General features: G+C 46.6%; 1 protein-coding gene across 1 annotated transcript; it reads right to left on the bottom strand.

The window, feature by feature from the left end:
• Positions 1-31,035: 31,035 nt before the first annotated feature.
• LOC127016074 (uncharacterized protein C4orf17 homolog) lies at positions 31,036-64,404 on the bottom strand. The gene is made up of 11 exons (XM_050896402.1): positions 64,269-64,404; positions 62,429-62,635; positions 61,796-61,851; positions 60,173-60,337; positions 59,556-59,637; positions 59,076-59,138; positions 34,655-34,736; positions 33,052-33,172; positions 32,442-32,515; positions 31,513-31,556; positions 31,036-31,040 (listed from the first exon to the last, which is right to left on the bottom strand). Exons 1-11 carry the CDS (start codon positions 64,402-64,404, stop codon positions 31,036-31,038), a joined length of 1,035 nt encoding a protein of 344 aa, XP_050752359.1.
• Positions 64,405-66,710: the final 2,306 nt, after the last annotated feature.

Below are 66,710 nucleotides of genomic sequence, written 5' to 3'. Positions count from 1 at the left end.
GCAAAAAGATGACTCTGATGCCAAAAGTGTTGCCTCTGTCCTTTTTTTCATTTAGCTCACTGCTCATGTACCTATGCAGCATGGTTTGGTTGAATCACTTGAGGACTAAATATAACGAACATAAAAGTATTTTAATAGGGAGTCTGAACAGATATCCTATAATATAAGTGCTAAGATTACATATTTCTGTATGTGAAGGTGACTGGGAGATGCTTCAGTGGCTCTGAATAGGGGGGCCTCCACTGGGAAGGGGGTATCTGTTGTTTGGGGGTGGCTGTGGCACAGGTGAGACTTCTGATAGGGTGTGAAGGCAGGACGGTCTCTTGTTTCCATAGCACTTTCTCAGTTGCTGTTCTTCCTTGGGAACAGTGTGTCTGCTTGTGCTGGACCTCTGTTTCTCAGCCTTGAGAGCAAAAGACGTTCTTTCTCCCTTTCTGGAAAACATTTTGAAAAAGAAAGCTGTATGTTATCAGGCTAGGCTTAGGATTATGTTCGACTGGTTTGGTTGTGTTCCATACACAGCTGAGAGTATAGAAGCGCATCCACTCTTTAGCAAAGCCTCCCTGGACACCACTTTGAAAAGCAGAGATTGTTGCTTTGGAGGCTGCTTCTTTTTCCTGCTTGTTCTTATGTAAGATTACTCTTCACCACTCCTCCAGTAGAGTTACAAACAATAGTAAATGCTGGTTGCATTAGAGCTGGCATGACTGGCTTTGTTAAAATGCTGACATAGTCTTGGGACTGACTTTTTGTTGCCTCTGTGTGCTTCAGAAGGCACACAAAGAGGTGATGTGGTTTTTTCTTGGGAGTGCAGTATTGTTGCCTTGCCCTGACTGTGTAGAGGATGCAAAAGCGGCTTTGGGAGCTGAAAAAAGTCTGAGAAAGCCTGATTTAGCCTGCAAAGAGTGAGGAGAATATGTTAGAGGAGGGCGAATCCCAAAATTCATTGGCAGAGGGAGTTTCAGCTTGTGTATAACTTAGAGGAGCAGATTTTAGTGAAGAGATGAAATCAGTACTCTTGCTGCTAATGTTCTTTCTAGCCAGAGGCAGATGCAGTTGTACACATGTCCCTCACCTTGCTGTATTTCTGAGTTGCACCAGTTAGGAGAAGATTTGCATGAATGTCATATCAGAGAAACCAACTGAGTGGCTGCCGGAAGAGAGGGTCTTGGGTATCTAGCTCTTAGGAACTTAAATTCAGGCTTTTAAATGTCATTTCTCATATTGTCACTGAATTCTAGGATTCTAACTTGGGTCCTGCTGTGAAGACAAAAGTTGGAGCTTCTGAACATTCACAGGCCCTGTGCTGTTTGGTGACTAGTATCCTAGACACATGGTGTCTTAACACTTGTAATTTTCATTACTTACCCTGTTTCATGTTTCGGCTTGCCACTGATTCTTTAGCTGAAGACCTGAGTGAAAAAGAAAGAATGTCTAACTTTACAACTGGTGTAAACTGTGCACTGCGATATACAGGAGGTTTTTCTCAAAGGGTTTCAAGTGCTCCGAAAACTTTGTGAAGTTCCTGTAATACCTAAATTTGTATCAAAGAGCGTGGGGTTGTTTGTAGTTAGGAGCATTTTTGATTCAGGTTGTGCATGATAAACTTCAATCACAAAGTTGCATTTTTCATGGAGGAGAAAACAAAAATTTCTGGTTAGGAGGTTTAACTTATCCCTATCCTGGCAACCTCACTGCAGATTTTACCTGGACTGATTCATTTCCCCTTCTGGACCTCTCTGAAGATGAGGGAGAGGCTTTAGCAGACTCAGGCTATGCATGTTCTCCGCTGTACCTTTCTTAGAATTCAGCACACCTTTATCAGTCGGTTCTGAATAAATCAGACTGGACACGTAGTCTTTCTCTGAAATGTGAAGGTAGCAGAAATTGTATTGAAGTTCCCGCTTGCTGATCTGGATGTTTAGGGGTAGAGTTTATTCATCCTAATTCAGGAGTTCCCTTACCTCATTTTTAAAGGGCTTAAGGACATAAGAGCCACATTTCGTTTGCTTTCTGCCTTCCCCCAGCCCACAGCAGCCCAGAGCCCCACTGGGAGAGCACGTTTTTCCAGCCTGCACCAAACCTGAGTGCACCGAGGTCTGAGCGACGAGTTTCTGTGCACTGTCACCTTACTGCTCGGCACAGCCACAGCAGGGCCAAGCACACTTCACTGGGTCCTATTCCTTCCAGCTCAGCAACCCCACTCAGTTCAGGGCTATGAGAATTTCAGGGGTTTATGCGAATGTACAAGAGCGCATGCTTTTCAGAAAGGGATGCAGATGCCTATGTTTGTTACCTTTTTTACTTGCCCTTGCGAACCATTTTTGGATCTCGGAAAGTGAATCTGTCTGCAAAATTTTGCCGAGTTTTTGCAGCACCTGGAAGATGTACAGGATAGTTACCATGAAGGAAGAGAAGCTGATTCGCGACAGTTTTTGCGTGTGTTTTAGTTTAGCTCTAGCTGTGGGAGTGTGCAGTTTTACAGCTGTGCAAATTGCCTAGCCTAAGATGTCCCATCAGTTTTGCCACAGTGTGAGCCAAGGACACCAGTATGCAAAAGGTGATGTTGAGCGAGTGCCATGTACACAGCAGTTCAGAGACGCAGGAAGGAAGTCCTAAGCACTGTTTGCTACGTATAAAGCCCCTTGCGTGTGATGTAATGTTTGCAGGCTGTTTTTTAGAGAACAAGTTTCAGCCCCTGTGCCAGCTGCATTGCTCCCCCAGTGACTGCCGATAGCAACTTCAGTTAGGTGAAAGCAACTCAAGAGTAAATGCTAAACACCAAAGTCAGTAGACTCCACACTGGGGTGGTGGGAGAAGGGCAATCTGACCAATAAAGTCCCACACCATCCTCAAGAGAAATAAAAATGTTTAACATCATAGGAAGCCATAGACTGTAGCACTCATGCCTTACCTTTATGTCCTGATCCAGGTAGCTCACGTCAGAATTCCCATTCTCCCGGATGCGAGGACCGTAATGCAAGTTGACGAATGGAGAGGAAGCCTGGGTGAGAGGCGTGACGTGGATTCCCTGTCTATTTGCAGGTTGTGCAGAGGCTTGGCATCGTTTTTTCAAAAGCTTTTCCAAAATAGAACACAATGTGTAAAGGAATAGCTTGACTCCATTTAAGCAGCAATTAAAGGCAATGCGAAGTATATGGCTAACACTAGTCCCCAGCAAGGGTGTGCAGCAGAAAACACGTCTAAAACTGTTACTCGGTTGAATATGACCACCTATAGGTTAATTGCATAGGTTACTTGTTACAGCTTCTAATATACAGTCACCGAGAATAATAATAGATATCCATGGCATAATGCGTAACATTGGATGAGAATGAAAGTGGTGCCGGGTAACGACTGATGGAAGTCAGATGAGGAAGGGATTAAATCTGGACCTCCGTGGTCTGTTTGCTGTTCCATCGTGGGTTTGTAGTGTACTGCTGAGCCACTACTCTTCTCTGTGTGCAGGCTTCACCAGTCTATTAAAGGCCCAGGAATCAAAATGTGACTGGCAGAAGGTTCTGTTTGTAAGTGCAGAGGAAAAGCAAAAGGCAGCTAACAGCTCTTAAGAAACAGTAGTTTACTGAGTGTGGCTGTATGGCAGTATCTGTCCATGATGTAGTTATTTTGCGGCCAAACCACAGTAAATACAATTTGAAGAACCGTGTTCTGCCTGTATAAGTGAACAGTAAAAATAAAGCATGGTCTTTGCTATACCCAGCTCAGGAACCAAAGAGCAACATTTAGACAGACCCCCACCCCCCAGTTAAAACAGAAAAGTTAGGAGAAAAGTGAGTCCTTCTTTTTAGCATCTTTACTGCAAAACGTCTTCGTAGTGCCCTCTGCTGTCCAGTACCAGTGCAGCAACACTTGCATTCCCTTTTTCTCAAGCGTGTGCAATCCTCCTTGTGATACCGTTTGTAATGGAATACTAGCTTATTCCATGGAATACTAGCTTATTCTCGTACAGTCGCGATAGAGGAGACGCGTAATCAGATAGCCTGCCGCTTGAGAATAAAGAGTTATTGCAGAAAGAATCTTTTACTGGAATTTATGAACACGGCTGCAAAGTTGCCTCTAAACCCCAGCGTGCTGCTTCTACAAAAGTGTCAGCAAAAGTAAAACTGTTGGCAGTAAGTAATCTAAAGAATCTCTGTGTTGTGAGGGGAGGAGGCTTTTTCCTGTGCCTGTTTGTTCTATAGTGTCACCTTTTTTCCCCAGCAGTTTGAAACAAAGTGAATTTTATTCCCATCTTCATTGGGTTTGACCATTTTTCTTGCTAGCAAGGCACAGTGACATGACAGAGCTGAAAGTGATACACTTATAGCTTAGTTATCACCCTACTGGACACCATCTCCCTTCCAAGCTCTCATGTTCTACACATGGGATCCTCACATCCCTCTTTTTGGTTCTGCGCTGTCCTCCTTAGCAGTCTGAGACTGTCAGTTCGGGTTACAGTGTTGAGAAGTGAGAGAGAGAGCGCCGAAATAAAGAGCTGTGTCTTTTTTTCCCTTACCTTTTCAGATGAAGTAAGGTGATTTTGAATCCTTTCAGGAATACCTGCACGTCCTTCTGGAAATCAACAGGCAGAGTGTTTTCTCAAGGTGAAAAATAAAGGCCGTAAGATACACCTTATGTTATATCGGGGTGGGGGGCATTTTTAATTACAAAAATGCACAAGCTGTATTTTAGATATCTCTAAGGGGTGTATTTCTTTCCTTTTTTGTTTGCTTTTGCTACCTCACATAGTACATTAATGCAATTATTTGCTGAGATGCCTAAGAAATCTGAAGAAAATCCTGGAAAGTGTATTTCATAGATGCATGCTTGTAGTGCTGTGTAAGCACTACTGCAGAATAATTGCTGATAATTGTGAAATGATTAGATGTCTAGTAAGCATATAATCCCTAAAAGCTATAAAGCTGCAAGGGTAATTAGCGAGGAGAAATCTTTTAAGATGTGGTGACTAACACACACAGAAGGGAAGAAATACTTGCCTTTTAAATGTGCATTCATTGCCCGCGACAGGCGCTGCGGCTACTCCGACCCCCGCGACAGGCGCTGCGGCTGAACCAGAGAACCAACCTGTGCCAGTATCAGTCGCCCCTATACAGAAGAAGAAATATACAAAAAAATCAGTTCGTTTAACGAAGGACGAAGATGAACCAGGGTCATCACGAGAACAGGAGGAAGAGGCAGAACCAGAAGTAATCACCCGATCTCTATCCCTGAGTGAGCTGCGGGATATGCGAAAAGATTTCAGCCGTCGTCCAGGTGAGCACATTATCACCTGGCTGCTCCGATGCTGGGACAGTGGGGCTAGTAGCCTGGAATTAGAGGGTAGGGAAGCCAAGCAGCTGGGAACGCTTGCTAGGGAAGGTGGCATTGATAAGGCGATTGGAAAAGGGACACAAGCCCTCAGCCTCTGGAGGCGACTCCTGTCAAGTGTGAAGGAAAGGTATCCCTTCAAGGAAGATGTTATATGTCAAGCAGGCAAGTGGACTACCATGGAAGGAGGTATTCAGTACCTGAGGGAATTAGCCGTGCTAGAGGTGATTTATTATGACCCGGACAGTTTACAATTACCCAGAGATCCAGATGAAGTTCAGTGCACACGACCCATGTGGCGGAAGTTTGTACGGAGCGCACCATCATCGTATGCCAACCCATTGGCAGTACTAACTTGGAAAGACGAAGAGGCACCGACAGTGGATGAAATGGCTCGCCAACTCCGGCAATATGAAGAAAATCTCTCTTCATCCCTACGAGCCTGTGTCTCGGCTGTGGAAAAACTGTCCGAAAAGTCTGAAAAACTGATCGAACTGATCGAAAAGTCCTACTCCCCACCTGTACCGACCAATATCTCAGCTATTAGGAGTGAGCATTCCTCTGATCAAGAGAGAGAATATAGAAGGTACACACCACGGGGTACCCTGTGGTTTTACCTGCGTGACCACGGAGAGGACATGAGGAAGTGGGATAGAAAACCTACCTCGGTCCTAGATGCACGGGTACGTGAACTGAAAGGAAAAACAACCAGAAAAGGGGATTCTTCCAGGAAAGATGCCGCTCCGGTTTCCAGACAAAGTAGAAGGGCTTCTGACCCTCTTGAAGGGACCTCTAAGTCATTTTTACAGGAAGTGAGTAACAAATACTCTGACCAGGATTAGAGGGGCCCTGCCTCCAGCCAGGTGGAGGAAAGGGACAACAGGGTTTATTGGACTGTGTGGATTCGATGGCCTGGCACATCACACCCACAGGAGTATAAGGCTCTAGTGGATACCGGTGCACAGTGTACTCGAATGCCATCAAGTGATAAAGCGGCAGAACCCATCTGTATCTCTGGTGTGACAGGGGGATCTCAACAGCTAACTGTATTGGAGGCTGAAATAAGCCTAACTGGGAATGAGTGGCAGAAACACCCCCTTGTGACTGGCCCAGAGGCCCCATGCATCCTTGGCATAGACTATCTCAGGAGAGGGTATTTTAAAGACCCAAAGGGGTATCGGTGGGCCTTTGGTATAGCTGCCTTGGAGACAGAGGGAATTGAACCGTTGTCCACCTTACCTGGTCTCTCTGAGGACCCTTCGGTTGTGGGGTTGCTGAGGGTCGAAGAGCAACAGGTGCCGATCGCTACCACAAGGGTGCACCGGCGGCAATATCGCACCAACCGAGACTCCCTGATTCCCATCCATACGCTGATTCGTCGACTGGAGAGCCAAGGAGTGATCAGCAGGACTCGCTCACCCTTTAACAGCCCCATGTGGCCAGTGCGAAAGTCTAATGGAGAATGGAGACTAACAGTAGACTATCGTGGCCTGAATGAAGTCACGCCACTGCTGAGTGCTGCTGTGCCAGACATGCTAGAACTTCAATATGAACTGGAGTCAAAGGCAGCCAAGTGGTACGCCACAACTGATATCGCTAATGCATTTTTCTCAATCCCTTTGGCAGCAGAGTGCCGGCCACAGTTTGCTTTCACTTGGAGGGGCGTCCAGTACACCTGGAATCGTCTGCCCCAGGGGTGGAAACACAGCCCCACCATTTGCCATGGACTAATCCAAAATGCACTGGAAAAAGGTGGAGCTCCAGAACACCTGCAGTACGTTGATGACATCATCGTATGGGGCAACACAGCAGCAGAAGTTTTTGAGAAAGGGGAGAAAATAATCCAAATCCTTCTGAAAGCCGGTTTTGCCATAAAACAGAGTAAGGTGAAGGGACCCGCACAGGAGATTCAGTTTTTAGGAATAAAATGGCAAGACGGACGTCGTCATATCCCAATGGATGTGATCAACAAAATAGCAGCTATGTCTCCACCGACTAGTAAACAGGAAACGCAAGCTTTCTTAGGTGTTGTAGGTTTTTGGAGAATGCATATTCCAAATTAAGGTCTGATTGTAAGCCCTCTCTATCAAGTGACCTGGAAGAAGAACGATTTTAAATGGGGCCCTGAGCAACAACAAGCCTTTGAACAGGTTAAACGGGAGATAGTTCATGCAGTAGCCCTTGGGCCAGTCCGGGCAGGACCAGATGTTAAAAATGTGCTCTACACCGCAGCCGGGGAGAATGGCCCTACCTGGAGTCTCTGGCAGAAAGCACCCGGGGAGACCCGAGGTCGCCCCGAGGGTTTTGGAGTCTGAAAAGGAGATATTAGCAGCATATGAAGGAGTTTGAGCTGCTTCAGAAGTGGTTGGAACTGAAACACAGCTCCTGTTAGCACCCCGACTGCCGGTGCTGGGGTGGATGTTCAAAGGGAAGGTCCCTTCTACACATCATGCAGCTGATGCTACGTGGAGTGCTAAGTGGGTTGCACTGATCACACAACGAAGTCGAGTAGGAAATCCCAGTCGCCCAGGAGTTTTGGAGGTGATCACGGACTGGCCAGAAGGCAAAGATGTTGGAATATCGCCAGAGGAGGAGGTAACGCGGGCTGAAGAGGCGCCGTTGTATAATAAACTGCCAGAAAATGAGAGGCAATATGCCCTGTTCACTGATGGGTCCTGTCGCCTTGTAGGAAAGCATCAGAGGAGGAAGGCGGCTGTATGGAGTCCTATGCAAGAAGCTGCAGAAGCTGCAGAAGGAGAGGGTGAATCGAGTCAGTTTGCAGAGGTGAAAGCCGTCCAGCTGGCTTTAGACATTGCTGAAGGAGAAAAATGGCCAATACTTTATCTCTACTGACTCATGGATGGTGGCAAATGCTCTGGGGGGGTGGTTGCAGCAGTGGAAGCGGAGTAACTGGCAACGCAGAGGTAAACCCATCTGGGCTGCCGCATTGTGGCAAGATATTGCTGCCCGGCTAGAGAACCTGGTTGTGAAAGTACGTCATGTAGATGCCCACGTAGCTAAGAGTCGGGCCACTGAAGAACATCAAAACAATCAACAGGTAGACCAGGCTGCTAGGACTGAAGTAGCTCAGGTAGATCTGGATTGGCAGCATAAGGGTGAATTATTTCTGGCTCGGTGGGCCCATGACACCTCAGGCCATCAGGGAAGAGATGCAACGTATAGATGGGCTCGCGATCGAGGGGTGGACCTGACCACGGACACTATCGCACAGGTCATCCATGAATGTGAAACATGCGCTGCAAGCAAGCAAGCCAAGCGGTTAAAGCCTCTTTGGTATGGAGGACGATGGCTGAAATACAAATATGGAGAGGCCTGGCAGATTGACTATATCACACTCCCACAAACCCGTCAAGGTAAGCGCCATGTGCTTACAATGGTGGAAGCAACCACCGGCTGGCTGGAAACATCTCCCGTGTCCCATGCCACTGCCCGGACCACTATCCTGGGCCTTGAGAAGCCAATCTTATGGCGACACGGTACCCCAGAAAGAATTGAGTCAGACAACGGGACTCATTTCCGGAACAACCTCATAGACACCTGGGCCAAAGAGCACGGCATTGAGTGGGTGTATCACATCCCCTGTCATGCACCAGCCTCCGGAAAAATCGAGCGATACGATGGACTGTTAAAGACTACATTGAGAGCAATGGGTGGTGGGACTTTCAAACATTGGGATACACATCTAGCAAAGGCCACCTGGTTAGTCAACACTAGAGGATCTGTCAATCGAGCTGGCCCTGCCCAATCAGAACTTTTACGTACTGTAGAAGGGGATAAAGTCCCTGTAGTGCACATAAAAAATACGCTAGGAAAAACAGTTTGGGTTACTCCTGCCGCAGGCAAAGGCAAACCCATTCGTGGGATTGCTTTTGCTCAAGGACCTGGGTGCGCTTGGTGGGTGACGCGGAAGGATGGGGAAGTCCGATGTGTGCCTCAAGGGGATTTGATTTTAGGTGAGAACAGCCAATAAATTGAATTGTATGCTATTAATTGCTATATAATCCTGCCACATCACACCGAAGCCCAATCCTGTTGTGCCGACTGAGCGGACTTTGCATCATCCCTCCTGCCCAGACAGACTGTTACGATAAATGGAGCTCCAAGTCATGGACTGAATGAACTCAACAGACATTTGATAGAGATGGCCCATAGACCGTGGGAATGATATCTATATGTATATATTAACAGACAGGAAAGGTGATGGTGATTAATTGGAAATGTATCGGAAAGTGTGGGATCTGGGCATAACGTCAATGGTATAGAGTAAGGGGTGGATATTGTCCTACAATTTGTGATGCTTCTCTGCTAATAATGAGAGGTATGGAAGCAAATTCTAGCTTGCTGTGAGGCAGACATCTGCAGCCACTCTGCAGGCCAGATTTTGAAAATCCAGGGTCTTTTTTTTTTTCCCAATGCCTAGGGCTTGACGTGCATCTCTGCAGATAATGTGTGTGTGTGCCCCTCTTCTTACCCCGGTATGTCTGTGACTGTAGAGTCAAGTCTGCACACGAGAGCTCTTTGTGCAGGCCTGGCTGAGTCACGCAAAAAGATGACTCTGATGCCAAAAAGTGTTGCCTCTGTCCTTTTTTTCATTTAGCTCACTGCTCATGTACCTATGCAGCATGGTTTGGTTGAATCACTTGAGGACTAAATATAACGAACATAAAAGTATTTTAATAGGGAGTCTGAACAGATATCCTTATAATATAAGTGCTAAGATTACATATTTCTGTATGTGAAGGTGACTGGGAGATGCTTCAGTGGCTCTGAATAGGGGGGCCTCCACTGGGAAGGGGGTATCTGTTGTTTGGGGGTGGCTGTGGCACAGGTGAGACTTCTGATAGGGTGTGAAGGCAGGACGGTCTCTTGTTTCCATAGCACTTTCTCAGTTGCTGTTCTTCCTTGGGAACAGTGTGTCTGCTTGTGCTGGACCTCTGTTTCTCAGCCTTGAGAGCAAAAGACGTTCTTTCTCCCTTTCTGGAAAACATTTTGAAAAAGAAAGCTGTATGTTATCAGGCTAGGCTTAGGATTATGTTCGACTGGTTTGGTTGTGTTCCATACACAGCTGAGAGTATAGAAGCATCCACTCGGGGGGGGGGGGGGGGGGGGGGGGGGGGGGGGGGGGGGGGGGGGGGGGGGGGGGGGGGGGGGGGGGGGGGGGGGGTGTTCCAGACAACAGCTTAGAGAAAAAAAAAAAAAAAAAAAAAAAAAAAAAAAAAAAAAAAAAAAAAAAAAAAAAAAAAAAAAAAGCTGAGAGATGCCACGTCTGCATTTTTTTTTTTTTTTTTTTTTTTTTTTTTTTTTTTTTTTTTTTTTTTTTTTTTTTTTTTTTTTTTTTTTTTTTTCACTCTTTAGCAAAGCCTCCCTGGACACCACTTTGAAAAGCAGAGATTGTTGCTTTGGAGGCTGCTTCTTTTTCCTTCTTGTTCTTATGTAAGATTACTCTTCACCCACTCCTCCAGTAGAGTTACAAACAATAGTAAATGCTGGTTGCATTAGAGCTGGCATGACTGGCTTTGTTAAAATGCTGACATAGTCTGGGACTGACTTTTGTTGCCTCTGTGTGCTTCAGAAGGGACACAAAGAGGTGATAGTGGTTTTTCTTGGGAGTGCCAGTATTGTTGCCTTGCCCTGACTGTGTAGAGGATGCAAAAGCGGGCTTTGGGAGCTGAAAAAGTCTGAGAAAGCCTGATTTAGCCTGCAAAGAGTGAGGGAGATATGTTAGAGGAGGGCGAATCCCAAAATTCATTGGCAGAGGGAGTTTCAGCTTGTGTATAACTTAGAGGAGCAGATTTTAGTGAAGAGATGAAATCAGTACCTCTTGCTGCTATGTTCTTTCTAGCCAGAGGCAGATGCAGTTGTACACATGTCCCTCACCTTGCTGTATTTCTGAGTTGCACCAGTTAGGAGAAGATTTGCATGAATGTCATATCAGAGAAACCAACTGAGTGGCTGCCGGAAGAGAGGGTCTTGGGTATCTAGCTCTTAGGGAACTTAAATTCAGGTTTTAAATGTCATTTCTCATATTGTCACTGAATTCTAGGATTCTAACTTGGGTCCTGCTGTGAAGACAAAAGTTGGAGCTTCTGAACATTCACAGGCCCTGTGCTGTTTGGTGACTAGTATCCTAGACACATGGTGTCTTAACACTTGTAATTTTCATTACTTACCCTGTTTCATGTTTCGGCTTGCCACTGATTCTTTAGCTGAAGACCTGAGTGAAAAAGAAAGAATGTCTAACTTTACAACTGGTGTAAACTGTGCACTGCGATATACAGGAGGTTTTTCTCAAAGGGGTTTCAAGTGCTCCGAAAACTTTGTGAAGTTCCTGTAATACCTAAATTTGTATCAAAGAGCGTGGGGTTGTTTGTAGTTAGGAGCATTTTTGATTCAGGTTGTGCATGATAAACTTCAATCACAAAGTTGCATTTTTCATGGGAGGAGAAAACAAAAATTTCTGGTTAGGAGGTTTAACTTATCCCTAGTCCTGGCAACCTCACTGCAGATTTTACCTGGACTGATTCATTTCCCCTTCTGGACCTCTCTGAAGATGAGGGAGAGGCTTTAGCAGACTCAGGCTATGCATGTTCTCCGCTGTACCTTTCTTAGAATTCAGCACACCTTTATCAGTCGGTTCTGAATAAATCAGACTGGACACATAGTCTTTCTCTGAAATGTGAAGGTAGCAGAAATTGTATTGAAGTTCCCGCTTGCTGATCTGGATGTTTAGGGGTGAATTATTCAGGAGTTCCCTTACCTCATTTTTAAAGGGCTTAAGGACATAAGAGCCACATTTCGTTTGCTTTCTGCCTTCCCCCAGCCCACAGCAGCCCAGAGCCCCACTGGGAGAGCACGTTTTTCCAGCCTGCACCAAACCTGAGTGCACCGAGGTCTGAGCGACGAGTTTCTGTGCACTGTCACCTTACTGCTCGGCACAGCCACAGCAGGGCCAAGCACACTTCACTGGGTCCTATTCCTTCCAGCTCAGCAACCCCACTCAGTTCAGGGCTATGAGAATTTCAGGGGTTTATGCGAATGTACAAGAGCGCATGCTTTTCAGAAAGGGATGCAGATGCCTATGTTTGTTACCTTTTTTACTTGCCCTTGCGAACCATTTTTGGATCTCGGAAAGTGAATCTGTCTGCAAAATTTTGCCGAGTTTTTGCAGCACCTGGAAGATGTACAGGATAGTTACCATGAAGGAAGAGAAGCTGATTCGCGACAGTTTTTGCGTGTGTTTTAGTTTAGCTCTAGCTGTGGGAGTGTGCAGTTTTACAGCTGTGCAAATTGCCTAGCCTAAGATGTCCCATCAGTTTTGCCACAGTGTGAGCCAAGGACACCAGTATGCAAAAGGTGATGTTGAGCGAGTGCCATGTACACAGCAGTTCAGAGACGCAGGAAGGAAGTCCTAAGCACTGTTTGCTACGTATAAAGCCCCTTGCGTGTGATGTAATGTTTGCAGGCTGTTTTTTAGAGAACAAGTTTCAGCCCCTGTGCCAGCTGCATTGCTCCCCCAGTGACTGCCGATAGCAACTTCAGTTAGGTGAAAGCAACTCAAGAGTAAATGCTAAACACCAAAGTCAGTAGACTCCACACTGGGGTGGTGGGAGAAGGGCAATCTGACCAATAAAGTCCCACACCATCCTCAAGAGAAATAAAAATGTTTAACATCATAGGAAGCCATAGACTGTAGCACTCATGCCTTACCTTTATGTCCTGATCCAGGTAGCTCACGTCAGAATTCCCATTCTCCCGGATGCGAGGACCGTAATGCAAGTTGACGAATGGAGAGGAAGCCTGGGTGAGAGGCGTGACGTGGATTCCCTGTCTATTTGCAGGTTGTGCAGAGGCTTGGCATCGTTTTTTCAAAAGCTTTTCCAAAATAGAACACAATGTGTAAAGGAATAGCTTGACTCCATTTAAGCAGCAATTAAAGGCAATGCGAAGTATATGGCTAACACTAGTCCCCAGCAAGGGTGTGCAGCAGAAAACACATCTAAAACTGTTACTCGGTTGAATATGACCACCTATAGGTTAATTGCATAGGTTAATTGTTACAGCTTCTAATATACAGTCACCGAGAATAATAATAGATATCCATGGCATAATGCGTAACATTGGATGAGAATGAAAGTGGTGCCGGGTAACGACTGATGGAAGTCAGATGAGGAAGGGATTAAATCTGGACCTCCGTGGTCTGTTTGCTGTTCCATCGTGGGTTTGTAGTGTACTGCTGAGCCACTACTCTTCTCTGTGTGCAGGCTTCACCAGTCTATTAAAGGCCCAGGAATCAAAATGTGACTGGCAGAAGGTTCTGTTTGTAAGTGCAGAGGAAAAGCAAAAGGCAGCTAACAGCTCTTAAGAAACAGTAGTTTACTGAGTGTGGCTGTATGGCAGTATCTGTCCATGATGTAGTTATTTTGCGGCCAAACCACAGTAAATACAATTTGAAGAACCGTGTTCTGCCTGTATAAGTGAACAGTAAAAATAAAGCATGGTCTTTGCTATACCCAGCTCAGGAACCAAAGAGCAACATTTAGACAGACCCCCACCCCCCAGTTAAAACAGAAAAGTTAGGAGAAAAGTGAGTCCTTCTTTTTAGCATCTTTACTGCAAAACGTCTTCGTAGTGCCCTCTGCTGTCCAGTACCAGTGCAGCAACACTTGCATTCCCTTTTTCTCAAGCGTGTGCAATCCTCCTTGTGATACCGTTTGTAATGGAATACTAGCTTATTCCATGGAATACTAGCTTATTCTCGTACAGTCGCGATAGAGGAGACGCGTAATCAGATAGCCTGCCGCTTGAGAATAAAGAGTTATTGCAGAAAGAATCTTTTACTGGAATTTATGAACACGGCTGCAAAGTTGCCTCTAAACCCCAGCGTGCTGCTTCTACAAAAGTGTCAGCAAAAGTAAAACTGTTGGCAGTAAGTAATCTAAAGAATCTCTGTGTTGTGAGGGGAGGAGGCTTTTTCCTGTGCCTGTTTGTTCTATAGTGTCACCTTTTTTCCCCAGCAGTTTGAAACAAAGTGAATTTTATTCCCATCTTCATTGGGTTTGACCATTTTTCTTGCTAGCAAGGCACAGTGACATGACAGAGCTGAAAGTGATACACTTATAGCTTAGTTATCACCCTACTGGACACCATCTCCCTTCCAAGCTCTCATGTTCTACACATGGGATCCTCACATCCCTCTTTTTGGTTCTGCGCTGTCCTCCTTAGCAGTCTGAGACTGTCAGTTCGGGTTACAGTGTTGAGAAGTGAGAGAGAGAGCGCCGAAATAAAGAGCTGTGTCTTTTTTTCCCTTACCTTTTCAGATGAAGTAAGGTGATTTTGAATCCTTTCAGGAATACCTGCACGTCCTTCTGGAAATCAACAGGCAGAGTGTTTTCTCAAGTTGAAAAATAAAGGCCGTAAGATACACCTTATGTTATATCGGGGTGGGGGGCATTTTTAATTACAAAAATGCACAAGCTGTATTTTAGATATCTCTAAGGGGGTGTATTTCTTTCCTTTTTTGTTTGCTTTTGCTACCTCACATAGTACATTAATGCAATTATTTGCTGAGATGCCTAAGAAATCTGAAGAAAATCCTGGAAAGTGTATTTCATAGATGCATGCTTGTAGTGCTGTGTAAGCACTACTGCAGAATAATTGCTGATAATTGTGAAATGATTAGATGTCTAGTAAGCATATAATCCCTAAAAGCTATAAAGCTGCAAGGGTAATTAGCGAGGAGAAATCTTTTAAGATGTGGTGACTAACACACACAGAAGGGAAGAAATACTTGCCTTTTAAATGTGCATTCATTGCCCGCGACAGGCGCTGCGGCTACTCCGACCCCCGCGACAGGCGCTGCGGCTGAACCAGAGAACCAACCTGTGCCAGTATCAGTCGCCCCTATACAGAAGAAGAAATGTACAAAAAAATCAGTTCGTTTAACGAAGGACGAAGATGAACCAGGGTCATCACGAGAACAGGAGGAAGAGGCAGAACCAGAAGTAATCACCCGATCTCTATCCCTGAGTGAGCTGCGGGATATGCGAAAAGATTTCAGCCGTCGTCCAGGTGAGCACATTATCACCTGGCTGCTCCGATGCTGGGACAGTGGGGCTAGTAGCCTGGAATTAGAGGGTAGGGAAGCCAAGCAGCTGGGAACGCTTGCTAGGGAAGGTGGCATTGATAAGGCGATTGGAAAAGGGACACAAGCCCTCAGCCTCTGGAGGCGACTCCTGTCAAGTGTGAAGGAAAGGTATCCCTTCAAGGAAGATGTTATATGTCAAGCAGGCAAGTGGACTACCATGGAAGGAGGTATTCAGTACCTGAGGGAATTAGCCGTGCTAGAGGTGATTTATTATGACCCGGACAGTTTACAATTACCCAGAGATCCAGATGAAGTTCAGTGCACACGACCCATGTGGCGGAAGTTTGTACGGAGCGCACCATCATCGTATGCCAACCCATTGGCAGTACTAACTTGGAAAGACGAAGAGGCACCGACAGTGGATGAAATGGCTCGCCAACTCCGGCAATATGAAGAAAATCTCTCTTCATCCCTACGAGCCTGTGTCTCGGCTGTGGAAAAACTGTCCGAAAAGTCTGAAAAACTGATCGAACTGATCGAAAAGTCCTACTCCCCACCTGTACCGACCAATATCTCAGCTATTAGGAGTGAGCATTCCTCTGATCAAGAGAGAGAATATAGAAGGTACACACCACGGGGTACCCTGTGGTTTTACCTGCGTGACCACGGAGAGGACATGAGGAAGTGGGATAGAAAACCTACCTCGGTCCTAGATGCACGGGTACGTGAACTGAAAGGAAAAACAACCAGAAAAGGGGATTCTTCCAGGAAAGATGCCGCTCCGGTTTCCAGACAAAGTAGAAGGGCTTCTGACCCTCTTGAAGGGACCTCTAAGTCATTTTTACAGGAAGTGAGTAACAAATACTCTGACCAGGATTAGAGGGGCCCTGCCTCCAGCCAGGTGGAGGAAAGGGACAACAGGGTTTATTGGACTGTGTGGATTCGATGGCCTGGCACATCACACCCACAGGAGTATAAGGCTCTAGTGGATACCGGTGCACAGTGTACTCGAATGCCATCAAGTGATAAAGCGGCAGAACCCATCTGTATCTCTGGTGTGACAGGGGGATCTCAACAGCTAACTGTATTGGAGGCTGAAATAAGCCTAACTGGGAATGAGTGGCAGAAACACCCCCTTGTGACTGGCCCAGAGGCCCCATGCATCCTTGGCATAGACTATCTCAGGAGAGGGTATTTTAAAGACCCAAAGGGGTATCGGTGGGCCTTTGGTATAGCTGCCTTGGAGACAGAGGGAATTGAACCGTTGTCCACCTTACCTGGTCTCTCTGAGGACCCTTCGGTTGTGGGGTTGCTGAGGGTCGAAGAGCAACAGGTGCCGATCGCTACCACAAGGGTGCACCGGCGGCAATATCGCACCAACCGAGACTCCCTGATTCCCATCCATACGCTGATTCGTCGACTGGAGAGCCAAGGAGTGATCAGCAGGACTCGCTCACCCTTTAACAGCCCCATGTGGCCAGTGCGAAAGTCTAATGGAGAATGGAGACTAACAGTAGACTATCGTGGCCTGAATGAAGTCACGCCACTGCTGAGTGCTGCTGTGCCAGACATGCTAGAACTTCAATATGAACTGGAGTCAAAGGCAGCCAAGTGGTACGCCACAACTGATATCGCTAATGCATTTTTCTCAATCCCTTTGGCAGCAGAGTGCCGGCCACAGTTTGCTTTCACTTGGAGGGGCGTCCAGTACACCTGGAATCGTCTGCCCCAGGGGTGGAAACACAGCCCCACCATTTGCCATGGACTAATCCAAAATGCACTGGAAAAAGGTGGAGCTCCAGAACACCTGCAGTACGTTGATGACATCATCGTATGGGGCAACACAGCAGCAGAAGTTTTTGAGAAAGGGGAGAAAATAATCCAAATCCTTCTGAAAGCCGGTTTTGCCATAAAACAGAGTAAGGTGAAGGGACCCGCACAGGAGATTCAGTTTTTAGGAATAAAATGGCAAGACGGACGTCGTCATATCCCAATGGATGTGATCAACAAAATAGCAGCTATGTCTCCACCGACTAGTAAACAGGAAACGCAAGCTTTCTTAGGTGTTGTAGGTTTTTGGAGAATGCATATTCCAAATTAAGGTCTGATTGTAAGCCCTCTCTATCAAGTGACCTGGAAGAAGAACGATTTTAAATGGGGCCCTGAGCAACAACAAGCCTTTGAACAGGTTAAACGGGAGATAGTTCATGCAGTAGCCCTTGGGCCAGTCCGGGCAGGACCAGATGTTAAAAATGTGCTCTACACCGCAGCCGGGGAGAATGGCCCTACCTGGAGTCTCTGGCAGAAAGCACCCGGGGAGACCCGAGGTCGCCCCGAGGGTTTTGGAGTCTGAAAAGGAGATATTAGCAGCATATGAAGGAGTTTGAGCTGCTTCAGAAGTGGTTGGAACTGAAACACAGCTCCTGTTAGCACCCCGACTGCCGGTGCTGGGGTGGATGTTCAAAGGGAAGGTCCCTTCTACACATCATGCAACTGATGCTACGTGGAGTGCTAAGTGGGTTGCACTGATCACACAACGAAGTCGAGTAGGAAATCCCAGTCGCCCAGGAGTTTTGGAGGTGATCACGGACTGGCCAGAAGGCAAAGATGTTGGAATATCGCCAGAGGAGGAGGTAACGCGGGCTGAAGAGGCGCCGTTGTATAATAAACTGCCAGAAAATGAGAGGCAATATGCCCTGTTCACTGATGGGTCCTGTCGCCTTGTAGGAAAGCATCAGAGGAGGAAGGCGGCTGTATGGAGTCCTATGCAAGAAGCTGCAGAAGCTGCAGAAGGAGAGGGTGAATCGAGTCAGTTTGCAGAGGTGAAAGCCGTCCAGCTGGCTTTAGACATTGCTGAAGGAGAAAAATGGCCAATACTTTATCTCTACTGACTCATGGATGGTGGCAAATGCTCTGGGGGGTGGTTGCAGCAGTGGAAGCGGAGTAACTGGCAACGCAGAGGTAAACCCATCTGGGCTGCCGCATTGTGGCAAGATATTGCTGCCCGGCTAGAGAACCTGGTTGTGAAAGTACGTCATGTAGATGCCCACGTAGCTAAGAGTCGGGCCACTGAAGAACATCAAAACAATCAACAGGTAGACCAGGCTGCTAGGACTGAAGTAGCTCAGGTAGATCTGGATTGGCAGCATAAGGGTGAATTATTTCTGGCTCGGTGGGCCCATGACACCTCAGGCCATCAGGGAAGAGATGCAACGTATAGATGGGCTCGCGATCGAGGGGTGGACCTGACCACGGACACTATCGCACAGGTCATCCATGAATGTGAAACATGCGCTGCAAGCAAGCAAGCCAAGCGGTTAAAGCCTCTTTGGTATGGAGGACGATGGCTGAAATACAAATATGGAGAGGCCTGGCAGATTGACTATATCACACTCCCACAAACCCGTCAAGGTAAGCGCCATGTGCTTACAATGGTGGAAGCAACCACCGGCTGGCTGGAAACATCTCCCGTGTCCCATGCCACTGCCCGGACCACTATCCTGGGCCTTGAGAAGCCAATCTTATGGCGACACGGTACCCCAGAAAGAATTGAGTCAGACAACGGGACTCATTTCCGGAACAACCTCATAGACACCTGGGCCAAAGAGCACGGCATTGAGTGGGTGTATCACATCCCCTGTCATGCACCAGCCTCCGGAAAAATCGAGCGATACGATGGACTGTTAAAGACTACATTGAGAGCAATGGGTGGTGGGACTTTCAAACATTGGGATACACATCTAGCAAAGGCCACCTGGTTAGTCAACACTAGAGGATCTGTCAATCGAGCTGGCCCTGCCCAATCAGAACTTTTACGTACTGTAGAAGGGGATAAAGTCCCTGTAGTGCACATAAAAAATACGCTAGGAAAAACAGTTTGGGTTACTCCTGCCGCAGGCAAAGGCAAACCCATTCGTGGGATTGCTTTTGCTCAAGGACCTGGGTGCGCTTGGTGGGTGACGCGGAAGGATGGGGAAGTCCGATGTGTGCCTCAAGGGGATTTGATTTTAGGTGAGAACAGCCAATAAATTGAATTGTATGCTATTAATTGCTATATAATCCTGCCACATCACACCGAAGCCCAATCCTGTTGTGCCGACTGAGCGGACTTTGCATCATCCCTCCTGCCCAGACAGACTGTTACGATAAATGGAGCTCCAAGTCATGGACTGAATGAACTCAACAGACATTTGATAGAGATGGCCCATAGACCGTGGGAATGATATCTATATGTATATATTAACAGACAGGAAAGGTGATGGTGATTAATTGGAAATGTATCGGAAAGTGTGGGATCTGGGCATAACGTCAATGGTATAGAGTAAGGGGTGGATATTGTCCTACAATTTGTGATGCTTCTCTGCTAATAATGAGAGGTATGGAAGCAAATTCTAGCTTGCTGTGAGGCAGACATCTGCAGCCACTCTGCAGGCCAGATTTTGAAAATCCAGGGTCTTTTTTTTTTTCCCAATGCCTAGGGCTTGACGTGCATCTCTGCAGATAATGTGTGTGTGTGCCCCTCTTCTTACCCCGGTATGTCTGTGACTGTAGAGTCAAGTCTGCACACGAGAGCTCTTTGTGCAGGCCTGGCTGAGTCACGCAAAAAGATGACTCTGATGCCAAAAAGTGTTGCCTCTGTCCTTTTTTTCATTTAGCTCACTGCTCATGTACCTATGCAGCATGGTTTGGTTGAATCACTTGAGGACTAAATATAACGAACATAAAAGTATTTTAATAGGGAGTCTGAACAGATATCCTTATAATATAAGTGCTAAGATTACATATTTCTGTATGTGAAGGTGACTGGGAGATGCTTCAGTGGCTCTGAATAGGGGGCCTCCACTGGGAAGGGGGTATCTGTTGTTTGGGGGTGGCTGTGGCACAGGTGAGACTTCTGATAGGGTGTGAAGGCAGGACGGTCTCTTGTTTCCATAGCACTTTCTCAGTTGCTGTTCTTCCTTGGGAACAGTGTGTCTGCTTGTGCTGGACCTCTGTTTCTCAGCCTTGAGAGCAAAAGACGTTCTTTCTCCCTTTCTGGAAAACATTTTGAAAAAGAAAGCTGTATGTTATCAGGCTAGGCTTAGGATTATGTTCGACTGGTTTGGTTGTGTTCCATACACAGCTGAGAGTATAGAAGCGGGGGGGGGGGGGGGGGGGGGGGGGGGGGGGGGGGGGGGGGGGGGGGGGGGGGGGGGCGCATCCACTCTTTAGCAAAGCCTCCCTGGACACCACTTTGAAAAGCAAAAAAAAAAAAAAAAAAAAAAAAAAAAAAAAAAAAAAAAAAAAAAAAAAAAAGCAAGAGAGTTGCTTTGGAGGCCTGCTTCTTTTTCTCTTTTTTTTTTTTTTTTTTTTTTTTTTTTTTTTTTTTTTTTTTTTTTTTTTTTTTTTTTTTTTTTTTTTTTTTTTTTTCCTTCTTGTTTCTTTGTAATGATTTTTTTTTTTTTTTTTTTTTCTTATGTAAGATTACTCTTCACCCACTCCTCCAGTAGAGTTACAAACAATAGTAAATGCTGGTTGCATTAGAGCTGGCATGACTGGCTTTGTTAAAATGCTGACATAGTCTGGGACTGACTTTTGTTGCCTCTGTGTGCTTCAGAAGGACACAAAGAGGTGATAGTGGTTTTTCTTGGGAGTGCCAGTATTGTTGCCTTGCCCTGACTGTGTAGAGGATGCAAAAGCGGGCTTTGGGAGCTGAAAAAGTCTGAGAAAGCCTGATTTAGCCTGCAAAGAGTGAGGGAGATATGTTAGAGGAGGGCGAATCCCAAAATTCATTGGCAGAGGGAGTTTCAGCTTGTGTATAACTTAGAGGAGCAGATTTTAGTGAAGAGATGAAATCAGTACCTCTTGCTGCTATGTTCTTTCTAGCCAGAGGCAGATGCAGTTGTACACATGTCCCTCACCTTGCTGTATTTCTGAGTTGCACCAGTTAGGAGAAGATTTGCATGAATGTCATATCAGAGAAACCAACTGAGTGGCTGCCGGAAGAGAGGGTCTTGGGTATCTAGCTCTTAGGGAACTTAAATTCAGGTTTTAAATGTCATTTCTCATATTGTCACTGAATTCTAGGATTCTAACTTGGGTCCTGCTGTGAAGACAAAAGTTGGAGCTTCTGAACATTCACAGGCCCTGTGCTGTTTGGTGACTAGTATCCTAGACACATGGTGTCTTAACACTTGTAATTTTCATTACTTACCCTGTTTCATGTTTCGGCTTGCCACTGATTCTTTAGCTGAAGACCTGAGTGAAAAAGAAAGAATGTCTAACTTTACAACTGGTATAAACTGTGCACTGCGATATACAGGAGGTTTTTCTCAAAGGGGTTTCAAGTGCTCCGAAAACTTTGTGAAGTTCCTGTAATACCTAAATTTGTATCAAAGAGCGTGGGGTTGTTTGTAGTTAGGAGCATTTTTGATTCAGGTTGTGCATGATAAACTTCAATCACAAAGTTGCATTTTTCATGGGAGGAGAAAACAAAAATTTCTGGTTAGGAGGTTTAACTTATCCCTAGTCCTGGCAACCTCACTGCAGATTTTACCTGGACTGATTCATTTCCCCTTCTGGACCTCTCTGAAGATGAGGGAGAGGCTTTAGCAGACTCAGGCTATGCATGTTCTCCGCTGTACCTTTCTTAGAATTCAGCACACCTTTATCAGTCGGTTCTGAATAAATCAGACTGGACACGTAGTCTTTCTCTGAAATGTGAAGGTAGCAGAAATTGTATTGAAGTTCCCGCTTGCTGATCTGGATGTTTAGGGTGAGATTCCTATTCATCCTATCAGGAGTTCCCTTACCTCATTTTTAAAGGGCTTAAGGACATAAGAGCCACATTTCGTTTGCTTTCTGCCTTCCCCCAGCCCACAGCAGCCCAGAGCCCCACTGGGAGAGCACGTTTTTCCAGCCTGCACCAAACCTGAGTGCACCGAGGTCTGAGCGACGAGTTTCTGTGCACTGTCACCTTACTGCTCGGCACAGCCACAGCAGGGCCAAGCACACTTCACTGGGTCCTATTCCTTCCAGCTCAGCACCCCACTCGGTTCAGGGCTATGAGAATTTCAGGGGTTTATGCGAATGTACAAGAGCGCATGCTTTTCAGAAAGGGATGCAGATGCCTATGTTTGTTACCTTTTTTACTTGCCCTTGCGAACCATTTTTGGATCTCGGAAAGTGAATCTGTCTGCAAAATTTTGCCGAGTTTTTGCAGCACCTGGAAGATGTACAGGATAGTTACCATGAAGGAAGAGAAGCTGATTCGCGACAGTTTTTGCGTGTGTTTTAGTTTAGCTCTAGCTGTGGGAGTGTGCAGTTTTACAGCTGTGCAAATTGCCTAGCCTAAGATGTCCCATCAGTTTTGCCACAGTGTGAGCCAAGGACACCAGTATGCAAAAGGTGATGTTGAGCGAGTGCCATGTACACAGCAGTTCAGAGACGCAGGAAGGAAGTCCTAAGCACTGTTTGCTACGTATAAAGCCCCTTGCGTGTGATGTAATGTTTGCAGGCTGTTTTTTAGAGAACAAGTTTCAGCCCCTGTGCCAGCTGCATTGCTCCCCCAGTGACTGCCGATAGCAACTTCAGTTAGGTGAAAGCAACTCAAGAGTAAATGCTAAACACCAAAGTCAGTAGACTCCACACTGGGGTGGTGGGAGAAGGGCAATCTGACCAATAAAGTCCCACACCATCCTCAAGAGAAATAAAAATGTTTAACATCATAGGAAGCCATAGACTGTAGCACTCATGCCTTACCTTTATGTCCTGATCCAGGTAGCTCACGTCAGAATTCCCATTCTCCCGGATGCGAGGACCGTAATGCAAGTTGACGAATGGAGAGGAAGCCTGGGTGAGAGGCGTGACGTGGATTCCCTGTCTATTTGCAGGTTGTGCAGAGGCTTGGCATCGTTTTTTCAAAAGCTTTTCCAAAATAGAACACAATGTGTAAAGGAATAGCTTGACTCCATTTAAGCAGCAATTAAAGGCAATGCGAAGTATATGGCTAACACTAGTCCCCAGCAAGGGTGTGCAGCAGAAAACACATCTAAAACTGTTACTCGGTTGAATATGACCACCTATAGGTTAATTGCATAGGTTAATTGTTACAGCTTCTAATATACAGTCACCGAGAATAATAATAGATATCCATGGCATAATGCGTAACATTGGATGAGAATGAAAGTGGTGCCGGGTAACGACTGATGGAAGTCAGATGAGGAAGGGATTAAATCTGGACCTCCGTGGTCTGTTTGCTGTTCCATCGTGGGTTTGTAGTGTACTGCTGAGCCACTACTCTTCTCTGTGTGCAGGCTTCACCAGTCTATTAAAGGCCCAGGAATCAAAATGTGACTGGCAGAAGGTTCTGTTTGTAAGTGCAGAGGAAAAGCAAAAGGCAGCTAACAGCTCTTAAGAAACAGTAGTTTACTGAGTGTGGCTGTATGGCAGTATCTGTCCATGATGTAGTTATTTTGCGCCAAACCACAGTAAATACAATTTGAAGAACCGTGTTCTGCCTGTATAAGTGAACAGTAAAAATAAAGCATGGTCTTTGCTATACCCAGCTCAGGAACCAAAGAGCAACATTTAGACAGACCCCCACCCCCCAGTTAAAACAGAAAAGTTAGGAGAAAAGTGAGTCCTTCTTTTTAGCATCTTTACTGCAAAACGTCTTCGTAGTGCCCTCTGCTGTCCAGTACCAGTGCAGCAACACTTGCATTCCCTTTTTCTCAAGCGTGTGCAATCCTCCTTGTGATACCGTTTGTAATGGAATACTAGCTTATTCCATGGAATACTAGCTTATTCTCGTACAGTCGCGATAGAGGAGACGCGTAATCAGATAGCCTGCCGCTTGAGAATAAAGAGTTATTGCAGAAAGAATCTTTTACTGGAATTTATGAACACGGCTGCAAAGTTGCCTCTAAACCCCAGCGTGCTGCTTCTACAAAAGTGTCAGCAAAAGTAAAACTGTTGGCAGTAAGTAATCTAAAGAATCTCTGTGTTGTGAGGGGAGGAGGCTTTTTCCTGTGCCTGTTTGTTCTATAGTGTCACCTTTTTTCCCCAGCAGTTTGAAACAAAGTGAATTTTATTCCCATCTTCATTGGGTTTGACCATTTTTCTTGCTAGCAAGGCACAGTGACATGACAGAGCTGAAAGTGATACACTTATAGCTTAGTTATCACCCTACTGGACACCATCTCCCTTCCAAGCTCTCATGTTCTACACATGGGATCCTCACATCCCTCTTTTTGGTTCTGCGCTGTCCTCCTTAGCAGTCTGAGACTGTCAGTTCGGGTTACAGTGTTGAGAAGTGAGAGAGAGAGCGCCGAAATAAAGAGCTGTGTCTTTTTTTCCCTTACCTTTTCAGATGAAGTAAGGTGATTTTGAATCCTTTCAGGAATACCTGCACGTCCTTCTGGAAATCAACAGGCAGAGTGTTTTCTCAAGTTGAAAAATAAAGGCCGTAAGATACACCTTATGTTATATCGGGGTGGGGGGCATTTTTAATTACAAAAATGCACAAGCTGTATTTTAGATATCTCTAAGGGGGTGTATTTCTTTCCTTTTTTGTTTGCTTTTGCTACCTCACATAGTACATTAATGCAATTATTTGCTGAGATGCCTAAGAAATCTGAAGAAAATCCTGGAAAGTGTATTTCATAGATGCATGCTTGTAGTGCTGTGTAAGCACTACTGCAGAATAATTGCTGATAATTGTGAAATGATTAGATGTCTAGTAAGCATATAATCCCTAAAAGCTATAAAGCTGCAAGGGTAATTAGCGAGGAGAAATCTTTTAAGATGTGGTGACTAACACACACAGAAGGGAAGAAATACTTGCCTTTTAAATGTGCATTCATTGCCCGCGACAGGCGCTGCGGCTACTCCGACCCCCGCGACAGGCGCTGCGGCTGAACCAGAGAACCAACCTGTGCCAGTATCAGTCGCCCCTATACAGAAGAAGAAATATACAAAAAAATCAGTTCGTTTAACGAAGGACGAAGATGAACCAGGGTCATCACGAGAACAGGAGGAAGAGGCAGAACCAGAAGTAATCACCCGATCTCTATCCCTGAGTGAGCTGCGGGATATGCGAAAAGATTTCAGCCGTCGTCCAGGTGAGCACATTATCACCTGGCTGCTCCGATGCTGGGACAGTGGGGCTAGTAGCCTGGAATTAGAGGGTAGGGAAGCCAAGCAGCTGGGAACGCTTGCTAGGGAAGGTGGCATTGATAAGGCGATTGGAAAAGGGACACAAGCCCTCAGCCTCTGGAGGCGACTCCTGTCAAGTGTGAAGGAAAGGTATCCCTTCAAGGAAGATGTTATATGTCAAGCAGGCAAGTGGACTACCATGGAAGGAGGTATTCAGTACCTGAGGGAATTAGCCGTGCTAGAGGTGATTTATTATGACCCGGACAGTTTACAATTACCCAGAGATCCAGATGAAGTTCAGTGCACACGACCCATGTGGCGGAAGTTTGTACGGAGCGCACCATCATCGTATGCCAACCCATTGGCAGTACTAACTTGGAAAGACGAAGAGGCACCGACAGTGGATGAAATGGCTCGCCAACTCCGGCAATATGAAGAAAATCTCTCTTCATCCCTACGAGCCTGTGTCTCGGCTGTGGAAAAACTGTCCGAAAAGTCTGAAAAACTGATCGAACTGATCGAAAAGTCCTACTCCCCACCTGTACCGACCAATATCTCAGCTATTAGGAGTGAGCATTCCTCTGATCAAGAGAGAGAATATAGAAGGTACACACCACGGGGTACCCTGTGGTTTTACCTGCGTGACCACGGAGAGGACATGAGGAAGTGGGATAGAAAACCTACCTCGGTCCTAGATGCACGGGTACGTGAACTGAAAGGAAACAACCAGAAAAGGGGATTCTTCCAGGAAAGATGCCGCTCCGGTTTCCAGACAAAGTAGAAGGGCTTCTGACCCTCTTGAAGGACCTCTAAGTCATTTTTACAGGAAGTGAGTAACAAATACTCTGACCAGGATTAGAGGGGCCCTGCCTCCAGCCAGGTGGAGGAAAGGGACAACAGGGTTTATTGGACTGTGTGGATTCGATGGCCTGGCACATCACACCACAGGAGTATAAGGCTCTAGTGGATACCGGTGCACAGTGTACTCGAATGCCATCAAGTGATAAAGCGGCAGAACCCATCTGTATCTCTGGTGTGACAGGGGGATCTCAACAGCTAACTGTATTGGAGGCTGAAATAAGCCTAACTGGGAATGAGTGGCAGAAACACCCCTTGTGACTGGCCCAGAGGCCCCATGCATCCTTGGCATAGACTATCTCAGGAGAGGGTATTTTAAAGACCCAAAGGGGTATCGGTGGGCCTTTGGTATAGCTGCCTTGGAGACAGAGGGAATTGAACCGTTGTCCACCTTACCTGGTCTCTCTGAGGACCCTTCGGTTGTGGGGTTGCTGAGGGTCGAAGAGCAACAGGTGCCGATCGCTACCACAAGGGTGCACCGGCGGCAATATCGCACCAACCGAGACTCCCTGATTCCCATCCATACGCTGATTCGTCGACTGGAGAGCCAAGGAGTGATCAGCAGGACTCGCTCACCCTTTAACAGCCCCATGTGGCCAGTGCGAAAGTCTAATGGAGAATGGAGACTAACAGTAGACTATCGTGGCCTGAATGAAGTCACGCCACTGCTGAGTGCTGCTGTGCCAGACATGCTAGAACTTCAATATGAACTGGAGTCAAAGGCAGCCAAGTGGTACGCCACAACTGATATCGCTAATGCATTTTTCTCAATCCCTTTGGCAGCAGAGTGCCGGCCACAGTTTGCTTTCACTTGGAGGGGCGTCCAGTACACCTGGAATCGTCTGCCCCAGGGGTGGAAACACAGCCCCACCATTTGCCATGGACTAATCCAAAATGCACTGGAAAAAGGTGGAGCTCCAGAACACCTGCAGTACGTTGATGACATCATCGTATGGGGCAACACAGCAGCAGAAGTTTTTGAGAAAGGGGAGAAAATAATCCAAATCCTTCTGAAAGCCGGTTTTGCCATAAAACAGAGTAAGGTGAAGGGACCCGCACAGGAGATTCAGTTTTTAGGAATAAAATGGCAAGACGGACGTCGTCATATCCCAATGGATGTGATCAACAAAATAGCAGCTATGTCTCCACCGACTAGTAAACAGGAAACGCAAGCTTTCTTAGGTGTTGTAGGTTTTTGGAGAATGCATATTCCAAATTAAGGTCTGATTGTAAGCCCTCTCTATCAAGTGACCTGGAAGAAGAACGATTTTAAATGGGGCCCTGAGCAACAACAAGCCTTTGAACAGGTTAAACGGGAGATAGTTCATGCAGTAGCCCTTGGGCCAGTCCGGGCAGGACCAGATGTTAAAAATGTGCTCTACACCGCAGCCGGGGAGAATGGCCCTACCTGGAGTCTCTGGCAGAAAGCACCCGGGGAGACCCGAGGTCGCCCCGAGGGTTTTGGAGTCTGAAAAGGAGATATTAGCAGCATATGAAGGAGTTTGAGCTGCTTCAGAAGTGGTTGGAACTGAAACACAGCTCCTGTTAGCACCCCGACTGCCGGTGCTGGGGTGGATGTTCAAAGGGAAGGTCCCTTCTACACATCATGCAGCTGATGCTACGTGGAGTGCTAAGTGGGTTGCACTGATCACACAACGAAGTCGAGTAGGAAATCCCAGTCGCCCAGGAGTTTTGGAGGTGATCACGGACTGGCCAGAAGGCAAAGATGTTGGAATATCGCCAGAGGAGGAGGTAACGCGGGCTGAAGAGGCGCCGTTGTATAATAAACTGCCAGAAAATGAGAGGCAATATGCCCTGTTCACTGATGGGTCCTGTCGCCTTGTAGGAAAGCATCGAGGAGGAAGGCGGCTGTATGGAGTCCTATGCAAGAAGCTGCAGAAGCTGCAGAAGGAGAGGGTGAATCGAGTCAGTTTGCAGAGGTGAAAGCCGTCCAGCTGGCTTTAGACATTGCTGAAGGAGAAAAATGGCCAATACTTTATCTCTACTGACTCATGGATGGTGGCAAATGCTCTGGGGGGTGGTTGCAGCAGTGGAAGCGGAGTAACTGGCAACGCAGAGGTAAACCCATCTGGGCTGCCGCATTGTGGCAAGATATTGCTGCCCGGCTAGAGAACCTGGTTGTGAAAGTACGTCATGTAGATGCCCACGTAGCTAAGAGTCGGGCCACTGAAGAACATCAAAACAATCAACAGGTAGACCAGGCTGCTAGGACTGAAGTAGCTCAGGTAGATCTGGATTGGCAGCATAAGGGTGAATTATTTCTGGCTCGGTGGGCCCATGACACCTCAGGCCATCAGGGAAGAGATGCAACGTATAGATGGGCTCGCGATCGAGGGTGGACCTGACCACGGACACTATCGCACAGGTCATCCATGAATGTGAAACATGCGCTGCAAGCAAGCAAGCCAAGCGGTTAAAGCCTCTTTGGTATGGAGGACGATGGCTGAAATACAAATATGGAGAGGCCTGGCAGATGGACTATATCACACTCCCACAAACCCGTCAAGGTAAGCGCCATGTGCTTACAATGGTGGAAGCAACCACCGGCTGGCTGGAAACATCTCCCGTGTCCCATGCCACTGCCCGGACCACTATCCTGGGCCTTGAGAAGCCAATCTTATGGCGACACGGTACCCCAGAAAGAATTGAGTCAGACAACGGGACTCATTTCCGGAACAACCTCATAGACACCTGGGCCAAAGAGCACGGCATTGAGTGGGTGTATCACATCCCCTGTCATGCACCAGCCTCCGGAAAAATCGAGCGATACGATGGACTGTTAAAGACTACATTGAGAGCAATGGGTGGTGGGACTTTCAAACATTGGGATACACATCTAGCAAAGGCCACCTGGTTAGTCAACACTAGAGGATCTGTCAATCGAGCTGGCCCTGCCCAATCAGAACTTTTACGTACTGTAGAAGGGGATAAAGTCCCTGTAGTGCACATAAAAAATACGCTAGGAAAAACAGTTTGGGTTACTCCTGCCGCAGGCAAAGGCAAACCCATTCGTGGGATTGCTTTTGCTCAAGGACCTGGGTGCGCTTGGTGGGTGACGCGGAAGGATGGGGAAGTCCGATGTGTGCCTCAAGGGGATTTGATTTTAGGTGAGAACAGCCAATAAATTGAATTGTATGCTATTAATTGCTATATAATCCTGCCACATCACACCGAAGCCCAATCCTGTTGTGCCGACTGAGCGGACTTTGCATCATCCCTCCTGCCCAGACAGACTGTTACGATAAATGGAGCTCCAAGTCATGGACTGAATGAACTCAACAGACATTTGATAGAGATGGCCCATAGACCGTGGGAATGATATCTATATGTATATATTAACAGACAGGAAAGGTGATGGTGATTAATTGGAAATGTATCGGAAAGTGTGGGATCTGGGCATAACGTCAATGGTATAGAAGTAAGGGGTGGATATTGTCCTACAATTTGTGATGCTTCTCTGCTAATAATGAGAGGTATGGAAGCAAATTCTAGCTTGCTGTGAGGCAGACATCTGCAGCCACTCTGCAGGCCAGATTTTGAAAATCCAGGGTCTTTTTTTTTTTCCCAATGCCTAGGGCTTGACGTGCATCTCTGCAGATAATGTGTGTGTGTGCCCCTCTTCTTACCCCGGTATGTCTGTGACTGTAGAGTCAAGTCTGCACACGAGAGCTCTTTGTGCAGGCCTGGCTGAGTCACGCAAAAAGATGACTCTGATGCCAAAAAGTGTTGCCTCTGTCCTTTTTTTCATTTAGCTCACTGCTCATGTACCTATGCAGCATGGTTTGGTTGAATCACTTGAGGACTAAATATAACGAACATAAAAGTATTTTAATAGGGAGTCTGAACAGATATCCTTATAATATAAGTGCTAAGATTACATATTTCTGTATGTGAAGGTGACTGGGAGATGCTTCAGTGGCTCTGAATAGGGGGGCCTCCACTGGGAAGGGGGTATCTGTTGTTTGGGGGTGGCTGTGGCACAGGTGAGACTTCTGATAGGGTGTGAAGGCAGGACGGTCTCTTGTTTCCATAGCACTTTCTCAGTTGCTGTTCTTCCTTGGGAACAGTGTGTCTGCTTGTGCTGGACCTCTGTTTCTCAGCCTTGAGAGCAAAAGACGTTCTTTCTCCCTTTCTGGAAAACATTTTGAAAAAGAAAGCTGTATGTTATCAGGCTAGGCTTAGGATTATGTTCGACTGGTTTGGTTGTGTTCCATACACAGCTGAGAGTATAGAAGCGCATCCACTCTTTAGCAAAGCCTCCCTGGACACCACTTTGAAAAGCAGAGATTGTTGCTTTGGAGGCTGCTTCTTTTTCCTTCTTGTTCTTATGTAAGATTACTCTTCACCCACTCCTCCAGTAGAGTTACAAACAATAGTAAATGCTGGTTGCATTAGAGCTGGCATGACTGGCTTTGTTAAAATGCTGACATAGTCTGGGACTGACTTTTGTTGCCTCTGTGTGCTTCAGAAGGGACACAAAGAGGTGATAGTGGTTTTTCTTGGGAGTGCCAGTATTGTTGCCTTGCCCTGACTGTGTAGAGGATGCAAAAGCGGGCTTTGGGAGCTGAAAAAGTCTGAGAAAGCCTGATTTAGCCTGCAAAGAGTGAGGGAGATATGTTAGAGGAGGGCGAATCCCAAAATTCATTGGCAGAGGGAGTTTCAGCTTGTGTATAACTTAGAGGAGCAGATTTTAGTGAAGAGATGAAATCAGTACCTCTTGCTGCTATGTTCTTTCTAGCCAGAGGCAGATGCAGTTGTACACATGTCCCTCACCTTGCTGTATTTCTGAGTTGCACCAGTTAGGAGAAGATTTGCATGAATGTCATATCAGAGAAACCAACTGAGTGGCTGCCGGAAGAGAGGGTCTTGGGTATCTAGCTCTTAGGGAACTTAAATTCAGGTTTTAAATGTCATTTCTCATATTGTCACTGAATTCTAGGATTCTAACTTGGGTCCTGCTGTGAAGACAAAAGTTGGAGCTTCTGAACATTCACAGGCCCTGTGCTGTTTGGTGACTAGTATCCTAGACACATGGTGTCTTAACACTTGTAATTTTCATTACTTACCCTGTTTCATGTTTCGGCTTGCCACTGATTCTTTAGCTGAAGACCTGAGTGAAAAAGAAAGAATGTCTAACTTTACAACTGGTGTAAACTGTGCACTGCGATATACAGGAGGTTTTTCTCAAAGGGGTTTCAAGTGCTCCGAAAACTTTGTGAAGTTCCTGTAATACCTAAATTTGTATCAAAGAGCGTGGGGTTGTTTGTAGTTAGGAGCATTTTTGATTCAGGTTGTGCATGATAAACTTCAATCACAAAGTTGCATTTTTCATGGGAGGAGAAAACAAAAATTTCTGGTTAGGAGGTTTAACTTATCCCTAGTCCTGGCAACCTCACTGCAGATTTTACCTGGACTGATTCATTTCCCCTTCTGGACCTCTCTGAAGATGAGGGAGAGGCTTTAGCAGACTCAGGCTATGCATGTTCTCCGCTGTACCTTTCTTAGAATTCAGCACACCTTTATCAGTCGGTTCTGAATAAATCAGACTGGACACGTAGTCTTTCTCTGAAATGTGAAGGTAGCAGAAATTGTATTGAAGTTCCCGCTTGCTGATCTGGATGTTTAGGGGTGAATTAATTCAGGAGTTCCCTTACCTCATTTTTAAAGGGCTTAAGGACATAAGAGCCACATTTCGTTTGCTTTCTGCCTTCCCCCAGCCCACAGCAGCCCAGAGCCCCACTGGGAGAGCACGTTTTTCCAGCCTGCACCAAACCTGAGTGCACCGAGGTCTGAGCGACGAGTTTCTGTGCACTGTCACCTTACTGCTCGGCACAGCCACAGCAGGGCCAAGCACACTTCACTGGGTCCTATTCCTTCCAGCTCAGCAACCCCACTCAGTTCAGGGCTATGAGAATTTCAGGGGTTTATGCGAATGTACAAGAGCGCATGCTTTTCAGAAAGGGATGCAGATGCCTATGTTTGTTACCTTTTTTACTTGCCCTTGCGAACCATTTTTGGATCTCGGAAAGTGAATCTGTCTGCAAAATTTTGCCGAGTTTTTGCCAGCACCTGGAAGATGTACAGGATAGTTACCATGAAGGAAGAGAAGCTGATTCGCGACAGTTTTTGCGTGTGTTTTAGTTTAGCTCTAGCTGTGGGAGTGTGCAGTTTTACAGCTGTGCAAATTGCCTAGCCTAAGATGTCCCATCAGTTTTGCCACAGTGTGAGCCAAGGACACCAGTATGCAAAAGGTGATGTTGAGCGAGTGCCATGTACACAGCACTTCAGAGACGCAGGAAGGAAGTCCTAAGCACTGTTTGCTACGTATAAAGCCCCTTGCGTGTGATGTAATGTTTGCAGGCTGTTTTTTAGAGAACAAGTTTCAGCCCCTGTGCCAGCTGCATTGCTCCCCCAGTGACTGCCGATAGCAACTTCAGTTAGGTGAAAGCAACTCAAGAGTAAATGCTAAACACCAAAGTCAGTAGACTCCACACTGGGGTGGTGGGAGAAGGGCAATCTGACCAATAAAGTCCCACACCATCCTCAAGAGAAATAAAAATGTTTAACATCATAGGAAGCCATAGACTGTAGCACTCATGCCTTACCTTTATGTCCTGATCCAGGTAGCTCACGTCAGAATTCCCATTCTCCCGGATGCGAGGACCGTAATGCAAGTTGACGAATGGAGAGGAAGCCTGGGTGAGAGGCGTGACGTGGATTCCCTGTCTATTTGCAGGTTGTGCAGAGGCTTGGCATCGTTTTTTCAAAAGCTTTTCCAAAATAGAACACAATGTGTAAAGGAATAGCTTGACTCCATTTAAGCAGCAATTAAAGGCAATGCGAAGTATATGGCTAACACTAGTCCCCAGCAAGGGTGTGCAGCAGAAAACACATCTAAAACTGTTACTCGGTTGAATATGACCACCTATAGGTTAATTGCATAGGTTAATTGTTACAGCTTCTAATATACAGTCACCCGAGAATAATAATAGATATCCATGGCATAATGCGTAACATTGGATGAGAATGAAAGTGGTGCCGGGTAACGACTGATGGAAGTCAGATGAGGAAGGGATTAAATCTGGACCTCCGTGGTCTGTTTGCTGTTCCATCGTGGGTTTGTAGTGTACTGCTGAGCCACTACTCTTCTCTGTGTGCAGGCTTCACCAGTCTATTAAAGGCCCAGGAATCAAAATGTGACTGGCAGAAGGTTCTGTTTGTAAGTGCAGAGGAAAAGCAAAAGGCAGCTAACAGCTCTTAAGAAACAGTAGTTTACTGAGTGTGGCTGTATGGCAGTATCTGTCCATGATGTAGTTATTTTGCGGCCAAACCACAGTAAATACAATTTGAAGAACCGTGTTCTGCCTGTATAAGTGAACAGTAAAAATAAAGCATGGTCTTTGCTATACCCAGCTCAGGAACCAAAGAGCAACATTTAGACAGACCCCCACCCCCCAGTTAAAACAGAAAAGTTAGGAGAAAAGTGAGTCCTTCTTTTTAGCATCTTTACTGCAAAACGTCTTCGTAGTGCCCTCTGCTGTCCAGTACCAGTGCAGCAACACTTGCATTCCCTTTTTCTCAAGCGTGTGCAGTCCTCCTTGTGATACCGTTTGTAATGGAATACTAGCTTATTCCATGGAATACTAGCTTATTCTCGTACAGTCGCAATAGAGGAGACGCGTAATCAGATAGCCTGCCGCTTGAGAATAAAGAGTTATTGCAGAAAGAATCTTTTACTGGAATTTATGAACACGGCTGCAAAGTTGCCTCTAAACCCCAGCGTGCTGCTTCTACAAAAGTGTCAGCAAAAGTAAAACTGTTGGCAGTAAGTAATCTAAAGAATCTCTGTGTTGTGAGGGGAGGAGGCTTTTTCCTGTGCCTGTTTGTTCTATAGTGTCACCTTTTTTCCCCAGCAGTTTGAAACAAAGTGAATTTTATTCCCATCTTCATTGGGTTTGACCATTTTTCTTGCTAGCAAGGCACAGTGACATGACAGAGCTGAAAGTGATACACTTATAGCTTAGTTATCACCCTACTGGACACCATCTCCCCTCCAAGCTCTCATGTTCTACACATGGGATCCTCACATCCCTCTTTTTGGTTCTGCGCTGTCCTCCTTAGCAGTCTGAGATTGTCAGTTCAGGTTACAGTGTTGAGAAGTGAGAGAGAGAGCGCCGAAATAAAGAGCTGTGTCTTTTTTTCCCTTACCTTTTCAGATGAAGTAAGGTGATTTTGAATCCTTTCAGGAATACCTGCACGTCCTTCTGGAAATCAACAGGCAGAGTGTTTTCTCAAGGTGAAAAATAAAGGCCGTAAGATACACCTTACGTTATATCGGGGTGGGGGGCATTTTTAATTACAAAAATGCACAAGCTGTATTTTAGATATCTCTAAGGGGGTGTATTTCTTTCCTTTTTTGTTTGCTTTTGCTACCTCACATAGTACATTAATGCAATTATTTGCTGAGATGCCTAAGAAATCTGAAGAAAATCCTGGAAAGTGTATTTCATAGATGCATGCTTGTAGTGCTGTGTAAGCACTACTGCAGAATAATTGCTGATAATTGTGACATGATTAGATGTCTAGTAAGCATATAATCCCTAAAAGCTATAAAGACGCAAGGGTAATTAGCGAGGAGAAATCTTTTAAGATGTGGTGACTAACACACACAGAAGGGAAGAAATACTTGCCTTTTAAATGTGCATTCGTTGCCCTATGTTCCCTTTACCCGGACCTGAGCTGTGATGACACAGTGCCCTGGCTGAGACCCAGCTGCACCTTTAACAGCTCAGGTTCCTCTTCTGCTGCTGTATAATACGGCAGTTTGGTGCCTCTACTTACGTGTCACGGACTGTGAAGTGCCTAGCTCCCTTCGCCTGAAACCCTCGAGCTTTGGAAGGTAGCAGTTGGCAGATGCGTTGCTTGCGGCATTCCCAGTTAGCACGTGTTCTTGATCAGCTTTTTGCTCGGGGACGACTGTGTTGCCAGCAGATAGGTGTTCTCTTGAAAAGCTGCTTCTTACAACACAGACCGGAGCGTTGTTTAATCCTGTGCAAGAAACCAAAGGATACAGTCTTTACTAAATAAACACACGCAGTTAACTTACTTAGCAGGTGATCTCCGAGGAGAATCTGTGCTGGAAAAATGGAAAACAGAGGTATCCAACCTGAAATTTGTATGTAATAATACAGGGCTTATGGAATGGTGTGTAAACAGTGAATAAACTTGGCATACTTGAATAGTAAGCAGCCTGTTACAGAGGATGGTGTGGTCAACCACTACCTGAACAGTGATGATGTTGCAGATAGATAAAATCTGGAGAGTGACCAGGTAGGGTGAAGCACACTCGTTTAGCAGTGCCAATCAGGAGATAAGTATCATTCTTCCGCCTCTCTTGATAGCAGTGCTATTAAGTAGTTGATAAGGATTTTCAGAACCTTGATTCTGTTTAGTATCTGACATAAGACAAATATTAAGCAGAAAGTAATTACAGCTAAACATTACTCTGCTGAGAGTACAAAGATATCCACCAAATTAATCTGGCTAAGCCACGTAAGACTTTGGTCTTTGCTGGCTGTGGTCAGCTTGTCTTTTTTACCAGATTCCTGAAAAAGAGAGAGACACACACAAATACGTGCTTTATTTTTTGTGTGTTCTATGTTTTTACTTTAGGTAGATTTTTTTATATCTATAAACACACGCACACACAGACACACAGAATTGTGTACATTATACACTGGGTGGTCAATCTGAAAGGAAGAGTCTTGCTTTGTTCCTTCAAAGGCATCCCTTCCAAGATGCAAGAAATTCAGTTTTAGTCAGAAGGGCTTTGGTCCTGCATCACCCTTCATCCCTTATTACAAAAGTTATATCACAGACTCATCAACTACCAATACCAATCCTGATGCAATATCTGCTTATTCCAACAGTCCCCAAGGAACTCAGCAGAGATTTTTTTTTTCCCCCCCTTCATGACCCTTCTGCACCTTCTGCAGTGTAAATCTGGCCACGTATCAGCAATTTCCTTTCGGCTGCTGCCAGAAAGATGTCTTTGTGCAAGCATACAGGGTCAGCTTCTGAAACAAAAGCCCATCCCTAGAAGTACTATTTCTTCAGCTGATGCAGCTGGCACACTGATTTTGACTGTATTCCTTTCAGGTGTAGGCAGAGTAATCCCAGCTAGATGTAGCACACAGCAGAGCAGTATGGCTACCTTGTGTAATATGTTGCTCCTGGAAAGGTACGAGAATTTTTTAGGTGAGAGTGAAATAGAGAAGAAAATTGTGACAACCTCTCTCTGGCACTTAAGGTACACTTGTGAGCACAGAAGGAAAGAGGAAGAAATTATTTTAGCTTGAAAGAAATTATTTTAGCTTAAAAGAAATCCCAGATAGTTGTCTTAGTGAAATAGTTTTAGTTGAGTTGTACCTTGTAAAGAATTTAGTGCTGCTAACCTTTACGTTACTAACCTGAGATTATTCATCGCTGAGGACAGGTAAAGATGCTTAGGGGATTGAATTGAAGGTAACAGCTTTTTTTGATGAAATGCTTCTCTTAGACAGAAACAGGAAACAGGAGCAGTGGGTACTTTTGGAACAAAGCCGCGTTACACTCGCATTTCTCTTCGTGCTTGCCAGGGCAGTTGTCCAGGCTATCTGGGTGGTCCCTCAGCAACTCTTACCTGGTAGGTGACAGACCATCCTAGGATGGGGAATGTTCCTGGAGTAGTAGTACTTTCCCCCGGAGCAGCTAGGCTGAGAGTAACGTCGGTTGTACTTCCACATGTTGTGGTTGAACTGAGGTTCGTACACAGACATGAAGTTGGTATTTGTTTAACCTTTCTTATTCTCTTGCAGAGTGTCTTTGTGCAGAGCAGGTTGGCTCTTCCGCTGATCGCCTGAGGCCAAACGCTGGAGGTGAAGTAAAGAACATGAACTCGCATAGACTGAAAGGCAGCAGAAACTTCAGTTACTGTTTTTCTTGTTATTTTTACCTCTTCCATATACGATTTGGAGAAGCTGTAAGCACAGGAGGGTGGAAGCAAGCTATCTACTGCTCCACTCCTAAGTAGTTACCTCGGGCAACCAATGCTGCTTGTGGGCACTTTCCAGCTGCTTTTATTTCCTTGCAGGTTCTGCTCTGGAGCTCAGCTGCTCCTTGCTGTGCATATCTGAGACACGTTTTTGTAGTTACAGACTATATTGAAGCAGGGGGAATGGATTGCTTGATGATCAAGTTCATCAAACACTCACTGAGGCGATCAGCTCCAGTGCAGGCGCATTCTGCAGCGGAGCAGGGGATCGCGGCGTACAGAGGGCGTTTCCTGAACCGGGGAACCCCAGGGGAGCGCAGAGACCCGCCAGGAGCCGGCTGCTCTCATGAGGGAGAGCGGCTCGAGAGGTGTGTGCAGGGCCAGGAGGAATGGCAGCCACCCCCCACTCCCGCAAAAGGCAGCCCTAGGGAGGGCTGCAAACAGGGCGTGGCGCGTCAGCCAGGGCGTGGCACGGCAGTTTGCGCGGGAGGGCGCCTCTTGGAAGGAGGGACGTTCCGCTGGCTGAGTGGAGAGCACATAACCCCGCAACCGGGCACCGTTCTGTGACCATCTGCACAGGCCAAGGGCACTCATCCTACCTGACCCTCAAGGCAGACAGGTGGACACTTGTCTGAGAGCAAAGGCTGCAGCTCCGGCTGGGGGCCGCACCACCTACCCCAGCGGTGGCCGATGCCTCCGCCCAGACGGAGCTGCTGAAGGGAGAGGCTGCAGCGCAGACCTCAGACTGCAGGAAGTGCCTAGAGCTTTCTCCTGGGGCAGGGACGGGCAGGGACGGGCAGGGACAGGCAGCAGACCTGCCTGCAAAAGGTGTGCCCAGGTGGAGGACCTCCTGCAGCAGGTGGCTGCGCTGCAGGAGGCGGTGAGAAGGCTGCGTAGCATCAGGGAGGCTGAGAAGGACTTGGATAGCTGGTTCCAAGCGCAGTCTGCAGTGGGCCACAGCCACGCCCAACAGCCAAAAACTCCCCCACCAGCACACACAGAAGGGAGGGGGCCGGTAATGCAGAAGAATGGAAGCTTGCAACGGCAAGGACCAGCAGGAGGAAGAGACTGCCCCCGAAGCCTGAGGTGCCCTTGCAGAACCGCTTCACTGCTCTGCAGGCTGAGGAGGAAAGACCCGTCACATCAGGAGAGACGCTGGAGCTGAGTAAGGCAGCCCAATCTGCTCCTCATATAACCAGTGCAACTAAGAAAAGGCGATGGGTGATAGTAGTAGGCGACTCTCTTCTGAGAGGTACGGAGGCACCCATCTGCCGACCTGACGCACTCTCTAGAGAGGTGTGCTGCTTACCGGGGGCTCGTATCAGGGATGCCACCGAGAGACTACTAAGCCTTGTACAGTCCACTGGCTGTTATCCGCTGCTGTTGTTTTACGTGAGCACCAGTGCTACAGCCAGGAGCAGTCTGAGGAGTATCAAGAAGGATTACAGAGCCCTGGGAGTGGTGGTAAGGGACTCTGGAGCACAGGTAGCTTTTTCATCAATCCTCCCAGTCAAAGGGAAGGAGTTTGAAAGGGCCAGTCGAATCTGGCGAATCAACAAATGGTTACGGGACTGGTGCCACAGCCAGGGGTTCAGCTGCTTAGACCATGGGACTCGCTTTGAGAAACCTGCTCTACTGGGGGCTGATGGGGTCCATCTGTCAGAGAAGGGGAAGAGCATCTTCGGTCATCGGCTTGCCAAGCTGGTGAAGAGGGCTTTAAACTAAAGTTGCTGGGGGCGGGGAACCTCAATCCATCCCACTCCTACCAGTTTGATGCCAGTGCCAGCAATAGATGCCCAGAGCCTGGAGAGGGATCACAGGTGAGCAGGAGAGCGCCTGAAGAGCAGCACAAAGGAATTCCTGCCACTCAGGAGGGCAGCAGGGGGGCCCAACTTCAACGCCTCTATGCAGACGCACATAGCATGGGGAATAAACAAGAGGAGTTAGAGACGTGTGCACGCCTGCAGGGCTATGATCTTATTGGCATCACGGAGAGGTGGTGGGATGGCTCCTATGACTGGAGTGTTGGAATGGAAGGATACAGGCTCTTTAGGAAGGACAGGCAGGGGAGGCAAGGAGGGAGTGTTGCCCTCTACGTCAATGACCAGCTGGTGTGCATGGAGCTCTGCCTGGGGAAGGATGAGGAGCTGACCAAGAGCTTATGGGTCAGGATGAAAGGGAGGGCAGGGACAGGTGACATTATAGTGGGGGTCTGCTACAGGCCACCCGACCAGGAAGACCGAGCAGATGAGGCCTTCTATAGACAGACAGGAGCAACCTCACGTTCGCAAGCCCTGGTCCTCATGGGGGACTTCAGTCACCCCGATATCTGTTGGAGGGACAACACAGCAGGGCATAAGCAATCCCGGAGGTTCCTGGAATGCGTTGATGATAACTGCCTTCTCCAAGTGACAGAGGAGCCAACAAGGAGAGGTGCTATGCTGGACCTTTTTCTCACCAACAAGGAAGGGCTGGTGGGGAATGTGAAGCTCAAGGGCAGCCTTGGCTGCAGTGACCATGAAATGGTGGAGCCCAAGATCCTTAGGGCAGCGAGGAGGGCGCACAGCAAGCTCGCTACCCTGGCCTTCAGGAGAGCAGACTTTGGCCTCTTGAAGGATCTGCTTGGTAGAGTACCATGGGGTAAAGCTCTGGAGGGAAGAGGGGCCCAAGAAAGCTAGTTAATGTTCAAGGATCACCGCCTCCAAGCTCAGGAGTGATGCATCCCAACAAAGAGGAAGTCAGGCAAAACCACCAGGAGGTCTGCATGGAAAAACAAGGAGCTCCTGGACAAACCCAAACACAAAAAGGAAGCCTACAGAGAGTGGAAGCAAGGACAGGTAGCCTGGGAGGAATACAGAGAAATTGTCTGAGCAGCCAGGGATTAGGTTAGGAAAGCTAAAGCCCTAATAGAATTAAATCTGACTAGGGACATCAAGGGCAACAAGAAAAGCTTCTATAGGTACCTTGGTGATAAAAGGCAGACTAGGGAAAATGTGGGCCCTCTCCGGAAGGAAACGGAAGACCTGGTTACCTGGGATATGGAGAAGGCTGAGGTACTCAACAACTTTTTTTCCTCCGTCTTCACTGGCAAGTGCTCCAGCCGCACCACCCAAGTCACAGAAGGCAAAGGCAGGGACTGGTAGAATGAAGAACCGCCCACTGTAGGAGAAGATCAGGTTCGAGACCATCTAAGGAACCTGAAGGTGCACAAGTCCATGAGACCTGATGAGATGCATCCGTGGGTCCTGAGGGAGCTGGCGGATGAAGTGGCTAAGCCACTCTCCTTCATATCTGAGAAGTCGTGGCAGTCTGGGGAGGTTCCCACTGACTGGAAAAGGGGAAACGTAACCCCCATTTTTAACAAGGGGAAAAAAGGAAGACCTGGGGAACTACAGGCCAGTCAGTCTCCCCTCTGTGCCTGGCAAGATCATGGAGCAGATCGTCCTGGAAACTCTGCTGAGGCACATGGAGAATGAGGAGGTGATTGGTGACAGCCAACATGGCTTCACTAAGGGCAAATCGTGCCTGACAAATTTGGTGGCCTTCTATGACGGGGTTACAGCGTTGGTGGATAAGGGAAGAGCAACGGACGTCATCTACCTGGACTTGTGCAAAGCATTTGACGCTGTCCCACCCGACATCCTTGTCTCTAAATTGGAGAGACATGGATTTGACAGATGGACCACTCGGTGGATAAGGAATTGGCTGGATGGTTGCACTCAAAGAGTTGTGGTCAACGGCTCGATGTCCAAGTGGAGACCAGTGACGAGTGGCGTTCCTCAGGGGTCAGTATTGGGACTGGTGCTGTTTAACATCTTTGTTGGCGATATGGACAGTGGGATTGAGTGCATCCTCAGCAAGCTTGCTGACGAGACCAAGCTGTGTGGTGTGGTCAACATGCTGGAGGGAAGGGGTGCCATCCAGAGGGACCCTGACAGGCTTGAGAGGTGGGCCTGTGCGAACCTTGTGAAGTTCAACAAGGCCAAGTGCAAGGTCCTGCACACGGGTCGGGGCAATCCCAAGCACAAATACAGGCTGGGCGGAGAATGGATTGAGAGCAGCCCTGAGGAGAAGGACTTGGGGGTGTTGGTTGACAGGAAGCTCAACATGACCCGGCAATGTGCATTTGCAGCCCAGAAGGGCAACCGTATCCTGGGCGGCATCAAAAGAAGCGTGGCCAGCAGGTCGAGGGAGGTGATTCTCCCCCTCTACTCCCCTTTCGTGAGACCCCACCTGGAGTACTGCGTTCAGCTCTGGGGCCCCCAACATAAGAAGGACATGGAGCTGTTGGATCGAGTCCAGAGGAGGGCCACGAAGATGATCAGAGGGCTGGAGCACCTCTCCCGTGAAGACAGGCTGAGAGAGTTGGGGTTGTTCAGCCTGGAGAAGAGAAGGCTCCGGGGAGACCTTACAGCAGCCTTCCAGTACCCAAAGGGGGCCTACAAGAAAGCTGGAGAGGGACTTTTTACAAGGGCATGCAGTGATAGGCCAAGGGGTAATGGCTTTAAACTGAAAGAGGGTAGATTTAGATTAGATGTCAGGAAGTTGTTCTTCACTGTGAGGGTGGTGAGGCACTGGAACAGGTTGCGCAGAGAGGTTGTGGATGCCCCGTTCCTGGAAGTGTTGCAGGCCAGGTTGGAGGGGGCTTTGAGCAGCCTGGTCTAGTGGAAGGTGTCCCTGCCCATGGCAGGGGGTTGGAACTAGATGATCTTTAAGGTCCCTTCCAACCCAAACCATTCTGTGATTCATTCTATGATTCTGTGTTTCCTTCTATGATTCAAACATGAGAAATTCACCTGTAAGAGCTGCTGGCTGTAAGAGCCTGGATGGGCTGAGAACGGTATAAGAATTCGTCAGTTATCTGTTGGGGTCAGGAAGCAGCATATTTTAAAGACTATGTGGAGAGAAGAGGGCTGGGAAAGGACAGGACATCTTTTTAAGCAACTCGTAATGTTTTGCAAGGTTAGCTTTTTATTCCATAACTACATCTGACCGGGGAAAAACTCAGGTGAACTGACAGATTTTGCAATGTGCACAGAAGGTCAGCAGACATGAGGAGGCTTGCCCATCTGAAAACAAAAAGTATAAATTCCAGAACTGAAGGTCTTGCGTTAAGGTCATCCTATGCCCTGACAAACCAGCCGGGGCAAGGTCAGTGTTTGTCGCCTGTGAATCATCCCATTTCAGTGCACGAGGAGGCAGGGTGAAAGCTACAGTTCATAGAAATGGTTTGTAGCTTATGGCAAGCTCATCCTTTTTTTTCAAATTTAAAATACCTATATCTCCTGATATCAAAAGTAAAAATACACATCTTCTGATTTTGTTTGTAGTGGATTGACTGAATAATTGAAATAATGAAAATGGCTATGTTGTGTAACATCCTGATTGCATTTGTATTTCTCGGCCAACTTTTATAACTTCGATTAAAAAAGAAAAATTAATTGGGAGACCAGCTTTTCCAAAGCCCTATAATTTTTTAAAATGTGTAGCACTTACCGTAAAATATTCTCTCCATATGCTTAAGATTAAATGCTTACTCGAAATAGTGTATAGAGTAACTTGTAGGAGCACAAAATACTTTCTTTTTTCTGGGTCTTCTGATTTTCTGCATAATCCTACTTCTGGTTTTATGTTGGCTACCTATAAAGGTAGGTCTAACTATATCTAACTGAAGTTGTTTTAGAATTAAGTTCATGTGGGAGGGTTCTCTTCTTTACTAAATTGTTTAGTGGATTTTCTTTGGTAATCTAAACTGTCTTGTGAAACATACTTTTAGAATCTCACTAGTTATTTAGCAGCCTCGGAGTATTATACACAATAATTGCTGGTACAATACGGTTTGGGGATTTTAGGGATGTTACTTTACCAAAACAGCAACTTATGACATCATTGTTAATATTTAACTTAGTAAAATTAAATGCAGCGATACCACAAAGAATCGGACATTTGACAGAACGACGTTACCAGCCAGCACTGTCATTTTTATATTGTAGATAAAATCACACCCAAAATGTGGATTATCATTGCAGTATTCAAAAATAGTTCAAGGCTTCCCGTTTCCTTACAAAGAATGCGTACAGCAGTTTAGAGTAGTCTTATGTCTGACTGTGTTAATGGGCTCTCGAGAAAAAAATGTAACTTACGTCGTTTATTGCTTTTGCACCAGTTCTCAGTCTATACCTGGAAAGCGTGTAAGTGATGGTGTAATGGACAGAAAGGTCTAACTACCTCAGAAGCAGCGGTGTAGAGGAGCTCCTTCTCGGCAGGAGGCTAGGTCGGCGGCACCTTTTTGCTAGCTGCAGCAGATAACGTTCCCCCTGTAGCAGGGATTCACGTCTTCCCTCAGGTAGGGAACTTCAGCTGAGCGAGCAGCAGCCCGGCTTGTCTGCTCTACCGAGTAGCTGCAGCAGGCGCAGGGCTGGTGATGCGGGGAGACTCTAGAACCTCTCTTGTTGACACTTGTGAGCTGCGCACCGCCATGGCAGCAGCACAGCCACGTCTTTTGCCTGTCGTTAGCAGAGGGAAGAGCTCGTGTACCTCCAGTTGATCCTTGATGTTTTTAGCACTCTTCCTCTTTAACATGAGGATATTCATGACCAGAAATAAGTGATTTCTGGGGAGACTTAATATTTGCCTGGGGACACCGAAAAAAAAGGCTGTGCACAGGACTATAAAATCATCTGACCGCGGGGTTTTGTGTTCAAGAGAATCCACACTTTTGGACAAGATTTTAGGGATGATTTTTTCTAGAGTACAAGTGCAGTGCTACATAGTTTCAACAGGTGAAATTGTCATCATCAAGTAGGGCTAATAGGATTAAAAGAGTAAGCGTGAAAGTGCATTTTCAGGCATTGACCAGTAAGGATCTCAAATGTAGTCATGTGATTGCTGTTTGAATCTAGTAACAGGAAGAAAATCTAGAAATCTACATTGCGACGTGGCCGCTGGTTGTTGCCGGAGATGTCTCCAATGGTGCTTTGCCCACAAAAATAAGATTCCTGCTACACTGAGGTTGCAACTCCAGTACACTTTTCAGGTCTCCTTAGAAATCCTCCAAGTTTACAAGCATTATCATATAGACTCAGACACTCAGTCACAGGATATTCTGCGTGTCTCGGTTTCACAGGCTCTTCTTTCCTTACCACTGCTCCTATGCCAGAAGGCACAGCTCTCAGAGATGACTTTTCCCTCCCTGTGATGGTGGACCAGAATCAGTGCTTTTGGTCCCACCAGGGGCCATAGCAGTCCATTAGCTTGTGGTCTCCAGGCGCAACTATTTCAGGACATTGTACCTGCGAGTGACTGCTACTCATTTAATTTTTTGTTGGTTTTGTTGGTTTTGCAAGCCATCTTGCAAAACCGACAAAGAGGAGGATAAAAGCTTTCGCTCTGAGATCAGCAATAAATTAGATTTAAGTTTCTCGTCATGATTTTAAGGTCTTTTGCAGAAAAGTGGGGCGCGCTCTCTTTCTTTTTGTACTCACCAGAAGTGGGAATATATGGCATTGTCCACCAGAAGTTGGAGAAAAGCAAAAAATGGAAGAAGTGTGGGGAGGTTTTTTTACGCTTGGAGGGGAAAAAGAGGAGTGTGACTGGTGCGACTCTTGTCATTACGACAAATGTTTGGATAACTTACAGGCTAAGATGCTATTGAAACTTTTCAAGAAGAGAAGGCAGCTGAAGGCAGCTGTCTTAGAGCAGAAGCTCTAAGAAAGGGTCCATGCAGCTGCTGTGTTCTGATCCTGCAGCCCAAAATGGCCTGTCACCGTTTGCTTTGTTGTAAGGCCCATGTAGAGAAGAGGCTGTTGTCATGAAGGCACCCGGGGCTGATTCTGAGTTGTCACACATGGGGACACAAAGTGTCAGGACCCCTGGGGCATGTGTTCAGATGTATATTTTGTTTCTGAAAGCACTTTTATCAATTCTTTTTAAATAAAGCCGACAAGGTTGGCCTGAAATTGTGGATCTACTTCCTCAAGAAACCTCTGTGTCTATGGACGGGGGAAGAGCACAAGAGAGCCAGAGTTAACAGAAAATGCCTGCATCTTACCTACATGTAAGAGGCAGCGGGGCATTGTTGGAAGGAGGAAATCAAGAAATTCAAAGGATGTGGAAGGGACTGCAAGGTAGAAGTCTTTCAGACTGCTGTTCAGTTAATTTTCAAGTAAACTATGACAACAAAATGGCTTCCTGCGGACCACAACTATGCCTACAGAACAGAGGGCAAGCTGCAAACCTTGTTTTTCCAGCGTACTGCAGCTTTTTATGACTGCTTGGGATTTACAAGTAGTTGCTATAAAAGCAACTTAAGCAAATAGCCAGCTGGACTCGTTAAAAGGGAGCTGCCATTAAGATCTCCCATAGCGCAGTGTGGTTTTTATCCAAATACAGCAAATGAAAGTGACGTTCTGGAACAGCATTTTCCTGAGATGCAGTACAAGGAGCTTAACTTTCTTTGGTAAATTGATGAAAGGGAAAACTTTTGTTTTTCACAAAGCAGAGGGATAGATTCATTGACTGGGAGATTCAATCTAAGTCTGTGACTAGGATGCCTATGGAGAGGTACTACTGCTGATGCTGCAAGACAACAATTCCTAATGTGTTAAATGTTAAAGAGATGATGACGTATCTAGAAGGAGAAAGGGAGAATGGATGGAGTCAAGTAGAGGGCAGTAGTGTTAGTTGCCAAAGTTATGTGTTCTGTGAGGTTTGGCTACTGTACGGTTCCCTTGTTCAGCTCAGCCTATCGACTTCAGCGGAAGGTGAAAGGATGAAGTGTTATTAAGGTATCAGAATCTGCCAGTAATTCTGACACTTTGCCTTTTCACACTTCCCTTTCCCCAGAGCTGACCCATATTTCTTCCACTATAGTGCTGTAAAAATACTAAGATGATTTTTCAGTTTGAAAAGTAATACCTCTTTTGGACATGTATTTTGTTGCCTGATGAAAAACGTTTTCCCAATGTTAATTGAAGTTGAAATTGAAAAAAGAGGTTGAAATTGTGCCTGGGTCCACCAGTTTAGACCTAATGGAGGATCTTAAGTTACTCTTGAAACTTATTCTTGTCTATCTCTTCACATCAGTTACCTATACCATCTTTACCTTGGACTGCTCTCCAGTCGTCTGGGCTCAACGTGAAGTCCTGTTTTCAAAAGCCTAAGTCTCGTGGAAGGCAAGAAAGATTTGGCACATAAGCTAGGTGGATTTGTAGGGAAAACTCAGAACTAGATTTGGGGATTTGCATGTGCAGAATATCAAATCCAAGAATTTACGCAATGCCCATCTCTATAAGAAAACAGCTAAGTTGTTCCGTAGAAGTGTAAAACTGAGCTCAACAATTAAGTTTTAAAGGTACATTAGCTCTTGCACCCAGCTAGAACTCAGAAGTTGAGAAAGATAGGGGCAGATACAGCAGAGCATTACAGATTTGTTTCAACTTTGGATCAAACAGCAACTGAAATCTTGAAATAAAAGGCTGGCTGGAAATGCTTTGGGAGTTACTGATAAAAGTCTTGGTGAAAGATAACTGAAAGAAGCCTGGGTTGGTGGGTGATTCCAACAATTTCCGTTGGTTTCAAAATGTGTTAATGTTTCTTAAAGCAGTGGTTCTCGGGAGTGGCTATCTTTGTGTCCGTGGGAAGGTGGTTCTGAAAGACTTCTAGTCAAAGCTGGAGAGACACAATATCTGTTCCAAAGTGGCATCCAACTTTTTGATTAAGAAAAATAGATTCTAGAGTAAGCAGCTCTAGCTACAGTCCTGGGAGCAGTCCTGTGCAATTTCCTACGCAAGTCAGAGGATTATGACCTACATAAAGATAAAGATCTGCAGTAAAGTAAAGCCATGAACCACTTTGTTGTCCCCATTCCTACAATTCCCAACTCCAGGCCTATAGTGGTACAGAAAGGAGCATTCAGGATCATATCGTGGAGATACAAAGATAACTTTCTCGGGGCCAGATGTTCTTCAGGCAAAAGAAGTACCATCTCTGTTTTCGATCGCATTCATGGCAGTTGCTAGCTGAAATCAGTTTACAAGCAGAACAGCCTGGGACAATAAATTGCAACTGTGAGTAAATAATGACAAAACAAACAGAAATGGTGGATAAAAGCCAATTTGAGAAAAGTCTGTGATCTTTCTGTGTTCAAATATCTCCAGGCTGTGAGGGGAAGGGCTGCTGTAACATTTTAAGATCTGGATCCTTTCATCAACTGCCAGTTGAAGACATTGCAAGGCAGTTATTATCAGTGCTTACTATCGATTAGGAACCTGCTTCCTCCTGGCTGAATTCCATGATTTTATCACTCCTTTCAGGAATGGATTTAGTATGTTCAATAATGCCAGATAGGATTATTTAACAAGTAGGAACATTTATTCAGTGGTTAAGTGCCGCCCTTGGTTCTGATTTCAGGCTAAAATCAGGCAGTAAATTGCTTTGCTTCTCTGAGCTTTTTCTTTCCACCTATTTATCTTACTGATACCTGAAACCATAACTGCATTTTTGATCCAAAGGTATGCAGGTGGTGGGCATAAAGCTTCCGCCATCTGCCCTTGTACAGCGAGGCGCACAGAAAAGGTGAGGTGGGACTGAAAAGGAAAGCCAACAGAGCTCTACAGGCAGCACATACAGCTGGCTTTGGAGGTCACAAAATGTACTTTTAATTTGCGTATTGTATGCAAGTTAGAGCACTGGCTGGCACTGTGGTGTTCTAGCTTGTGGCATGTTATTTAAGAAAGCACATTTATTCCTTGTTTGCAGTCTACAGGCCTGGCTGCATTATTCTCAAGATTTTCAAGATGCACGCACTTGCATATTTGAGGCGTGGCCCACTAAAGCATTGCACTGGAAGCAGAGATGAATCGCCGTGCTGCTTTATAATAGGAAAAGACAAGGAATTAGTTTCTGATAACAGAAATATATATTTACATGCAGTGCTCTCGGGCATTTCTTAAAGAAAGATCCTTCTTTGACTCCCAGCTTCAGCTGTACAAAGTTAACAAAACTGTAGAAAAATAAGCAGGGAAGTTCTCTGCTTCACTCTGCTGTCCCCAGGAAAGATCAGCTCTGGCATGCTTGTCTAACCAGGTCTTACAGACCTCCAAGATGATGGTGCCACACCATCTCCAAGCAATCTACTTTTTTTGCTATCTGTGCCCAGAGAAGGTTTTTTCTGAAGTGTAATTTGAATCTTCCTTGTTTCAGTTTAAGTCAGTTTTTTCCCTGGCCACCATGGAGACGGAGAACAGAACATTAAAAAGAAAAGCTGCACAGAAGCTCTAGAAGAATATGATCACCGTGTTTCACCATCAGGCATCATTGCTCTGCTTAGGAAAGCTCTGATTTTCATCACTGAGCTTTGTAAAGTTTCAGGTGCTGCCAGAACTATTACTCAGCAATCCTGAGCAGCTGCTGAACTGCAGAATCCATCCAGAGATCTTTACACATGTCTAATAAAACATTAGAAAGGCAATAAAGAAGGTATGGCTCAATGAACCTGAAAAGAAAGTCTCAGAAGCAGGAAATATGAAGGGGATGTGGCAGGAAGTCAAACCTCCTGGCTGCAATGGGCAAACTGTCTTTTAGCAGCATGCAGCAGGGAGGTCACAGCAAGGTGCCATAAGTAAGCCTGTTGTCTCGTTCCCTTCCCGCTGAGGCTCGGCCCCCCTGGTTATGGGTGGGACGTGACAGATCTACCAGATTTCTGAAGTCAGGGACCCCAGCAGCGTTCATCTGCATCTGTGTTGTGGCAATTTCCCAAACACTGTACTACTGCAGGTTAGTGTACTAGCCCCCTGCTTGTCCTTTTCCTGGATTCAGGCCAATTTATCTTTGATCTGGTTTCCACATAGACTCCTGTCCCATGTCATATATGCTCATTGACCCTGTGTTTGCTTATGGAGCAATTGTGTTTGATTCTAGACGTGACCCTGCAGGAGGGCATCTGAATGATTTGAGTGGAAAAGAGCCTCTCTGAATACCCCCATCTTAGGGGCTTTTGGTCAAGAAGTTGGCCACTGATGGTGTTTTTTGCAGTGCAAGCCGGCAGCTGCACAGGGGTGTGGCTGGCCGAGGGGATCCACACTGAGCAGTTATTCCAAAAACCCATGTCAGCACCTCAGCTCAGGGCAGTCTTGGGGCAGTTTGACTGCGAGCTGCAGCTGGGAGACTGGCTGTGCCCGCTCTTTGCACCCCGGAGCCAAGGAACTGAAAAAGAAAATACCCTGAAGTGCAGCCTAGGACTGTTGGGCGTGCCTTTGAAATATCGTTACCTACTGACATCAGTGCCTTTTGTGAAACTGCTTAACAACCTGAACCTTCCTGTTGGAAGCTTTGAGAAAGATCGGGTATCAACTATTTAAATGCGGTTAGCTGAAAGTCAATAGATGGATGATGATGTAAACATGTATTGTTTTATGGGTACTGTCACGCTGCTGATGCACGCTTTGCAATGATGTAGATGGCTGTAACAACACGTTTGGAGGTTAATCTGTTTTGAATCAGTAAGGTGGCACCTCAGTGCAAACAGCGTCGCAGAACTCGTAGGGGAAGATTCTGCTGTGCGCTGGGCAAATTTAGGTGGCTTGCGTGACTTAACAATGCATTTACCTATTTGTAAAATAGGTCTTGAAGGTGGCATTCCTAAGATCCTTAGAGCTTGAGGATAAGGTCAGAGAAGTTTGAAGAGTTCCAGTGTTTCTTTGATTTAAACAGAACTTTTTATTGCTCAGGATATGTTGTAGATCCAGCACGCAGCTCATTAGGTAATCACACTGAAGATCATAGGTTCACCGCACTGTTATTGGTGTTGATTCATATTATTGGAAAGTATCCGTTTGCTCCACAGGGGGATTTCAAAATAAGCTTTGAGTAAGCACACATTCTTCTTGTGATAAGTTACTCGGAAAGGTAGAGATGGACTTCAGTGTGACTTCCAAATGTAAGGCTGACTAAACTTTGGCCCGTCTTTGAAATGTGTAGCTTAGTTGTCTCTCTTCCAAGAAGGTGGCTCTGTTAGCTGGAACAACAGCATCTGCTACTGACACTCCTAAAGGCAGTAAATAATAAAATTGTTGATTCATACTCATTCCCTTTTGCTCCATTTTTACTTCAAGTAGAGTAAGATACGCTTTGTTCTTCTTGTTTGTCACTTGGCTGTGATTTTTCAGAGACCTAAAAGGAAGATAAAAGGCATTATTTAAAAAAGAGGTGTTCATACTTGATTCAGCACTCTCCGTAGATATTCTTTTCCTCTTCCAATTCTTTTAATACTTGCTCTAAACCCACAAACATTCAGAACTGGCGCTTAGCTAATTCGCAGCTTCCACCTTGGCTTTTGTTCTTCAGCTTACTAAAATGAATAAGGCATTGTCCCATGAGCAATTGACTTATTTTCTGTGTGTTTTGGGAAGGTATTTGTGGTTATTTCTGGAAGTCTTTGTTTACGTTCTCATAAAACTGGATGTCATCGTCCCGTGCTTGCTTAATTCAGCTCCATGGCCTTGTCATGCACGTTTGTATAATCTTCAGATATGGTCCCTAAGCTGTTTGAACAGGTTTAATTTGACCTGCCCTGCATGCTAGCTCTGAATCTTACCTGCTGCTCCGTTTTATCTCTGCACTTCATACTAATGAGCACCTGCAGTGTTTCGTGTAGCTAATCCTTTGGACATCTGTCGTGGTTTAACCCCAGCCAGCACCTAAGCACCACACAGCCGCTCGCTCACTCCCCCCCAGTGGGATGGGGGAGAGAATCGGAAGAGTTTTACTCACTTTTAGTGAGAAAACTCGTGGGTTGAGATAAAGACAGTTTAATAGGTAAAGCAAAAGCCGCACACGCAAGCAAAGCAAAACAAGGAATTCATTCACCACTTCCCATCGGCAGGCAGGTGTTCAGCCATCTCCAGGAAAGCAGGGCTCCATCACACATAACCGTTACTTGGGAAGACAAACGCCATCACTCCAAGTGTCCTCCCCTTCCTTCTTCTTTCCCTAGCTTTATACGCTGAGCGTGATGTCATATGGTATGGAATATCCCTTTGGTCAGTTGGGGTCAGCTGTCCCAGCTGTATCTCCTCCCAACTTCTTGTGCACCCCCAGCCTACTCGCTGGTGGGGTGGGGTGAGGAGCAGAAAAGGCCTTGCCTCTGTGTAAGCACTGCTCAGCAATAGTGAAAACATCCCTGTGTTATCAACACTGTTTTCAGCGCAAATCCAAAACGTAGCCCCATACCAGCTACTATGAAGAAAATTAACTCTATCCCAGCCAAAACCAGCACAGCATCCTTAAATGTGCATGTGAAAAAATACAAAGGGGTTGAGCAGTCACAGCTTCTGTACTGTGTAGGGTGGGACTTCAGAAATGTTGCATTTTTTTCTATCTACCACTAACCTGTGGAGCCCAGAGCTGAATCGTTTGTGCTTATCAAGTTCTGAAGAGTAAGAAGTGACTCGTAAAAGAGTAACTTGGAAATTGCTATCACACAGTAGGAAGATATGCTGAATTTTCAACTTAAAGACCCTCCAGAAGGCTAAAACTATATTTGCTTATTATCTTTTAACAGCTAAATGACTGTCTGAAAAGAAACATACATGTACCTTGGTAAGCTTAAAAATAAATATTAACAGTGTAGATGCAGGAAAAAGTAACCTATTTTAAAAAATGCTTAAGTATTAGCTAAAGCTAATACGCATTTTATTATTTGTAGGGCAGAATGTATAGTTGCCGCTAAAAACTGTGATGCATAACTGCCCTTAAAAGCTTTTTTCTGTAAAGAGTTAAGTCACTTGAGCTGTGATTATAATATTCTCCTGTTAAATTGGATCAGGTTCAGTGCAGAAGAACTAATTTTGTTTATGTTAAAAGAAGGCTGTTTCAGAAACCGCTGGCTCTCTTTACCTGGAGTCAACTTCATGCATTGATTCAGGAAGGCAAGCAATGCAAGGCTGCGCAGCTCTGATAGGAGTGAGGAGTAGGAAGCAGGCTGTACTGCCTGTGAAGTGGAAGTAAAGAAGAACGACCTTCCACTACAAGCGCCTGTAGTCAGAAACTGTAGCTATGGCTACAGTCTGCTGAGCGTGGTTGTCCTGGTTTTGGCTGGGACAGAGTTAACTTTCTTTTTAGTAGCTGGTCCAGTGCTGTGTTTTGGATTTAGTGTGAGAATGACGTTGATAACACGCTGATGTTTTAGTTGTTGCTAAGTAGGGCTTATCTTAAGCCAAGGACTTTTCAGTCTCCCGTGCTCTGCCAGCAAGCCGGTGTGCAAGAAGCTGGGAGGGAGCAGAGCCGGGGCAGCTGACCTGAACGAGCCAAAGGGGTATTCCATACCATGGAACGTCATGCCCAGTATATAAACAGGGGGGAGTTGGCCGGGAGGCGTGGATCGCGGCTCGGGAACTAACTGGGCATCGGTCCGCGGGTGGTGAGCAATTGCATTGTGCATCACTGGTTTTTTTCCTTCCCCCCCCCCTTCCTTTTGTTGTTGTATTCCTTTTCATTACTATTATTATCATATTTCATTATTACTATTGTTAGTATTATGTTTTACTTTAGTTATTAAACTGTTCTTATCTCAACCCACGAGTTTTACTTTTTCTCCTTTGCTTTCCTCCTCCTCACCCACTGGGAGGGGGAGGGGGAAGCGGCTGCGTGGTGCTGAGTTGCTGACGGGGGTTAAACCACGACAGCCTTTTTTGGCGCCCAAGGTGGGGCTCGAAGGGTTGAGATAACGACGGATCTGATCAGAGTGGGTTAAAACAAACTTGTTATAAGTATTCATTGTATTGGTTTGATAGTTGCTGGTTACAACGTGGGTTCTTTTGCTCTCAAAGTTGGTGTTGTGGTTCTTGAAATTGCGTTATGTAATGCCCTACTTGCAGTATATGCTCCCTGTTGTGCTGTTTATCATCTGTGGGAACTGGGCTAGGGTTATCCCGTTGTTGTTGTTGTTGTTTGTAACACTGGTTTATGAGAGAAGTGCAAGGCGTGAAACTAATCGGGTGTTTGTGCTCGGCATTGTTGTCACCTCTGTACTTCGGGAGCTGCCTGTGGGAGACTATTAATAATTGTACCTTTTACCTTTTCTCCTCTGGGAGCCAATCTATGGAGGAGAGATCTCCGTACTTCGGGTGCTATCTCCTAGAGAATATTAATAATTGCACTTTCTACCTTTTCTCCTCGGGGAGCCACCCTATTGGGGAGCCATCTTCCCACATCTTCCCTTTCTCTGCCAGGTTAATTGCAATAGCATTGAAGGAGTTTGTAAATTTTGAATATCCTTGGGGTGTTGAACTTAGCATGGTCCTATTGCTAGGAATCAGCCTGTTCCTGAATGTGATTCAGATCTTGTCTAGGGTTAAACAACTATTTAAAAGTACCACCCAGAGATGAGCTCCCACGACTGCAGCTACTCCAACCCTGGTGACAGGCGCTGCAGCTACTCAAACTCTGGCGACGGGCACTGCGGCTACTCAAACTCTGGCGAGGGCACTGCGGCTACTCAAACTCTGGCGACAGGCACTGCAGCTACTCAAACCCAGCGACAAGCAGTGTGGCTACTCAAACTCTGGCGACAGCTACTGCAGCTACTCTAATCCCTATGACAAGCACTGTGGCTACTCAAACCCCAGCAACAGGCACTGTGGCAACTCAAACCTTGGCAACGGATGATGCAGTTGAACTAGAGAATCAACCGGTGTCGATATCAATTGCCCCTATACAGAAGAGGAAATATACAAAAAAATCAGTTTGCTTAGCGAAGGATGAAGGTGAAGCAGGGTCATCACGAGAACAGGAGGAAGAGGCAGAACCGGAGATAATCACCCGATCCCTATCCCTGAGTGAGCTGCGAGATACGTGAAAAGACTTCAGCCGTCATCCAGGCGAGCACATTATCACCTGGCTGCTCCGATGCTGGGATAATGGGGCAAGTAGCTTGGAATTAGAGGGTAAGGAAGCCAAGCAATTGGGATCCCTTTCTAGGGAAGGGGGCATTGACAAGGCGATTGGAAAAAAAGACACAAGCCCTCAGCCTCTGGAGGCGACTTCTATCGGGCGTGAGGGAAAGGTACCCCTTCAAGGAAGATGTTGTATGTCACCCAGGCAAGTGGACCACCATGGAGAAAGGTATCCAGTACCTGAGGGAATTAGCCGTGCGGGAGATGGTTTCTTATGACCCAGACGATGGGCAGTTACCCACAGATCCAGATGAAGTCCAACGTGCACGACCCATGTGGCGGAAGTTTGTATGAAGTGCACCATCATCGTATGCCAATGCATTGGCAGTAACGGACTGGAAAGACGAGGAGGGACCAACAGTAAATGAATTGGCTCGCCGACTTCGGCAATATGAAGAAAGTCTCACTTCCTCCCTTGTCGCGGCTGTGGAGAAACTGCCAGACATACTAGCCGAGAAATGGTCCCAAGAGTTCCAGCGATTTGAGGATAAGTTTGGCCGCCCACCTGTACGGACCAATACCTCAGCTATTAGGAGAAGGTATTCTTCTGGGCAAGAGAGAGGAGAGAGAAGGTATATACCACGGGGTGCCCTGTGGTTTTACCTGCTTGACCACGGAGAGGATATGAGGAAGTGGGATGGAAAACCTACCTCGGTCCTAGATGCACGGGTACGTGAATTGGGAGGAAAAACAACCACAAATGAGGGTTCTTCCAGGAAAATGGTTGCTTCAGCCTCCAGCGAGCACTGCGAGCAGTGTGGCCGACAGAGTGGAAGGGCTGATCTTACTCCTGATTCTATGAAAAGGAATTGTAATCTGTTTGTACAAGTGAGTGGAGAATCCTATGACCAGGGCTAGAGGGGCCCTGCCTCCAGCCAGGCGGAGGAGAGGGACAACAGGGTTTGCTGGACTGTGTGGATTCGATGGCCTGGCACATCAGATCCACAGGAGTATAAAGCTCTAGTAGACACCAGTGCACAGTGTACTCTAATGCCATCAAGCTATAAAGGGGTAGAACCTATTTGTATTTCTGGGGTGACAGGAGGATCTCAACAGCTAACTGTATTGGAGGCTGAAATAAGCCTAACTGGGAATGAGTGGCAAAAACACCCCCTTGTGACTGGCCCAGAGGCCCCATGCATTCTTGGCATAGATTATCTCAGGAGAGGGTATTTTAAAGACCCAAAGGGGTATCGGTGGGCCTTTGGTATAGCTGCCTTGGAGACAGAGGGAATTGAACCGTTGTCCACCTTACCTGGTCTCTCTGAGGACCCTTCGGTTGTGGGGTTGCTGAGGGTCGAAGAGCAACAGGTGCCGATCGCTGCCACAAGGGTGCACCGGCGGCAATATCGCACCAACCGAGACTCCCTGATTCCCATCCATACGCTGATTCGTCGACTGGAGAGCCAAGGAGTGATCATCAGGACTCGCTCACCCTTTAACAGCCCCATGTGGCCAGTGCGAAAGTCTAATGGAGAATGGAGACTAACAGTAGACTATCGTGGCCTGAATGAAGTCACGCCACTGCTGAGTGCTGCTGTGCCAGACATGCTAGAACTTCAATATGAACTGGAGTCAAAGGCAGCCAAGTGGTACGCCACAACTGATATCGCTAATGCATTTTTCTCAATCCCTTTGGCAGCAGAGTGCCGGCCACAGTTTGCTTTCACTTGGAGGGGCGTCCAGTACACCTGGAATCGACTGCCTCAGGGGTGGAAACACAGCCCCACCATTTGCCATGGACTAATCCAAAATGCACTGGAAAAAGGTGGAGCTCCAGAACACCTGCAGTACATTGATGACATCATCGTATGGGGCAACACAGCAGCAGAAGTTTTTGAGAAAGGGGAGAAAATAATCCAAATCCTTCTGAAAGCCGGTTTTGCCATAAAACAGAGTAAGGTGAAGGGACCCGCACAGGAGATTCAGTTTTTAGGAATAAAATGGCAAGACGGACGTCGTCATATCCCAATGGATGTGATCAACAAAATAGCAGCTATGTCTCCACCGACTAGTAAACAGGAAACGCAAGCTTTCTTAGGTGTTGTAGGTTTTTGGAGAATGCATATTCCAAATTAAGGTCTGATTGTAAGCCCTCTCTATCAAGTGACCTGGAAGAAGAACGATTTTAAATGGGGCCCTGAGCAACAACAAGCCTTTGAACAGGTTAAACGGGAGATAGTTCATGCAGTAGCCCTTGGGCCAGTCCGGGCAGGACCAGATGCTAAAAATGTGAGGAGCCGGGGAGAATGGCCCTACCTGGAGTCTCTGGCAGAAAGCACCCGGGGAGACCCGAGGTCGACCCCGAGGGTTTTGGAGTCTGAAAAGGAGATATTAGCAGCATATGAAGGAGTTTGAGCTGCTTCAGAAGTGGTTGGTACTGAAACACAGCTCCTATTAGCACCCCGACTGCCGGTGCTGGGGTGGATGTTCAAAGGGAAGGTCCCTTCTACACATCATGCAGCTGATGCTACGTGGAGTGCTAAGTGGGTTGCACTGATCACACAACAAAGTCGAGTAGGAAATCCCAGTCGCCCAGGAGTTTTGGAGGTGATCACGGACTGGCCAGAAGGCAAAGATGTTGGAATATCGCCAGAGGAGGAGGTAACGCGTGCTGAAGAGGCGCCGTTGTATAATAAACTGCCAGAAAATGAGAGGCAATATGCCCTGTTCACTGATGGGTCCTGTCGCCTTGTAGGAAAGCATCGGAGGTGGAAGGCGGCTGTATGGAGTCCTATGCGAGAAGCTGCCGAAGCTGCAGAAGGAGAGGGTGAATCGAGTCAGTTTGCAGAGGTGAAAGCCATCCAGCTGGCTTTAGACATTGCTGAAGGAGAAAAATGGCCAATACTTTATCTCTCTACTGACTCATGGATGGTGGCAAATGCTCTGGGGGGGTGGTTGCAGCAGTGGAAGCGGAGTAACTGGCAACGCAGAGGTAAACCCATCTGGGCTGCCGCATTGTGGCAAGATATTGCTGCCCGGCTAGAGAACCTGGTTGTGAAAGTACGTCATGTAGATGCCCACGTACCTAAGAGTCGGGCCACTGAAGAACATCAAAACAATCAACAGGTAGACCAGGCTGCTAGGACTGAAGTAGCTCAGGTAGATCTGGATTGGCAGCATAAGGGTGAATTATTTCTGGCTCGGTGGGCCCATGACACCTCAGGCCATCAGGGAAGAGATGCAACGTATAGATGGGCTCGCGATCGAGGGGTGGACCTGACCACGGACACTATCGCACAGGTCATCCATGAATGTGAAACATGCGCTGCAAGCAAGCAAGCCAAGCGGTTAAAGCCTCTTTGGTATGGAGGACGATGGCTGAAATACAAATATGGAGAGGCCTGGCAGATTGACTATATCACACTCCCACAAACCCGTCAAGGTAAGCGCCATGTGCTTACAATGGTGGAAGCAACCACCGGCTGGCTGGAAACATCTCCCGTGTCCCATGCCACTGCCCGGACCACTATCCTGGGCCTTGAGAAGCCAATCTTATGGCGACACGGTACCCCAGAAAGAATTGAGTCAGACAACGGGACTCATTTCCGGAACAACCTCATAGACACCTGGGCCAAAGAGCACGGCATTGAGTGGGTGTATCACATCCCCTGTCATGCACCAGCCTCCGGAAAAATCGAGCGATACAATGGACTGTTAAAGACTACATTGAGAGCAATGGGTGGTGGGACCTTCAAACATTGGGATACACATCTAGCAAAGGCCACCTGGTTAGTCAACACTAGAGGATCTGTCAATCGAGCTGGCCCTGCCCAATCAGAACTTTTACGTACTGTAGAAGGGGACAAAGTCCCTGTAGTGCACATAAAAAATACGCTAGGAAAAACAGTTTGGGTTACTCCTGCCGCAGGCAAAGGCAAACCCATTTGTGGGATTGCTTTTGCTCAAGGACCTGGGTGCACTTGGTGGGTGACGCGGAAGGATGGGGAAGTCCGATGTGTGCCTCAAGGGGATTTGATTTTAGGTGAGAACAGCCAATAAATTGAATTGTATGCTATTAATTGCTATATAATCCTGCCACATCACACCGAAGCCCAATCCTGTTGTGCCGACTGAGCGGACTTTGCATCATCCCTCCTGCCCAGACAGACTGTTACGATAAATGGAGCTCCAAGTCATGGACTGAATGAACTCAACAGACATTTGATAGAGATGGCCCATAGACCATGGGAATGAGATCTATATGTATATATTAAAAGACAGGAAAGGTGATGGTGATTAATTGGAAATGTATCGGAGGAGCAGATTTTAGTGAAGAGATGAAATCAGTACCTCTTGCTGCTATGTTCTTTCTAGCCAGAGGCAGATGCAGTTGTACACATGTCCCTCACCTTGCTGTATTTCTGAGTTGCACCAGTTAGGAGAAGATTTGCATGAATGTCATATCAGAGAAACCAACTGAGTGGCTGCCGGAAGAGAGGGTCTTGGGTATCTAGCTCTTAGGGAACTTAAATTCAGGTTTTAAATGTCATTTCTCATATTGTCACTGAATTCTAGGATTCTAACTTGGGTCCTGCTGTGAAGACAAAAGTTGGAGCTTCTGAACATTCACAGTCCCTGTGCTGTTTGGTGACTAGTATCCTAGACACATGGTGTCTTAACACTTGTAATTTTCATTACTTACCCTGTTTCATGTTTCGGCTTGCCACCGATTCTGAATAAATCAGACTGGACACGTAGTCTTTCTCTGAAATGTGAAGGTAGCAGAAATTTTATTGAAGTTCCCACTTGCTGATCTGGATGTTTAGGGGTGAATTCAGGAGTTCCCTTACCTCATTTTTAAAGGGCTTAAGGACATAAGAGCCACATTTCGTTTGCTTTCTGCCTTCCCCCAGCCCACAGCAGCCCAGAGCCCCACTGGGAGAGCACGTTTTTCCAGCCTGCACCAAACCTGAGTGCACCGAGGTCTGAGCAACGAGTTTCTGTGCACTGTCACCTTACTGCTCGGCACAGCCACAGCAGGGCCAAGCACACTTCACTGGGTCCTATTCCTTCCAGCTCAGCACCCCCACTCAGTTCAGGGCTATGAGAATTTCAGGGGTTTATGCGAATGTACAAGAGCGCATGCTTTTCAGAAAGGGATGCAGATGCCTATGTTTGTTACCTTTTTTACTTGCCCTTGCGAACCATTTTTGGATCTCGGAAAGTGAATCTGTCTGCAAAATTTTGCCGAGTTTTTGCAGCACCTGGAAGATGTACAGGATAGTTACCATGAAGGAAGAGAAGCTGATTCGCGACAGTTTTTGCGTGTGTTTTAGTTTAGCTCTAGCTGTGGGAGTGTGCAGTTTTACAGCTGTGCAAATTGCCTAGCCTAAGATGTCCCATCAGTTTTGCCACAGTGTGAGCTACGGACACCAGTATGCAAAAGGTGATGTTGAGCGAGTGCCATGTACACAGCACTTCAGAGACGCAGGAAGGAAGTCCTAAGCACTGTTTGCTACATATAAAGCCCCTTGCGTGTGATGTAATGTTTGCAGGCTGTTTTTTAGAGAACAAGTTTCAGCCCCTGTGCCAGCTGCATTGCTCCCCAGTGACTGCCGATAGCAACTTCAGTTAGGTGAAAGCAACTCAAGAGTAAATGCTAAACACCAAAGTCAGTAGACTCCACACTGGGGTGGTGGGAGAAGGGCAATCTGACCAATAAAGTCCCACACCATCCTCAAGAGAAATAAAAATGTTTAACATCATAGGAAGCCATAGACTGTAGCACTCATGCCTTACCTTTATGTCCTGATCCAGGTAGCTCACGTCAGAATTCCCATTCTCCCGGATGCGAGGACCGTTACGCAAGTTGAGGAATGGAGAGGAGGCCTGGGTGAGAGGCGTGACGTGGATTCCCTGTCTATTTGCAGGTTGTGCAGAGGCTTGGCATCGTTTTTTCAAAAGCTTTTCCAAAATAGAACACAATGTGTAAAGGAATAGCTTGACTCCATTTAAGCAGCAGTTAAAGGCAATGCAAAGTATATGGCTAACACTAGTCCCCAGCAAGGGTGTGCAGCAGAAAACACATCTAAAACTGTTACTCGGTTGAATATGACCACCTATAGGTTAATTGCATAGGTTAATTGTTCCAGCTTCTAATATACAGTCCCCGAGAATAATAATAGATGTCACCGAGAATAATAATAGATATCCATGGCATAATGCGTAACATTGGATGAGAATGAAAGTGGTGCCGGGTAACGACTGATGGAAGTCAGATGAGGAAGGGATTAAATCTGGACCTCCGTGGTCTGTTTGCTGTTCCATCGTGGGTTTGTAGTGTACTGCTGAGCCACTACTCTTCTCTGTGTGCAGGCTTCACCAGTCTATTAAAGGCCCAGGAATCAAAATGTGACTGGCAGAAGGTTCTGTTTGTAAGTGCAGAGGAAAAGCAAAAGGCAGCTAACAGCTCTTAAGAAACAGTAGTTTACTGAGTGTGGCTGTATGGCAGTATCTGTCCATGATGTAGTTATTTTGCGGCCAAACCACAGTAAATACAATTTGAAGAACCGTGTTCTGCCTGTATAAGTGAACAGTAAAAATAAAGCATGGTCTTTGCTATACCCAGCTCAGGAACCAAAGAGCAACATTTAGACAGACCCCACCCCCCAGTTAAAACAGAAAAGTTAGGAGAAAAGTGAGTCCTTCTTTTTAGCATCTTTACTGCAAAACGTCTTCGTAGTGCCCTCTGCTGTCCAGTACCAGTGCAGCAACACTTGCATTCCCTTTTTCTCAAGCGTGTGCAGTCCTCCTTGTGATACCGTTTGTAATGGAATACTAGCTTATTCCATGGAATACTAGCTTATTCTCGTACAGTCGCAATAGAGGAGACGCGTAATCAGATAGCCTGCCGCTTGAGAATAAAGAGTTATTGCAGAAAGAATCTTTTACTGGAATTTATGAACACGGCTGCAAAGTTGCCTCTAAACCCCAGCGTGCTGCTTCTACAAAAGTGTCAGCAAAAGTAAAACTGTTGGCAGTAAGTAATCTAAAGAATCTCTGTGTTGTGAGGGGAGGAGGCTTTTTCCTGTGCCTGTTTGTTCTATAGTGTCACCTTTTTTCCCCAGCAGTTTGAAACAAAGTGAATTTTATTCCCATCTTCATTGGGTTTGACCATTTTTCTTGCTAGCAAGGCACAGTGACATGACAGAGCTGAAAGTGATACACTTATAGCTTAGTTATCACCCTACTGGACACCATCTCCCTTCCAAGCTCTCATGTTCTACACATGGGATCCTCACATCCCTCTTTTTGGTTCTGCGCTGTCCTCCTTAGCAGTCTGAGACTGTCAGTTCGGGTTACAGTGTTGAGAAGTGAGAGAGAGAGCGCCGAAATAAAGAGCTGTGTCTTTTTTTCCCTTACCTTTTCAGATGAAGTAAGGTGATTTTGAATCCTTTCAGGAATACCTGCACGTCCTTCTGGAAATCAACAGGCAGAGTGTTTTCTCAAGTTGAAAAATAAAGGCCGTAAGATACACCTTATGTTATATCGGGGTGGGGGGCATTTTTAATTACAAAAATGCACAAGCTGTATTTTAGATATCTCTAAGGGGGTGTATTTCTTTCCTTTTTTGTTTGCTTTTGCTACCTCACATAGTACATTAATGCAATTATTTGCTGAGATGCCTAAGAAATCTGAAGAAAATCCTGGAAAGTGTATTTCATAGATGCATGCTTGTAGTGCTGTGTAAGCACTACTGCAGAATAATTGCTGATAATTGTGACATGATTAGATGTCTAGTAAGCATATAATCCCTAAAAGCTATAAAGCTGCAAGGGTAATTAGCGAGGAGAAATCTTTTAAGATGTGGTGACTAACACACACAGAAGGGAAGAAATACTTGCCTTTTAAATGTGCATTCGTTGCCCTATGTTCCCTTTACCCGGACCTGAGCTGTGATGACACAGTGCCCTGGCTGAGACCCAGCTGCACCTTTAACAGCTCAGGTTCCTCTTCTGCTGCTGTATAATACGGCAGTTTGGTGCCTCTACTTACGTGTCACGGACTGTGAAGTGCCTAGCTCCCTTCGCCTGAAACCCTCGAGCTTTGGAAGGTAGCAGTTGGCAGATGCGTTGCTTGCGGCATTCCCAGTTAGCACGTGTTCTTGATCAGCTTTTTGCTCGGGGACGACTGTGTTGCCAGCAGATAGGTGTTCTCTTGAAAAGCTGCTTCTTACAACACAGACCGGAGCGTTGTTTAATCCTGTGCAAGAAACCAAAGGATACAGTCTTTACTAAATAAACACACGCAGTTAACTTACTTAGCAGGTGATCTCCGAGGAGAATCTGTGCTGGAAAAATGGAAAACAGAGGTATCCAACCTGAAATTTGTATGTAATAATACAGGGCTTATGGAACGGTGTGTAAACAGTGAATAAACTTGGCATACTTGAATAGTAAGCAGCCTGTTACAGAGGATGGTGTGGTCAACCACTACCTGAACAGTGATGATGTTGCGGATAGATAAAATCTGGAGAGTGACCAGGTAGGGTGAAGCACACTCGTTTAGCAGTGCCAATCAGGAGATAAGTATCATTCTTCCGCCTCTCTTGATAGCAGTGCTATTAAGTAGTTGGTAAGGATTTTCAGAACCTTGATTCTGTTTAGTATCTGACATAAGACAAATATTAAGCAGAAAGTAATTACAGCTAAACATTACTCTGCTGAGAGTACAAAGATATCCACCAAATTAATCTGGCTAAGCCACGTAAGACTTTGGTCTTTGCTGGCTGTGGTCAGCTTGTCTTTTTTACCAGATTCCTGACAAAGAGAGAGACACACACAAATACGTGCTTTATTTTTTGTGTGTTCTATGTTTTTACTTTAGGTAGATTTTTTTATATCTATAAACACACGCACACACAGACACACAGAATTGTGTACATTATACACTGGGTGGTCAATCTGAAAGGAAGAGTCTTGCTTTGTTCCTTCAAAGGCATCCCTTCCAAGATGCAAGAAATTCAGTTTTAGTCAGAAGGGCTTTGGTCCTGCATCACCCTTCATCCCTTATTACGAAAGTTATATCACAGACTCATCAACTACCAATACCAATCCTGATGCAATATCTGCTTATTCCAACAGTCCCCAAGGAACTCAGCAGAGATTTTTTTTTTTTCCCCCTTCATGACCCTTCTGCACCTTCTGCAGTGTAAATCTGGCCACGTATCAGCAATTTCCTTTCGGCTGCTGCCAGAAAGATGTCTTTGTGCAAGCATACAGGGTCAGCTTCTGAAACAAAAGCCCATCCCTAGAAGTACTATTTCTTCAGCTGATGCAGATGGCACACTGATTTTGACTGTATTCCTTTCAGGTGTAGGCAGAGTAATCCCAGCTAGATGTAGCACACAGCAGAGCAGTATGGCTACCTTGTGTAATATGTTGCTCCTGGAAAGGTACGAGAATTTTTTAGGTGAGAGTGAAATAGAGAAGAAAATTGTGACAACCTCTCTCTGGCACTTAAGGTACACTTGTGAGCACAGAAGGAAAGAGGAAGAAATTATTTTAGCTTGAAAGAAATTATTTTAGCTTAAAAGAAATCCCAGATAGTTGTCTTAGTGAAATAGTTTTAGTTGAGTTGTACCTTGTAAAGAATTTAGTGCTGCTAACCTTTACGTTACTAACCTGAGATTATTCATTGCTGAGGACAGGTAAAGATGCTTAGGGGATTGAATTGAAGGTAACAGCTTTTTTTGATGAAATGCTTCTCTTAGACAGAAACAGGAAACAGGAGCAGTGGGTACTTTTGGAACAAAGCCGCGTTACACTCGCATTTCTCTTCGTGCTTGCCAGGGCAGTTGTCCAGGCTATCTGGGTGGTCCCTCAGCAACTCTTACCTGGTAGGTGACAGACCATCCTAGGATGGGGAATGTTCCTGGAGTAGTAGTACTTTCCCCCGGAGCAGCTAGGCTGAGAGTAACGTCGGTTGTACTTCCACATGTTGTGGTTGAACTGAGGTTCGTACACAGACATGAAGTTGGTATTTGTTTAACCTTTCTTATTCTCTTGCAGAGTGTCTTTGTGCAGAGCAGGTTGGCTCTTCCGCTGATCGCCTGAGGCCAAACGCTGGAGGTGAAGTAAAGAACATGAACTCGCATAGACTGAAAGGCAGCAGAAACTTCAGTTACTGTTTTTCTTGTTATTTTTACCTCTTCCATATACGATTTGGAGAAGCTGTAAGCACAGGAGGGTGGAAGCAAGCTATCTACTGCTCCACTCCTAAGTAGTTACCTCGGGCAACCAATGCTGCTTGTGGGCACTTTCCAGCGGCTTTTATTTCCTTGGAGGTTCTGCTCTGGAGCTCAGCTGCTCCTTGCTGTGCATATCTGAGACACGTTTTTGTAGTTACAGACTATATTGAAGCAGGGGGAATGGATTGCTTGATGATCAAGTTCATCAAACACTCACTGAGGCGATCAGCTCCAGTGCAGGCGCATTCTGCAGCGGAGCAGGGGATCGCGGCGTACAGAGGGCGTTTCCTGAACCGGGGAGACCCCAGGGGAGCGCAGAGACCCGCCAGGAGCCGGCTGCTCTCATGAGGGAGAGCGGCTCGAGAGGTGTGTGCAGGGCCAGGAGGAATGGCAGCCACCCCCCACTCCCGCAAAAGGCAGCCCTAGGGAGGGCTGCAAACAGGGCGTGGCGCGTCAGCCAGGGCGTGGCGCGTCAGCCAGGGCGTGGCACGGCAGTTTGCGCGGGAGGGCGCCTCTTGGAAGGAGGGACGTTCCGCTGGCTGAGTGGAGAGCACATAACCCCGCAACCGGGCACCGTTCTGTGACCATCTGCACAGGCCAAGGGCACTCATCCTACCTGACCCTCAAGGCAGACAGGTGGACACTTGTCTGAGAGCAAAGGCTGCAGCTCCGGCTGGGGGCCGCACCACCTACCCCAGCGGTGGCCGATGCCTCCGCCCAGACGGAGCTGCTGAAGGGAGAGGCTGCAGCGCAGACCTCAGACTGCAGGAAGTGCCTAGAGCTTTCTCCTGGGGCAGGGACGGGCAGGGACAGGCAGCAGACCTGCCTGCAAAAGGTGTGCCCAGGTGGAGGACCTCCTGCAGCAGGTGGCTGCGCTGCAGGAGGCGGTGAGAAGGCTGCGTAGCATCAGGGAGGCTGAGAAGGACTTGGATAGCTGGTTCCAAGCGCAGTCTGCAGTGGGCCCACAGCCCACGGCCAAACAGCCAAAAACTCCCCCGCCAGCACACACAGAAGGGAGGGGGCCAGTAATGCAGAAGAATGGAAGCTTGCAACGGCAAGGACCAGCAGGAGGAAGAGACTGCCCCCGAAGCCTGAGGTGCCCTTGCAGAACCGCTTCACTGCTCTGCAGGCTGAGGAGGAAAGACCCGTCACATCAGGAGAGACGCTGGAGCTGAGTAAGGCAGCCCAATCTGCTCCTCATATAGCCAGTGCAACTAAGAAAAGGCGATGGGTGATGGTAGTAGGCGACTCTCTTCTGAGAGGTACGGAGGCACCCATCTGCCGACCTGACGCACTCTCTAGAGAGGTGTGCTGCTTACCGGGGGCTCGTATCAGGGATGCCACCGAGAGACTACTAAGCCTTGTACAGTCCACTGGCTGTTATCCGCTGCTGTTGTTTTACGTGAGCACCAGTGCTACAGCCAGGAGCAGTCTGAGGAGTATCAAGAAGGATTACAGAGCCCTGGGAGTGGTGGTAAGGGACTCTGGAGCACAGGTAGCTTTTTCATCAATCCTCCCAGTCAAAGGGAAGGAGTTTGAAAGGGCCAGTCGAATCTGGCGAATCAACAAATGGTTACGGGACTGGTGCCACAGCCAGGGGTTCAGCTACTTAGACCATGGGACTCGCTTTGAGAAACCTGCTCTACTGGGGGCTGATGGGGTCCATCTGTCAGAGAAGGGGAAGAGCATCTTCGGTCATCGGCTTGCCAAGCTGGTGAAGAGGGCTTTAAACTAAAGTTGCCGGGGGCGGGGAACCTCAATCCATCCCACTCCTACCAGTTTGATGCCAGTGCCAGCAATAGATGCCCAGAGCCTGGAGAGGGATCACAGGTGAGCAGGAGAGTGCCTGAAGAGCAGCACAAAGGAATTCCTGCCACTCCAGCCAGTCAGTCAGCTTCATTGGGGGCCCAACTTCAACACCTCTATGCAGACGCACGTAGCATGGGGAATAAACAAGAGGAGTTAGAGACGTGCGCACGCCTGCAGGGCTGTGATCTTATTGGCATCACGGAGAGGTGGTGGGATGGCTCCTATGACTGGAGTGTTGGAATGGAAGGGTACAGGCTCTTTAGGAAGGACAGGCAGGGG

The sequence above is a fragment of the Gymnogyps californianus genome, chromosome 4 (assembly GCF_018139145.2).
Source record: "Gymnogyps californianus isolate 813 chromosome 4, ASM1813914v2, whole genome shotgun sequence".
NCBI lineage: Eukaryota > Metazoa > Chordata > Aves > Accipitriformes > Cathartidae > Gymnogyps > Gymnogyps californianus.
This window is presented reverse-complemented; position numbering and strand designations above follow the sequence as displayed.

Excerpts from the sequence above, each read along its gene's own strand:
- LOC127016074 (XM_050896402.1), bottom strand. The coding sequence starts at position 64,404 with ATGTCTGTGTACGAACCTCAGTTCAACCACAACATGTGGAAGTACAAC. Across the intron at positions 62,636-64,268 it reads GATGGTCTGTCACCTACCAG|GATTAAACAACGCTCCGGTC; the intron begins GTAAGAGTTGCT and ends TTTCTTGCACAG. Across the intron at positions 33,173-34,654 it reads ACCTTACTTCATCTGAAAAG|ACAGGGAATCCACGTCACGC; the intron begins GTAAGGGAAAAA and ends ACCTGCAAATAG.